The 68,371-nt window shown below is 34.6% G+C and overlaps 8 protein-coding genes across 10 annotated transcripts; 3 read left to right on the top strand and 5 right to left on the bottom strand.

Annotated features, from left to right (window-relative positions):
• Positions 1 to 10,457: 10,457 nt before the first annotated feature.
• Positions 10,458 to 11,980, bottom strand: LOC113768549 (UBP1-associated protein 2A-like). The gene has a single exon (XM_027312952.1). The coding sequence runs from the start codon at positions 11,937 to 11,939 to the stop codon at positions 10,575 to 10,577; it is 1,365 nt and encodes a 454-aa protein (XP_027168753.1). The 5' UTR covers positions 11,940 to 11,980; the 3' UTR covers positions 10,458 to 10,574.
• Positions 11,981 to 13,599: 1,619 nt separating this feature from the next.
• Positions 13,600 to 18,797, bottom strand: LOC113767546 (ubiquitin-conjugating enzyme E2 27). Its single transcript, XM_027311677.1, has 5 exons — positions 18,349 to 18,797; positions 17,364 to 17,412; positions 14,447 to 14,606; positions 14,166 to 14,249; positions 13,600 to 13,954 (listed from the first exon to the last, which is right to left on the bottom strand). Exons 1-5 carry the CDS (start codon positions 18,524 to 18,526, stop codon positions 13,847 to 13,849), a joined length of 579 nt encoding a protein of 192 aa, XP_027167478.1. The 5' UTR covers positions 18,527 to 18,797; the 3' UTR covers positions 13,600 to 13,846.
• A 1,955-nt stretch (positions 18,798 to 20,752) lies between these two features.
• On the bottom strand, positions 20,753 to 24,059 carry LOC113767545 (ribosomal RNA-processing protein 14-C-like). The gene is made up of 2 exons (XM_027311676.1): positions 22,859 to 24,059; positions 20,753 to 21,196 (listed from the first exon to the last, which is right to left on the bottom strand). The coding sequence occupies exon 1, from the start codon at positions 23,952 to 23,954 to the stop codon at positions 22,860 to 22,862; it is 1,095 nt and encodes a 364-aa protein (XP_027167477.1). The 5' UTR covers positions 23,955 to 24,059; the 3' UTR covers positions 20,753 to 21,196; position 22,859.
• A 507-nt stretch (positions 24,060 to 24,566) lies between these two features.
• LOC113769526 (alcohol dehydrogenase) lies at positions 24,567 to 31,236 on the bottom strand. 2 transcript variants are annotated; one of them, XM_027313991.1, is made up of 10 exons: positions 31,100 to 31,236; positions 30,914 to 30,996; positions 29,570 to 29,950; positions 28,990 to 29,125; positions 28,821 to 28,890; positions 28,601 to 28,694; positions 27,793 to 28,006; positions 26,574 to 26,715; positions 25,676 to 25,846; positions 24,567 to 25,017 (listed from the first exon to the last, which is right to left on the bottom strand). In XM_027313991.1, exons 3-10 carry the CDS (start codon positions 29,925 to 29,927, stop codon positions 24,826 to 24,828), a joined length of 1,377 nt encoding a protein of 458 aa, XP_027169792.1. In that variant the 5' UTR covers positions 29,928 to 29,950; positions 30,914 to 30,996; positions 31,100 to 31,236; the 3' UTR covers positions 24,567 to 24,825. The 2 variants fall into 2 exon arrangements, with proteins under 2 accessions (XP_027169792.1, XP_027169791.1); XM_027313990.1 differs by having other exon boundaries at positions 30,914 to 31,236.
• A 4,625-nt stretch (positions 31,237 to 35,861) lies between these two features.
• On the top strand, positions 35,862 to 42,860 carry LOC113768369. 2 transcript variants are annotated; one of them, XM_027312703.1, is made up of 6 exons: positions 35,862 to 36,144; positions 36,860 to 38,510; positions 38,653 to 38,904; positions 40,232 to 40,312; positions 40,969 to 41,448; positions 42,425 to 42,860. In XM_027312703.1, exons 2-6 carry the CDS (start codon positions 37,260 to 37,262, stop codon positions 42,479 to 42,481), a joined length of 2,121 nt encoding a protein of 706 aa, XP_027168504.1. In that variant the 5' UTR covers positions 35,862 to 36,144; positions 36,860 to 37,259; the 3' UTR covers positions 42,482 to 42,860. The 2 variants fall into 2 exon arrangements, with proteins under 2 accessions (XP_027168504.1, XP_027168505.1); XM_027312704.1 differs by having other exon boundaries at positions 42,412 to 42,860.
• Positions 42,861 to 45,544: 2,684 nt separating this feature from the next.
• On the top strand, positions 45,545 to 46,597 carry LOC113768855 (CASP-like protein 1F1). The gene is made up of 3 exons (XM_027313362.1): positions 45,545 to 45,821; positions 45,934 to 46,057; positions 46,210 to 46,597. Exons 1-3 carry the CDS (start codon positions 45,622 to 45,624, stop codon positions 46,429 to 46,431), a joined length of 546 nt encoding a protein of 181 aa, XP_027169163.1. The 5' UTR covers positions 45,545 to 45,621; the 3' UTR covers positions 46,432 to 46,597.
• An 897-nt stretch (positions 46,598 to 47,494) lies between these two features.
• Positions 47,495 to 49,120, top strand: LOC113769507 (CASP-like protein 1F1). Its single transcript, XM_027313968.1, has 3 exons — positions 47,495 to 47,783; positions 47,908 to 48,016; positions 48,713 to 49,120. The coding sequence occupies exons 1-3, from the start codon at positions 47,602 to 47,604 to the stop codon at positions 48,932 to 48,934; spliced, it is 513 nt and encodes a 170-aa protein (XP_027169769.1). The 5' UTR covers positions 47,495 to 47,601; the 3' UTR covers positions 48,935 to 49,120.
• A 6,180-nt stretch (positions 49,121 to 55,300) lies between these two features.
• LOC113767404 lies at positions 55,301 to 57,420 on the bottom strand. Its single transcript, XM_027311486.1, has one exon. The coding sequence runs from the start codon at positions 57,337 to 57,339 to the stop codon at positions 55,636 to 55,638; it is 1,704 nt and encodes a 567-aa protein (XP_027167287.1). The 5' UTR covers positions 57,340 to 57,420; the 3' UTR covers positions 55,301 to 55,635.
• Positions 57,421 to 68,371: the final 10,951 nt, after the last annotated feature.

The raw sequence follows: 68,371 nt of genomic DNA, 5'->3' as shown, positions 1-68,371 counted from the left end.
GTTTCCAAGTGAAATATCAATCAGCTCATACAAAGATTTTTGAATGGGTCTGTAAATTGTCAAATTTTCAAGAAATAAATAGGCCACAATCACGCATGACTGGAAGTATGAATACTTTGATTTCCCAACTTTTCTCTTACAAATTTTGGAAGGCAATTTCCTCCTCTTTGCCCACGGTAAATTTATCGATATTGCCAAAAAAAAAAAAAAAACCCTTTTGTCCATTTCTTTCCAGTAGCCCTATCTTTAGACTTTAGTAGTTTTCGTATCTATTTTTTGTCTTTCCTACTTCTTGTCATACACGGTTGTGCTAGTTGATCAAGAAAGATTAATGTTCATTGAAATAACTATCTAGTCTAGTACAACTGTAAACTTTGTTTGACTTAATAAGTTTATAATACGTGTGGAAAGTAAATGGGGTTGACTCAACTAGTAAAATGATTCTAGCTTCCTAATTTGCTGCTAACAAATTTCTCATTAGTAATTAGTCTATTAGAATAATCCTTTAAGTAGCTGAAAAATGCGCCAGTAGCTTGCCCTTAGAATTGAGATAATTGTCCTCTTAAACCTTTTTTCTCGAAAAGAAAAATAATATGCACAGAAATAGTCATCAAAAAGTACAGTGCTGTAAAATTAATAATCCTCTATTCTTACATTAATTTCTTATCCTCCCCTTTCTTTAATGGTATGATGCGGTGAAAGGTCGGTAAATTTTGTCTGTTCATTTTCACCAAAGGGTTAATTCTGGCAGATGAATTGCACTTTTAAGGAAGGTGCAATAAATTGGAACTTGGAAAAGAGCCAAAAATGAAACGTGAGGCCGCCAACCTCGCTGAACGTATTTAATGGAGCATCCTATGCATTTATTTCACAACAGTTTGAATTTGTCCCGTGGTAGAAGAAATTGGGATCCACTCCATTTAAAGATTAATTAAAGAACTAACATCTCATTCGGCTATATACATAATTAAAACTGCCGCCTGTCTAACAAGTGCTCATAAAATAAATGCACTTCAACTATTAGATTTTTTAAAATATAAAATTAATTAAAAAAATATATAAATGTAAAGACATTAATTAGAGAAAGTATATAAATATAAAAAAAATAGTAATTATTAATATATATATATGTATATATACATGATAGGTTGAATGGAATATAGGTATGTTAACAAGTGTCCATAAAGCATCCGTTAGAAAAACCCTTAAAACTATGATGTATGGTTAGAGATTTTAATTCAAGAATTAGATGGACAGAATCGCAATTGGCAAGTATGTCACTTTAGTGTTTCATTAATGTGAGACACAATTTGTCTGTGTAGTTTTAAGCTTATCCTAACAGGAACAAAGTAATGAAAATCCAAATTCAATGAAGACAACATGGGAATGGTTTAAATAAAGAAGGCTTTTTAGTCTGTCGTTAACACAACCTAAATTCCACCCAAACTATCATATACACACACGCACTAATAATTACTGTTCTCTCTTGCATTTATATATTTTTCTTAATTAATTTTATACTTTTCTAAAAATCCAACATCTGAAACACATATTGATGCGTGCCATATAGGCACCTGTTAGACAGATCTAATAAAAGAATTAACTCTCAGTCAAATATATAAATAACTAAAGGTTGAGACTTCGAGAATTAGAGAATCTGAGTTTAAATCAATTGTCCCCCCCTCCTCGCATCTCCCGCTCCAACCCTCCCATGTTGATAAAAAAAAAAAGAAAAAAGATTGAGATGCGTGATTAGAGTTTTTAATTCAAGAATTACATGGACAGAATCTCAATTGGCAAATATGTCATTTTTAGTGTTTCATCAATATCAGACGTAATTTGTCTGTAGTTTTATTTTAAGCTTATCCTAACAGGAACAAAGTAATGAATTTTCAAATTCAATCAAGGCAGCACGGGAATGGTTTAAATAAAAGAACCCTATATTAGTTCGTTGCAACCATAAAACAAAGGGATTTCAGTTTGGATAACACAAGCGCAAATATTCATGGAATTAGTGGTCCCAAATAAGAAGTATGGTCTGGAATCTTTGTACAAAAAACAAAGTCAATTATTCAATCTAAGCCACCCTTGCTTGAGGCACCAGTCAGACGGGTAAAGCACAAGGCCAGGCTTCAACGTGGCTGAGGGGAAAAAGATTGAGACAACATTATCACAAAAAAAAAAAAGAAGAAAGAAAATCATCTCAAATAAAAAAAAAATGAAATTTTTTTTCCGATCTTTGCGAACTGATTTTTTTTATATATATAAAAAATTTGATTCTACATAATCATATATTCAACCAATATTGAGATGAAAATTTCTTTCAGCCAAGATTGAGATGAAGATTTCTTTGTCATACACGTTAAAAACAGTACTGGTATTTTTGACATTTAAAAAATAAGCCCCAATATTATTTGGATTAATCTTTCTTGTATTGATAGTATTTACACTGTCAAAAGTCGTCATGAATCTAAACTCACATATATATATATATATATATACCGTTAGTACAGTAAAGGCTAATCATTTTTATAAATGTTCATTTTTCTTAAAATTTTTCAAATGCAAATAGTTTTAACTAGCCATTTTAAAAACCAAATTAAGAGTGCATTTATATTGGAAAGCCATTTTGTTCCAAAAAAAATTTTACGCTCTTCATAAATATATTTTTCAATCATTTTTTTACCTCACATTTATCAAATCGGTGCAGTACGTTTTTCTATAAAAATTTCAGAAAATAGCAATCCAAACTTAAAACTCACAGAACCCAGATTGTAAGAGCTTGCGATAAAAACCCTGGTTTTTCTTAAAAAGGCTACTTTCATCTTATCCCTTCCAAAGAATTTGTATCTGACTCGCTGCATCCAGTGTCAAAATTCTTCAACAATAATTAAGCTGTGAGGTCCCAAACAAATGATTCCTTACATACAAAACAAAAGGTGCATTGTGGAAGTATCATGAGTTTACAATGCAAAAGGTTCTTTAAGTCTGATTAATTTGAGAATGATAAGAATAATATGTTTAATTAGTTGAGTAATCAAGAAGATGTTCTAACTAATAAATTAACTTGTCGAGCTTTCGTTGTCATCATGCCATCCATAAGTGATAATTAACGAAAGCAACATCGAAGCATCTGATGCACGTATTAATCCTCTTGTTTACTTATAAAGCCTTCTCAATTGGGTTAAAAGCAATTTGTAATAATATGTCATGATGAGAATCAGTATGGAGAAATACTTCTTTTGATGAAGAGCTAATTGCAGATGCACTTGTAAAACTTTTACTATGATTTCTTTAGCACGTAGAGAAAAATAATTAGTACTTCTGAACTCCCAATCAAAAGATATGCTGAGGCTTTTTCGTTAATGACTCAACTCCTCTTTCTTCAAAATGAAAGCAAAAGCATCCCTTAAAAGCTCATGTTGCATGTCAAATTACTAGTCCTAGTTGAAGCATAGAATATCATGAATATCTTCTTTTTTTTTTTTTTTTTTTTTTGCTTTTTCGTGAAATTCGAATACAACGAATGTTATTTTCCCTTTAACTAAAGACTACTTGAAGTTTAGCTGCGAACTTTATTATTACTAAAATAGAAAAAAAAAAAGAAGAGGGAAAAAAATCTTTGTTTTTATTATTTTTTCATGGTTAAAGAATGCATACAGTAAAAATAAATATGTGTCCCTGATATTTGCCATAATTATTGAGACTTCTGTAAAATGAAGGATCTCTAATGATAACGAGTCTGGTTGGATAGGAGATTATTTGGAATAATTATTGTAGTACTTATTGGAAAGCGATGTGTGTAAAATAAAAAAGTGGTTAAAAGGTTGATTGAAAATTGTGTTTGTAATGCAACTAAAACATATGCCCAAAAAAAAAAAGAAGAAGAAGAAAGTTACAATTTGCAGAAAGCAAGGAAGTGTAGGATAGTCAATGTAGTAGGGTTCGAACATTCTTTCTTCTAACTTCTAAGACATCACAAAGTCGAAAATTTGATGAAGGAAAAAGAGGTAAAATAGAATTACAAAAAAAATAAATAAATAAAATTTTCTGCAATATTATTTTGAAATACTAAGACACAGATTCCATATTAACACGATTGTCTAAATCATGGTTGACAATTTTGGACAATTAAGAACCATTCTACATGCAAAGTCTAAGCATCCATCAACTCTTTGTACTTACTATAATTCTCTGTTCTTTTGCATTCTCGTTGAATTTCAAAGAAAGAACAAAATTTTCTTCAGATATCGTAATCTTAAAACCAGGGTCTACTGTCAAAATGCATGTTTTTGAATGGTTGAAAGTTTGAAATGTAGTTGTAATGCAGCTTGCAATTTTGACATTTGCTTCAACAACACACTACTGAAATTAGACTGCAATAACTTGTAGCTCTTGCTTTAAAAGTGGCCCAAAAAAAAAAAAAAAAAACTATTCCCTCAGTTCAACCAGATGGTCCTACTTGAGAAATTTATAATCTGAAAATTTCTCATTCGAAATTGACACGAAACTTTTCAAGGTCTTCTGTTGTTATTCTGTCTTAATCTGTTAATTTTGACTTCGAAATTGTCCCAGCACACTTAGAATACTTACACATACTAAGTACACTAGTTATCATTGGCACTTGTGAAGGATGCATACTTTTATGTATCATTTTCCAAGTAAAAAAAAAAGGGCCATTGTTACAAACTATTGGAGCAGTTAAATGCTTAGAGTCCATTTTGATTGGAGTTTTTGTTAAAAAATTACCATAGCAATGTTTTATATGTAAGATAAAAAAATTAAAAAAATGTTCTTGAAAAATTTTGGAACTTCAGTACGATTCTAGAATAAGTTGTAGAGTTATAGACGTATTCTTTTTTTTTTTTTTTGGCTGGGGGAAGAATAGACGTATTCAATAATCAATAACCTGTGCATTGTACTAGGGGAACAAATAATCTAAAGAGAGACCGCAGTGGCAGAGAAAATTCAAAAAGTCAATGTCGCAGAGTTCATGGCACACGCTTTTGTAAGTCCATGGCACACGCTTTCTGCAAGAGACTGAGAGAAAGATAAGGGGGTCAATCTAGTGGTCAGGGAGAGACTCGATTCAGGATTCAAATCCAAGCCTAACAGTTTGGAGTGGGAGGGTGAAAAAAAATGTTAGTAATTTGAATGAGGACCTTTTGAAAATCTAGGAAATTTTTGCGTGTTCGGATAGAAGAAAGTTTGGGAAAAAATTTTTAAAATAATAAATATTGTAGCATTTTTTTATAATAATGTGAGATAAAAAGATAATCAAAAAAATAAAAATGTGATTTAAAAACTTCTTTACGATGCAACAAATTTTTTCTTTTGTTTTCCAAGTAATAGGCTATCCAAACAAAACAAGTACCGATCTTTATTCTAGAAGTTAATACCCCATAATTTCCTATTAATTTGTTTTTTCATGATAAAATATAAGAGAATTAACAACTGGATAGAAACCAGTGTAGCATGAAGCACATTTTTTTTTTTTGTAATAAATCCAACTAAAATTGCTTAAAAAGAGCATGAGTCCAAGTACAAGAGTGTATGTTTTCAATACTCAATCTTCTTAATTTGAAATATAACAGGGGTTAATTCAAGGGTTAGCTCAGTCATTATTCCCCAATAATAAGTTACGATTCTCTTCTCCTTGTTGAAAGTATATACTACATTGAATTTATCTTTCTAAAAGAAAAATATGCAAAAAAAAAAATAAAAATGCAAGCATATCTTTTTGCAAAAGCTTGAAATGCATGGAATATGATAAGTTCGATAAATTGTATTTTACATAGAAATATGAATAGCTAGACTAGGTTAAATGTTTCTACATAATAGCACAAACCAATTTTGAATACCTATATAGAAACTACTCGAGCCGGTTCAATGGTGAAACGAAAGTTCTTAGAATCTTTTTCATTATCAAATTCAAAGTTCAAATCTTGTATTTAACAATTAGCGGTGCCTTTAACAGTTGGAGGTACGGGGAGAGGCAAGAGGGTAAAAAATAAAAAGAGAAAAAAATACCTATTAATATAAAAGTGTATATACAAGTACATATGGTGTCTTTTTTTCATTTTTTCTTTTTGATTACATAGCAATATCTACTTTATTCCTACTTTTACTTGTGTTCTAGCTTATTCTAAAGAGAGGGGAGGCCCAATTAAACCAACTGGAGGAATTGATGAGGACTGAATCACCATCGACAATATCGATGAGAGGTACATTTTGAATATTTGATCTCTCGTTCTATCAAAACTTAAAGTCCTTGGTAGTGGCCAACTACTCAAAAGCGGTTGGTTAAGTACAAATGGTGTCTTGTGCACATTGTTTTGGGGCTTTTGACTTTGAATGACTTTATGTATTCACAGTGTAGCATGTTTGAAACTGGATTACTCAAAACACAAACTCGATCTGAAAGTAATGATGAACGGAGCGACGGGTGGTTTTACCGTTCAATTGTGTTGGCTTTTAATGCAAAAGACCCGAAACCAATTGGGCCTACCATTCTCACTCCATTCTTGTTCCTCAACTGGATTCAGATGACTATTCGGACAAGGGACTGAAGATGTCTCCAACCCGTACTTTGTCAAACCCAGGGTCTTTTGTATGTACAGAAAATGGAAAACGAGCGTCGATTCCAACAAAGAAGAATATTTACCCCTTGGCTAGAGGAAACTCTTTAGTGCCCCGATTCAGTTTGTGATTCCCGTCGTGAAAATTTCAGTACAATTAGATGATGATAGACATACTTGTAGGATTGTCAATAGGTCCGGGTTAGTCCGAGCCCGATCAATTTGGCCCGATAAAAAGCCCAATAAACCTACAATATCAGTGAGCCGGGCTGAAGTTGGGCCTCAAAACTAGGCTGACATAATATGAGCTGAGCTTGGGCTTCGCTTAAGTCCTATATAGGTCCGGCCCTGTATATATAATATATTAATATAATATAATATAGGTAATATTTATAATGTTTATATTTTGGTAATATAATCATATATATAGGTATTATATATAATATTTATGTTTTGGTATTATATTATATACAATTAATCAATTCTATATCCAATCATACAATATTTTCGTTGAGCAAATTTTTTCTTATTCATTGAGTAAATTTTTGTATTGGCATAATATTGATTGCTTTCTTTTTGTGTTGGCATGTTTGGATTCAAGTCACAAGGTTATGAAGAAGTTCCAATATTTGAAAATATATTAGCTTATGATCACATATTTTATTCTTATTTTCTATGTACTTTGAACGAATTAGATATATATATATTGTTGAAAAAATTCTTAATTCTTGATTTATAGACTTTTTAAGAATTATTACTCTTTCAAATTTAGTTTTAATGTTGTAGTATTGTGAATATTAAATTAGTTTTATAACTTAATAGTTATAGCAATTATATTAAGCAAATTAAATAATAAGTGAATTTGGCCTAAATTCTTAATGAGACTCACGACCCAAATATTATGTGAGTTGAGTATGAATTTCATAGTTATTAATTTGAAACTCATAACTTAAAACTCTAAGATGTTACAAATTAAACGAGTTGAACTCGATCTTATGAAATCTCGGCTCATTAGCCCGATTGACCCGGGCCTACATATTGTCGAAACGATAGATGTCCTATGACCTAATCTAGCCTAGTCTAAGGGGAAGGGGAGGGGGTTCGATGTGAGTACAGACTCTATCGATGAAAGTCAATTAAGACCGCCACAAATTGTGGCAAATTTGTGGGAGGTAGGGATTGAACCCCTGACCTCCAGCATCACCTTTAATGGTGACGACCACTGGATCAAATGGCCAGTGGCTTTCCTTATTCCTTATAGCTGTCCAATAAGAATAGAAAGTTTTTGACGTGTGTTGCAACCTATCTATTCCTATTCCTTACAGCTGTCCAATAAGAATAGAAAAGTTTTTTGACATATGTATCGAGACACTTTTGCAAGAATTAGAAAGTTACAATAAATTCATATACATTTTTTCAGTCCAAAATTATATGTTTTGATTAGTTGAATAATCAGTTCGAACACTTCCGCTCCCACTATTAAAAAAATAAAAGCTATTAAAAATTAGTTGAATAATTAATTTAATTAAATAAAAAAGTTTAATAACCAAAATTGGTAATTTTAAACAGTTTTATTACCAACAGCAGTGCCATTTGCTATCTATTTATTTTATTATAACCTAAAACTCATGCACATGCTTATTTCCACTAGCTTTTGACGTATACGCAAACAACAGTTTCCATGTCTGGCTGCTTTCGTCGTCTCGTCCCAGAGCATACACGTAACCACCAAGGGCGGAACACTGAAGAAAAGAGCTGCACTCCTATGCCATGAGCTTCCTTCACTGAACCACACAAAGCCACAGAACGTACGAACATTAAGACAGAACTGAAAATGAAATATGCAAAGCAAATTGGTCAACGTGTCAATCATCAATTGGATGCCATACACTGAGGATAGAATTTGCTTTTCAATTTCTCTATATACCTTTCGTCCATCCCTCGCTACCTCTGGTCTTAATCTCATCATAAACAATCATAGAGCTGTTGAATTGGCTTTCCCTGGTACCTACCTTCAGTTAATGTTTGCAAGCCTCTTAAACACTCAAGATCTCTATCATTTTCCTTCTTTATTTTGCTGCTTTGGAGCTGAAAGTCTTCTGATTTCTTGTTGGCACCACAGCGACGTTTCGGCTGTTTTTTTCAGGAGATTTTCTGCAGCAGAAGAAATAGCATGGGAAGCGCATGCTGCGGCTCAGGTGGTGATGATCATAGTCTGCTGCTAAATTTGGTGCTGCTCCTGCTATTGGCACTGCTGCTTTTCATCGTTTGTCCACCTCAAACAAGAAGAGTCAGAGTTCACTATCGTTGCGACTGCTAACTTCCTATTTGTATACTAGACTCATGACTCATTCACCATCGCTCCCATATCGATCGGAGATCAGAGATTTCTTCCAAGTAACTACTTGTGTTAGAACCATATGTATCGTAAAACTTGGATTGATTTTTCTATTTTCTTGTCTTTTGGTTTAGAACGAAGTTTGTGCCAATACTAGAGAAGATATGTCTAAATGATATGCAAGCATCTTTGCTGTATCTAGCTCTTGAGACTTCAATGTCAGACAAATCATTCTTTGACCATTCTGCTGCTGAGACTTCTTTGTAAGCAAGTTTTGCAGATGGTCGGCTTTTCAGAACTGTAAGTGAAGTAAAACCTTCTGCACCTGTTTTTTTCCAGATTTTTGGCAAGTCTGCTATTATCTCCCTTCAAATGCTTCGTTTTCTTTCCCTTTCTATCCTTTATTTATTTATTTAATGTAAACCGTCTTTGCAGCCCCTCAGTGACTCTCCTAATTCTCTCCTTCACCGTCTCTTCACTTTCCTTTCATATAGAGGCTGGAGTCTGGACTACATTTTTGTTTTTCTGTTTTCCCTTCTAAATACAGGGGAGTAGTAGAGTCAAAAGAAGAGAGAAGTATGAGTTCCAGCGATTCTTCCTAAAAGCAAGAATTGTTTCAATTTCTTTGGACAGTTGAATAAGATTTAATGTCAAATATCAAACAAAATGTAAGTAATTTCCACCCCACATATTCTTGAGCACTAAATAGCCAATCGTGCACTTTTTCTAGTAGCGCAACAGCGCACAATTGGCACCTGATATGGCTACCGAGTGCCACTAAAGCTGGACTGCGGGCAAGGTCAGTATGTAAATCGTTAAGCTGGCTGATGAATTTGAACTCATTGATGAATTCAGACTCTGCAACATCGCCTAAACCAATTTTCATTTCACAATGTACGTATGTAAACCAATGTGTAAAGGACACTAATTAGGTTTGACATTCAACTTAAATGTCAATCAATTCATCTAAATTGTTGCTCAAGGGCACTTGTTCTATCCTAGAATGTGTTGGTAAGCACACAAGTACACTGGCCCTAATAAATTTCTAGCTTACCCAACCAGGGTTTTAAGAAGAGACAAATTACTGGTTGGTCCGGACTAAAAGAAAAAGAGTTCCAAGCTTTACCTGTATGACATGATTCAGAAGCCCGTAAAGAATATCTGAAAGACATAAGATCTAATAATACCTTTAAATCGAAAAAGAGAGGGAGTGAAGATGGAAATTGACAGGAAGAGTTGCAGAATCAGGCCAATTTTATGGATCCACAAAGCATTAGAAGAACAATTGTAATAGACAATTGTACTATCCAACTACATCCATCAAGATGAGGTTGGTAATTTTGTCATATGACCTAGTTTGGCAGTTTCCAACAGTTGTCATGAGCCAATAGTCTATAGCAAGTTGGCAAAATTTTCCAAACAATAAAAAGAACAACGGTAAATGTCAATCAATATCCACATCCCCACGCTGAATAAATGAATGACCTAATGACCTAAGTTAGACAGCAAACCATGCTTCAGTCAGCGCAGTGTTCATAAAGTACTAAAATTTCTTCCCTACGAACTGAGAAGGTTAAGAACAAAAAGCAGTGAATGCTATTTAAAGAATGTGACATCCATGAAAGAAGAAAAACTCAATCATCTAAATAAAGTACGAACTATGAAGGTAAAGTCATCCTTGATGATCCAATATCAGACTGAGGCTGAGCTGATCCAGTCCCTACCGCTACTCCAGCTGCATTTGCTCCTACAGAAGACTGCCCCGTTTCAGCACCTTGTAAACCCCCTAGGCCTAGCAAAGCCGCTAGCGGTCCATAGTTTCCTATCATACCAGGATTTAAATTATTCAACCCAAAATTCCCACCTATCCCAGCCATGGCAGCAACAGCCAAGCCTGGTTGATTCAAAGCAGCTGCGAGCATTGGATTCCCAACCAACCCATTGCCAGGATTCTGCTGCATGAACATCCCTCCAGCATTCAAACCAGAACCCAAATAGCCTGGATTTATGCCTAAACCATGATTACCACCACCCTGATTCTGCTGTTGATTACTGCCCTTGCTACCACCATTCTTACTATTATTATTATTGTTAAAACCTTCAACAAACTTCTTGCAATTCAATTGCGACCCCTCAAACAACTTAGCAGGCTGCTCCAAAGCTTTGTTCAACCCATCAACTGACTTGTACACGAAAATCGCATACCCTCTTGGCTTGTTCGTAGAAGGATCCAACCCCAACGGCCCATCCTCAATCTCCCCAAACTTCCCAAAAAAAGCCCGAAGCCTCTCCACACTAACATTCGGGCCAACGTTAGCCACAAAGAGCTTCCTCTTACTAACCTCGGCAGCCTGTCCTGCCGGGGCAGAACCGGCAGCAGGACCGAGAACCGCGAGCTGGCAACTGACAGTCCGGTTGCCAATTTTCTTCTGAGGATTATTCAGCGCACTTTTGGCGGCAGCCCGAGTTTTGAAGAGGAGAAAAGCGTAACCCTTTGCCCGGCCCGTAACCTTATCAGTTATTAGCTTGAGCTCCTCAACTTCTCCGAAAGGTTCGAAGACTTGGAGGAGCTGGTCCTCGGTGGCATCCCAGGCGAGGCCGTGGATGAAGATTTTGCAGTGGGTGGGGTCGGACTCGGCTTTCTCGACGATCCGAGAGAGAATAGACGGGTCCTTTAGGGCCTCTTCTTTTAAAAACCCTAAAATCTGATCCTTGGACAAGGGTTCCAAAAGTTCCCTTAATTTCTCCTTTTTTGATGATTCGTCGTCGTTATTTTGAACCTCTTCTTCTTCATCGGAGATTTTTACAACTTTCTGCTTTTTTGACGAATCATTGCCATTATTTTGAACCTCTTCTCCTTCTTCTTCTTCGGATGAAGACGACGATTCGGAGCCGGACGAGGAGGAATCTTCATCTCCATCTCCATCTCCATCTGGAGATGAAGATTCCTCTTCTGAGGAGGACGATGAAGAGGTATCTTCTGAGGAAGAGTTTTCGTCGTCCGCTTTTCGCTTTCCCGCCATTGAAGGAGAATAGGGTTTTACTGACTGTGACTGGTTGCTGTGCCCGCGATTCTTAAACCCCTTGCAAGCAGTCGTAATATGACTTGGAATTCCCATCGCCCAAACTGGAATACGACTTGGAATAGTTAAAATCCAATTTTATTTTATTTATTTATTTTTTTTTAGCTTAACGGCACATCTATCCTAGCCTAACCTACTATTACTCCTAAGGGGAGGGAAAACCTACTCTATGGGGTGGCCCAACTGAGCCGGGGGGAACCTGATGGGGACTGAACCACCATCAGACCAGACGGGTGCACTACACACTCATAGTGATTTAGAACAAACCTCATATTTAGGGACATTGATGGGAGGCAAAGTTTGAACCCTTGACCTCCCACCCCACAATTAATGTGGTGACCAACTCCACTAAAGGAAGTTGGTTAGTTCAAATCCAATTAGAAAAACAAAAAGATGTCTAAAAAAATCTCAAAATAAAAAAGATTTACAAATAATTTCTTTATTCGGATACTAGATTTTGTATTACAATTACGTCTTGTTGGAGTCAAAGGGGCTGGAGTGGAGTATTATTATTGACCCATTTTTCTCTGTGTTTTTTTTTTTTGTTTTAATCTTCCGGCAGTATAAACTTCAATAAAGCAAAAAGAACGATGTTTTCTTATAATTATGTATGTCTGTCTCGTTGTATCGTACTTTTTAATCAATTTTTAACAAATCGTATCTCATAAATTGTACTTCTTAATCACTTTTTGTAGGAAAATTTTGAATTGAAGAAAAGGAAAAAAGATAAAGGGTTTTTCTCTCGAGTTCATTAGGCAAAAGAATAAGAGAGAGAGAGAACATTGGTAGTTTTAAGAGGATGTGGTTAAGTTTCTCCAATGATAGGAAACGTTTTCCGGCTGGAGAATTTTCTTCTAATCAGCTCTGCTTCCTGCAATCCAAGATTCAAGAGAGAGCAAAATAAATCAGTAACTACCCGATACTTTTCCAGTCATCCAAACGGTATCTTTAGGATTGCATTGGCGGAAACAGAAATGAGCAAACCTTGATCAATTAAGAGCTTGCTGATCATATAAATTATATAGTACAGTTCACAAATGAAATGAACCAAGAAAAGAAGAAAATCTTATCTGGTAATATCAAATCGAGAATAAGTAATAGTAGTACCAAACAACAAAACAGTAAGTAAAATTACTTGCCAAAAGGAAAGTACTAACTGCCATCTTCCCCATGAAGTGAAAAACCTCAAACGGCAACTTACATCTCCAGCTTCATTATAAAAATACTCCACATGGCGGAGCAAAAAATCAAAATCCAGTTGCTTGCACCTGCAGCACATCCCTGTTGCCATGGATGCAGATGTAGATGCACCCAGTCACCAAAAAGAATTCGAGGAAAGAATCCTCTTAGACAACAGCATACTGGATCCACCAGCAAATACAAGGTAGAGATTAAGCCAAAACTGGTACAAAGACAACTCACAGATCAAAGCTATATTACTTAGCAAACACATAGGACTCGCACTTATTCTGTGGCTCAGTGCACTCCCAAGGTCAAAGCCACGATACGAATGATTCACCAAGTAGCAGCTCAGGTTATAGCTACTGGCTGGCACATTTCAAGCCTCCAGCATACCAAGCAGAAGTCGTAACTCAATAACTGAAAAAGACATTGAGGGGAAGCTCCCAATCATCACAGTAATTAACATGCAATTTCATTGTCTTCACTTAGAAAAAGTATCAGTAAGCATTCATGAGGGGTGAAATGCATGCAAAAACCCCTGTAAGTAATAACCTATATTCAATTCTCCTTAAGCCTTTCTATAATGTTGAGTCTCTTATCGCAAAAAGAAAGTTCAATGACAAGAAATTAAAGTTCAAATTCCAGCAGAAGTTGAGCAACAGGTGCTATGCAGAGCAAAGTTTCTCAAGGGCCAAATTTTCATCACCACCAACAGCTTCCAGAATACTCCTCACTAAATCTTCAGGAAAGCCCATCTCGATAAGCCTTTTCACCTGCAAATAATCAAAGCATTAGCCAAGAGTTAATTAGTTCCCATAACGTGAGAGATGTCAAGGTGCAATCAGCACTGCTGGTTCACTGGACAACTCTGGTACCCTTCTTGTCAAACCTCTAATTCATGGTATGGGGCTATGAAAATAGTAAATTGCGAAGTTGGAAAAACCAAAAAAAGCAAGCAAAATGGGGTAGAAACAAAATCCACACCTTCTCCTCAACACCTGTTGCTTTGGCAAAAGCTTCTGTCCAGTAGCGAGCTGTGCTGATAAAGGTATTTTGGTCTTTGATATACTGAAAATTTCAATAAAATGGCAAATGAGTTGGTCAAAAAAAGCAAAAAACAAGTGACCAAAGAAGAAGTGATTAAACAGCAAAGATGCAGGTCTCATTGAAAAAGCAAAGCTTATTAATTGGTAATCTATCAGTGTTCTGTCCAGAACCTTGCCAATTTAGTATAGATCATCTAGAAGATAGACTAGCAGTACCACCTGTTTTGCAACAACAGCATCTTGTGGATCATCTGGTGCAGGAGCAGAGAGTAATGCTTGTAGAGAGAGAAGTGCTGTCTTAATAGTGAGCGCAGGGCTCCATTGATCTTTCAGGATGTCCAAGCATATTGCTCCACTCTGACTGCTTATGTTAGGGTGCCTTCAGTAAGTATTCAATAGACAAGTCATTAGCACAAAAATTTTCGGAAGCATATTGCTTAACATAATGGCAGTGGAAAACTACAGATAATTGCACTTTCCTTAAAACATATATATCAGCCAAAAAACTCAATAGCACAACCAATTCAACTTAAAAACAAGAAAAATAAGTAGCGAACCTCTCTTATGGCGACTAATACTGCAGTTTATTTTTTTTTCTTGATATTTTCCGACATCTAAAGGAATACAAATGCATGCAGAGGCCAGCTCTTATGATCCAGAACTGACAACTAACTGGAGTACAGATCCAATTACATAAAGGTTGTCATTCACTTTCCTAAAAGAAAAGTCATGAAGATATCGACAAAGCATAACGTGAAAAGCGATGCACCATGTAGTAAACTAATTCTGGTTGGGGAACCATAAAGACTAAAAAATGCCAATATTCACATAATGGCAATAAACGTCAGTTGTTAACAAGCAAAGCTTAAACTTAAACTAAGCTCTGCATAATATATTTACTGCCAGAACTAAAGCAACAAATTTAAGTACTAAAAAAATGATTACAGACTTCAATCGAATAGTATGTTGACTTTTTCTTGGGGATGGCATAGTATCTCTATCAGTAAGAGAAAAATGACACTGCAAATAAAGAAAACTATTTTCGTACAAAGACGATTGAACCTTAATTACATCATTGTATTTATCATGATTACGCATACGAAGTACGGTCAGCCCCCTCTAAGACTGAAAAACACTTGATCCCATTATTGTAACAGGTTTTCACTATGGAGTTCTGGTTAGTTGTCCTTGTAGATATCCAAACTACTATTGTAAAAGATTAAGCTTGTAAAGATTAATTTATTGATTCCAGACAGCATATATCTACATCTATCTCTATATAAATACAGATATCCATATACATATCGACACATGCATATGTTTACATGTATGTCTAAACTATGACGTAAATGTATTTGTAGCATACAAACAGATATCAATTTCCATATCAAGACAAACATACATCTACATGTATGTCTACACTATAACCTATACATCCATTTCCCTATTGACACATACATAAATCCACATATATGTATACGAAATACAGTGTGTATGATACTACACGCGCATGTGAGCAAATGGTCAAGCTTTGTGAGGTTTTAGCCTACGTGTATTAGAGAGAGAGAGAGGGAGAGAGAGAGGATGCAAATGCGTGCATGCATGTCTAGAGGCAAAAAGAAACTAACATATCATATATCATTTTCTCGACACAAAAATGGTATAACATGATTCACATGCTATATCTGTGTTGAGTATTTTTTATCTCCAACAGGCAATTCCAACACGAAGTGAAATTAATGCAGTTATTGGTAGATACCTTAACATCATTAGCACTTTGGCCCCATCTGGTGTAAAACGTTTCACGATAAATGGTATTTTCTATGCATATCATGCGATGAACACATTCTTTCCTATAAATCTTATAGCATTTGGATGGAAACTGGAATTTTTTATTCATTATATATCTGCTTGTACACACATAAAAATATCCATTTACTGTATTGATCACATACAACCACATATACGTATGTTGACACCAAATGTGTGATAGTACATGCACATGTGAGGGTTGAGTGTGTCTGTTATGGAGTTAGAAATAGAGGACCTGAATGTGCGTGTAGAAGCAAAAAGAAACAAACATATCGTATATGATTTCCACATACAGATGGTTTAACATACAAATGACATGCTTCAGCTGTATTAGGTCACAGTTTAGCACCATTAAGTAATCATTTTTATCCCAGCAGGCATTTCTAATGCAAATTAAGCGTGTTTAATCCATCCATTGGTAGATTCGTTAACTAAGAAGCCCTTTGGCTCCGTTAGGTGAGAATGTTTAAAATTATAAGAAAATTATTTTCTAAGAAAATTATAGCCTGCCAACCTTGTGGCTTTTAAATGACAACTGGAATTTATATTTTTCATCTCTAGAATTAAAGGAATGAGGTCTCACTAAAAAATATCTCAACAATGGACCATAAAGGTGTAAGTTTATTGAAAGCATATAACACGTAAGCCTAAAACCAAAGTATATAGGTTAATAGTCATCAATTGTCGGAGGAGATAAACTCTGGAGATAGAGCAACCAGATATGAGTTTAAAAACTTAAAGCCATAGAAGCAGCATAATGGGCTAGATAAAAGTTTTGAACTATCGACAAAATAAGTTGTCGTTTAAAATGCACAAAATAATTTTGAAGGAAACAAGAATCAAGAAAAAGCTTTCCATCATGTGGACACTAAGTATCCTAAAACAGTTTTGTTTACCAAAAAGCCGATCAACTTCACAAGCTAATGGAGTTATCCATCAGCCCCCTCAATACATGCTTTTCCATGGCATGCAACTATGTAGGAACAGTATGTGGAACGTAACCGAAGCATAAACATGAGCTTGTCATGCCATGAATGTATTGAAAACCACCAAAAACAAAAGAACAAAGACAGATAAACTATTCAAACATGGAAAGTCAAATTACAACTGTGCATCAAGTCTTTCTTCTACAAGCTACAAAAATTGAGTGAATCACACATGCGGTTCTATCTTCAATTTGCTGGGATTGTACCTTTTCCAACAGTTGATGAAAAGAATGCAAAAGCGAGTCCTATATACATGGATTAAGTACAACATAGAAATGAAAAAACATTTCGAAAATGTTGAAGAGACTGCTAATAAACCGTAGAAGCTTTCCTCATACCAAACTTTGGTGGCAAATCTCATTTTGGGAGGCTCAAAAGGGTATCCATCTGCAATGAAACAAGAAGGCCACAGTGAACATAGAATCCATCAGCAATTTTAAAAAACACCTTTTTCCATTTCAACCTCAAAAAATGAGATATTACATCCTGTCCAGAAACAAATGTCTGAGCAATGAGATATAACAGATATAGTCAGAATTCCACTTTGTTTTCCTTCATAATCCCCTCAATTCCAAAGATAACCGATAGCATGAGTAGTTTTCTTCTCTGTTTTTCCCTTCTGTTGTTTATTTCTTAACCCTGTAATCAGTTCTTTTTTTTTTTTGACAAGTAACCCTGTAATCAGTTCTTAAATGTAGCTATTAGCACATATTTCATTTAAAAGGGAAAACAATTATAAACGGCCTCCAATTACTACTCAAACATCTAGATTACAATCATTTCTATTCACTCTGTAACCTTCTTAACTAGCCCAATAAATACATAAAACAGCTCTTTTCATCCAAGAAAATCAATATTCAAACAGTTATTTGCACAAATATTCAATCCCGAAAAAACAAAATTCACTCTAACAGGAGACATCACACAAGACATTGGCATGTCGCAAATTCCAAACCACAGCTTTCCGTCACTCTTCGGACAAGATTAAGGCGACCACTTTCAACTTTCAACTTTTAATATAGCTAATTTGTGTTTATCCCCAAAAGCAATTACAACATTCGTTTCCTGTCACCACTAAAGCATGCCTTTACCAAATTCAGAACAAAACTTAAAAACAAAGAATAATAAAAGGAAAAAAAAAAAAACCCATATGGCACCCTTTACCAAAAACTGAAAAAACCCACAATCAAAATCAAGCAAAAATTCAGAAAAAAAAAAAAATCACCTCCATCCTCTTTTTAAAAAATTAATAAATACCCAACGCACATTCATCTATAAACATCTGCACGAAATCAGAGAGGTTCTGCAAGGTATAAAAGGTACCAGGAAGGGTGATGTCGATGTTGAAAGTGCCACCTTCATAAGGAGTACCAAGAGGCCCAGGAATGGTACCAATCAAGTGAATGAGAGAGTCGGCTTTAGGAGCCACGCGTATTCCTGAAACCTCAACGTCTTTGTTGCATTCTTGAAGCTCTTTCTGCACTCTAGCCAAGTCCACCATCTTCAACGATCAAAACACCCCCTCCACCGCTTCCTTTTGATTCTCTGTCAGTCGGTTTAACTTTCCTTCAAAATTCCTTTTGATCAAACTTAATCAGTAACCAATAATCCTATAAAATTGAAGAAATGGGTAGGCAAAGAATTGCTGCGTTTCGTCACCTACACTCTCCCTTTCTCTCCAAGTGTGTGTGTGTGTGTGCGCGCTTTTGCTTTACCTTTTTGTTTCTTGAGAGAGAGGGAGGGAGAGAGAGTGTGTGCGTGAGTAGGGAAGCGGTTGGACTTTTGGTGTGTCAGAGACAATTAGTAGTATAACAAAACAAAGCAGACAAAAAATACCTTGAGCTGGCTTTGGGAAATATCCCAAAAATTAATTTTGAGTTTTTTTTTCTTTGGTAGGATAAAAATGTTTCCAGTACTTTTAGGCTAAAAATTGTTTAATGAAGAAACTATTACAAAACACCAAAAAAAAAAAAAAATCTTTTTGCCTTTTGTTTTGTTTCTGTCTTTCTTTCCCACCCTTTTTTTTTTATTTGAATGGTAGATTGCCGAATAGGGTGTCACTTTGAATCTTATGCTTGTTTGGCTAGCATTGGAAATCACTCGTACGGTTATGAATTGGGAGAAGCATTTCTTGATTTCTTTTTGATAAGATATGGGTAGGGATGGCAAGGGTGCCCCGCGGGGGCTAATGGGGAGGGCGTTTGGGGCGCGGGAGTGTTCCCTGTCCCGCCACTCGCTTTAAAAAAATAAATATATAATATATATGTATATAATTATATATATAATTTATAATTTAATTAATTACAAACTTATGATAATGGTATTATTAGTTATATGTATTATATAATGTCTATTAGTATATATAATATAATTGATATTATTAATTATACTAATAATTATATACGTATATTAATATAAATTATTAATTAATTATACTAAATTTACTAATACATTTATACTAAATCCCTAATTACACTTAATACAATAACATTTTTTTCATAAAAAAAGCACAAGTACAATAATGAATTAGTGATTGTATTTGCATTAAAAGTGAAAACTTGACTACTTTAGTTATATTTATTTCATCATGTTGGATTGTATTCAAATAATTTTTATTTGATTGTTTTTATAAGTTTCAATTGTAAAATTACAATGAATAATAATTTGATGATGTGTTGATATTTTAGTACTTGATTATTTGCTAAAATTTAACCATAATAAAATTATATAACAAATTTTTATTAACCCCCGCGGGAGAAGCGGGACGAGGCAGGAGGAGTTCGTAGGCAGCGAGGCGGGGGATGCGGAAGGGGTCCCCCGCCCCGTTGCCATCCCTAGATATGGGAAATGTTATTCACTAATTTGCATGTTTATTTTTGTTAATCACATTTTCACTATCATTTTAATTATATAATTTTTATTTATTAGATTATATGATAAAATAAATGATGAAAATATAAATAACAAAAAATAAAATGTAAATAATAAAAAATAGAGTGTAAATAACATTTCTCTAGAATATTAATAATCATGTTAAGATATTGGCATTTCTTCTTCTTTTTCCCGTAAATCTATCTTTTAGGCATATGTAAATTGGCAAGCAATGAGGACGGAGAGTAACAACTAACAATTATTACCATAGGCTGATTTTGCAAAGGCTCGGAACAATTTATTGTCACATCACTGTCAATTAAATCCGTACGATGATTCAAAATATTCTTGGTTCAACTTGCATCTGAAATGATGAACAATAATATTTTATACTTGGGCTAGCAATAACTCATAATATGTGTAAACCTATAAAGTAGAAAGAAAATTCTTTTATAGTTTACAAGAAGTAGAGTGGAGAAAAGATTCTTTACTTGACCAGAAATGATGCAGATAAACTGATCAAAGTCACAAAACGCGTACACGGTGTACTGTCTTTTGGAATAAAAAAGCAGCAGTAACTAGAGCTTTGTTCTAACTCCTAAAAGTTGTTTTTAATGCTTCCATTTACAGCTCCGAAAACCAGTTTGGATTGCATTTTATGTCATTTTCCCTGGATTGGATTGCATTTTCCGTCATTTTTCATGAAAAAATTACTATAGCGATTTGATGGATGTGAAGGAAAAAAATAATAAAAAAATATGATCACGAAAAACGACGCAATTTTTTGGCAGAAAATAGCAATCCAAACACAATCAAATTACAAGACCAGAGAAAGTGCAGAGAACAACAACTCATCTGATAGTAATTTATAGTCTAATTGATATAAAGCTCAGCTGGAAAGTCTCTAACTTATAAAAAGAAAAAAAAAAGAATCATAGCCAAGAGGAATGCTGAATTTTGTAGCAAGATTATCAATGGTTCCATCAGTAACAAATATTGTGGCAACACTATCAATGGTTACATCAGTAACAAATACAAAAGGCAAAAATCAATTACGCTGCATAGACCAGCTCTCAACATCCTGTATGGAGTAGTGATCTCATGACTATGACGGGCCAAAATGCAGAGACTGAGGATCATCTCAACTCTTTAACACATCTGAGGAGGAGGATATCAGAAATCTACCTAAATGATACGCACATAACACCAAAAGACCAGAACCGCCTTGTTGCAGACATCACTATTTGAGCATGGGATATTGCACAACCCAAATCAACAGGCACCAAAAAGAAATGAGAATCTGAAAATTAAGGAAAAATTTGTCAATAATTCCCAAGTAAATTGGTCTACAAGGACAGCAGACTAGAAGGAGCATAACATTCTATCTTAAACTGAAAGACGATATATTCCAACAAGATATTTAAGCAGTGAGTGATATTCAAAAAGAAAACAAACTAGCAGCAGTAGATAACCTCACTGCATTATCAAATTTTGGATTTTTCATTTAAAGAGAAAGTGTTAAATAGCCATGCTTCTCACATTATCCACCCCCGAAAAACCCACCTGGGAAGCCATTTGCTTATTTAGTTCACAGCTTAGGATAAAAAAGAAAGACCTCATACTGTCTTTAGAGGATTAGTCTACAATTTCAAGCTTGCATTGGGAGCTCTTATGTCTAACTTTCTTATCCGGCTAAGAGAAGGATCACAAGCCCTAGTCCCAAATTAAACAGCACATTCCGCACCACTATGCAGCATGCTTCTTCAACAAAAGAAATTCTCTCTCCTACAGATCTTACTCCAAGCAAATCAGGTGCCAACTTATAGTACGAAGGCAGCTAAGGCAATAATAGTTCAGTTTAGGTCAGGGCATTAAGTTATAAAATCCATTGGGGAGCATGATACCAAGGCCAGAGGTAAATAGTTCATTCCCCATGTATATGAAATGTAAATTCATACCCTTCAACTAGCAAAAAATTAGACAAATAATCACCAATAAAAGTTTATCATGGACAAATATATACACTAGAACTTTTGAAGAACGCGGCTACCTTCTCAACTATCAATCATATCCCAAAGTGCCATTATTTTTTCATCTACTAATTTTGCATTACCAGCTGGTGAATGATGCTGCAATGACTAGTATGTAACAGCAATCCTGCAATGCTGTTAGTTATCAACTTTCCACTGGTTTTTTAACTAACTAGTTTTTGGCTTGTGTATACTTATTTAATGTTTGTTGGTGCAATGCTGGAGGAAGTTAATTGTATTTAACGTCACGGGAGAAATAAGGGGAAGGGTATCTATGGAATCACACGCTGTGAGGAAATTACACCAAAAGAAATGCTAATGCCTCATATGTAGTATAGATGTTCAGGATTGACTCATTTGTCAAAGATCTTTCGAGCCAGAAGCAACTTGGACTCTACAAGGCCAAAAATGCAGCAGCATAATTTAGAATCATTTCCCGGCTATGTCAAGTCACAGAACGTCAGAACCCCAGCTAAAATTCATTTTTCATTTTGCATTTTTATCAAATGGTAGATCATAACAAATAAGGGTTTGGTGTTAAGATGTCAGCAATTACAAACTCAAATATGGCATTGTACAGAAAAACTAATTATCCTATCACTAAAGCTACCAGTACACTCATAGAACTTTCTTACAAACTAATAATTATTCTAACGTAAAACAAACTGATAATTGCTTCACATGAGAACCAGACGAACAGCAACTGAAATTTTACAATATAACAATTGTGTTATAAAGTTCCTTGTTCCAACCAAGACTCTTCACAAAATGAGAAGCCTTATTAAAGAGCAATCTACGACAACATTTGCATAAATATATCTAAATTACAAAGCGAAAATTCAATCCTTTCCTAAAACATATTATTTTCGCCAAAACAAATTACCCCAAAAACACAAATACCATTTCCAGAAAAAAGTTTTACTTCCCCTAACCTTAATCTTTCGTAATGTACTCGTCCTTGCGCCCCTCGAACCCAGGCCTCATGAGCTTCTTCTCCCTTTTAGCAATCTTCCTCATCTTTTTATCCCTAATCCTCCCTTCAATGTTCTCCTTCCTCTTCTGCTGCTTCCCCTCCTTAGCCTTCTCCTGGCCCTCAATCCTCTCCTTCCACTTCTCTGCATTTTTTTCCTTCCTCTTCTTCTCCTTCTTCATACTCTCCCTCAACAACCTTGGATCGTCATGCACCTTCACTCCCATTGCCCTATTCTCAGCTGCCCTCCACCATTCCCTCTCTGCTACCCTGGGATTCTCTTTCTTGACCTCCTCCAACCGCTTAGCTCTATCCCACTCCTTCACCTTCGACATTTTCCTCTTCTTCTTCCTCTTCTTCCCTTCCATCTCATCGTCCCCTATCTTCACTTTCCCATACTCTATTATCTCTTCACTGTCATTTTCCACCACTTCAACACCCTTCCCACTGCTCCCTTCACCATCCCTCTTTCTCTTCTTTTCTCCTCTATGATTATCTCTATCCTTATCATCCTCCCTCCCCTTCCTAGCACTCCTATTCCCCTCGCCTCGATTCCCGCGTAACAACTCAATCTTTTTCCTCAATTTCTCACGCAATTCTTCGTAAGTAACCTGCTTTTCTTGACCCTTTTCACCATCATTACCATCCCCACCATTCTTCTCCTCTAAATCAATAGCCCTCGGGACGTCTTGCGGGGGTATTTCAGCAACCTCACCGCCATGGGCACTGGTGTCCAGGGATTGTTTGAGAAGGTCGAGGGTGGAGGAATGGGAGATTTTGTCCGGGTCGAGGCGGTTGCGGCGGGCAAGTTTGAGGTTTTGCTTGGATTGGCGTTTGAGGGAAGCTTTGGCAGCTTTGGAGAGGCCGTGGAAGTAGGGCTTGGGGTTGTCAGAAACGTCGTCATCAGGTGGGAGGTAGAATCTTGCTGGGATGAGTTCGATTAGCCTGTCGAAGAAGTCGCTGTGAGATTGAATTAGGGCTTTGAGATCGGCCGTAGAACGTGTAGGAATAAGAGCTGCGGCCGACGAGTCGGTCGTCTTCTGCTTCTTCTTCTTCATTCTATTTGTCTGAGAGCGAGCGAGAGGGCCGGGAGGAAGTGTGTGAGTGTGTGTTAGGGTTTGTGTTTTTTGTTTAAAATGGAGAGGGAAGGAGGCCGAGGGGGAAAGGCGCTAACGCGGCCTAAGGTTAATTTTGCGCCCTTCCCATCACTCCTTTTCTAAATAAAAATAAATTTAAAAAGAAAAAACTTAATATAGATGGGACATGAAGTATAAATCCATTTTTGTAAACAAAATTCTACCTACTTTATTTGATCAATCTTCCAGATAACCTCTCTGTTAGTAATTCTTTTTATCTTGGAATTTCTCTTTTCATTCTCCACAAGCCTGTTGTTAAGCTAAGAAGACAAATTGCACCTAAGAGAATGTTCAGGTCTGTCGGTTGGATTATTATTTTTAGAAGTTTTTGTCGAAAAAAATGTTGTAATAATTTGATACATATAAGGTAAAAAGATAATTGAAAAATGTGTTCACGGAAAACGTAAAAATTTTTCTGCATGAAACCGCAATCCAAACCCTGATTTGTCCATTCAGTACAATATGCACAATGACTGCTCTGCATGAATAATAGCAGTTTGATAATGCTTTTCTTGAATGGAAGATTTCTAGATATAAAGGAGAACATCTAAATGCATTTTTGCAGAAGTTGCATTATCTGCAAGTTAAAAAGACCACTGCAAGTTATAAAGGGGTAAAATCAAGTGCTAAAATGTTACTTATTAAAAAGCAAAAGTATTTTCCATTGTCTTTCCAGATTCAGAAAGAGTTGTTTCTCTACAAACTGAACTCTAGTTTCACAGACAAGAAGAACTTATAGGCCGGCACTGTGGCATGGCAAGAGCCATTTCTTTCAAAGTTTCAGAGTGCGAAATTACATGATCTCCACAACAGCACGTCCAATAATGTTTCCCTTGTCAAGGTCCTTGTATGCTTTATCAGCCTCTTCAAACGTCAATGTCCTGGAAACAGCTGCCTTGAGATTGAATATGCCACTTTCTGCTAGTTTAACCAACTTGGGCAAATCTTGCCTCGCCCTACCCCCATATGATCCAATTACTTTTATCTGCACCATGCAAATGCCAAAAGAAGTATATTACGCACAACAAACATGAAATGGAAAAGGTAATCTGATAATCTAGAAGCCTAATGTGCATTATCGGAGAACTTGAGCAAGGAAAAAGCTATTGACAATGAATTGTCTGAATGACAGAATCATATTCCTACGGTCCTCTTACTAAAAGGGAAGCACAAGAACTTTTGACTGTGTAACTGGCAATAGGAGGGCCACTGACAATCTGAATTGCAAGGTGAATGAATACAAGATGCAACTCGTCGCAGGGAACCTCAATAACCATGTAGAGAGGCCGGTAATTTCCAGTTTTAGTTTTTACCGCCAAATAGAGATTGATACTGGTGTTTTTTATCGCCAAGCTAGACGAACTCAGATGTCACTTGTTACAAGCACGACCTCAATTCCAGTAACTAGTTGGTACCTTCTAGTTTTCACCATGTCTAATCTAGAAATTTACATTTAACACAATTAGCATGGGCCTGCCAACTAAATTACCCCTTCCCTGAACGATTCAAATTTCTAAACAAAATTGTTTATTTAAAAGGGTCCATGTTGTGCTTTCAAGTAAAGAAAAATACTACTACTACTTTAGAATAAAACTTCAATATGTAAAACAGAAATTTTAATTTCTATGAAATAATTCACACACCTGTCTACGAACCAAATGATTTATGTCAACCTCGCCTTTGGCACCAGAGAGTGTAAGGCCAATCATTACTGCTTTTCCTCCATCTCGAACACTCTGAACACACTGATTAAAGGTTTGTGGTTTTCCCAAGGCTTCCACAGCAACATCTACACCCATTCCCCCTGTTATTTCCTGTTAAAATAAACCTGTTATCCGCGGAACATTTAATCATCTCTTTACAAGGAATTTTTAATTAAGAACTTGTATGCAGCTTCTAGCTTCAAATGATTGCCAATCAAGTATAATGTTCTGTCAGAGACATAAATCTATGGGCAGTCACATATAGAAAGTCAAAAGGAGAGAGAAATGGAAAAGCAGATACCGAGAGAGAGAAACTGTTGAATCTGTTTGCACAAGACTAGAGGGGTGTGCAGCAGCAATTAATCTAGGAAAGCTACTTTTCAATCTAGATGGATAAGGTTGGTACTTGTGAAAGCTAATTAAAATTGTATGAAGTCAAAACTATCTAATAGAGCAGCATGAAGAATGCCATAGTTCAGGTTTTGCATCAGAAAGATTCAAGCTTAGGTATGTTTTCATCAGGATGCAAATCCATAGAACAATAACTCAGCATGAAAATTAAAATATCAGATATGAAACACATTGAAACACATGTATGTATAATCTAAATTAGCAAAAAAGTAAGAACATACACCCAAGAAAAGCAAAATGTGAACCACATGCCCACCTGCAAAGAAGGCTCAATTACTTCATTGGCAGGACTTTACATGCCTGAGCCAATCTTTTCAAGAAACCACTTTAACATGACAAAAAGTGTAAAACATTATTGTTTCAGAAGTCCTATAATAAGAAATTGTTCATATCTCGAAATTAAATACACAAGAAAAGGATCAACTACCTTAATTTTTTTAGCAGCATCTTCATTTCGTGCATTTATGGTATAAGTAGCTCCAAGAGTTTTTGCTTTCTGCAGTTTCTCATCTTGGACATCCACAGCAATAATCTCAGAAGCCCCAAATGCCCGTGCTATCTGCAGGCAACTGAGCAAGGAAAAAAAAAACACAAAATGAGATTTGTATTTACTTTTACATTCTGTACTTCACTAAATTAAAGCTTAAATTGCCAAAAGTTCTAATTTTTGTGCAGGAAGATATCAAGAATAAAGACTAAAAAGAGAGAAGCAAAGGGAAAAAAAAAGACAATTTTGACAATGGCTGCTACCATCATGGTCTACGTTTTCATGTAGTAAGGTAAAAGTTCATGTGTAGGTATCTATTGATTTCATCCAGCATCCAAAACATGAAGATCCATGAGCAACAACACTTTCTTGTAGTTATAACTGTTAACTACTATTTCCAGCGTTATATGTGATTTCCCTAAACACAGATCCTTGAGAGTTGCTTAGTAATCATGAGACGATTGCAAGTCATGCACAACAAGTTAAATGTAGTGAAGATTGATTGGTCCAGAAGATAATCGTGGCACATAAATTTCAAGCAAGCATCTGCAAAAGTTCCCATATCCTTTTCCAGTACTTGAGAATCAGAATGGGTAACTAGTGCATTTTGAAAAAGACCCTGAAAAATGAGTTATAAGCCATGATAACAACAACAACTATTGAGATGCCCAAACCCAAGAATATCTCAAAAAATCTTAATCGCCAGAAAATTGTACTATATTTAGAGCATTATCCATCAAGCTTAATCAAAGCATATGAAGGCATACTCATGCACTTCAATGATCAAGAGAGTATGAATGGATGGCTATCTCAATTAGTCTTTTTTGCCCTTTCAACACGCAAAAAGGCCTTCACAGTGTCAGTCATCAGGCCTTATCACTGATAAAAAGAGAAGAGTACAGATGAAAGGAAGAAAAATTCTAGAAGTACTTCCATTGATACCTTGAGTAACTTTTCACTCCCATAACATAAAAGCAATCTTCATAAACAAAATCCAAACACCATATCTGGATATACATTATGCTTCTATCATTATAATTAAACAACTTTCTCTGTTTCACAGAAACCTGCATTTCTCATTTGGTCATAAAACCCAAATGAAATATTTAAACGTGTAAACAGAATGGGTAGTACTACCCAAGGAATCTGAGTTTTATACCTTGAGCCCACACCACCTATGCCAATCACAGCAATGGCATCGCCAGGGCGAACCTGTGCAGCATGAGCCATAGCCCCGTAGGCAGTAAAAACAGCACAACCCAGTATAGCAGATTCAGTGTAAGGCAAGGAATTCGGTAGAACAGTCAATCCATGTGCTGGCACTACACAGTACTCTGCAAGACCTCCCATACTGTACATATACACTGGTTTTCCTGCGCATCCAAAATCAAACAAACTTCTTAAAGCCTGTTCTACAAAGAATCATTTTCACTTAAAGAAGCAAAAAATTGTTTGGCAAATCCCACAAAATGAAGATCCATCAGGAGCTTATGCAGGAAACATAAATTTGAACCTTTAACCATAAAAGCAAAGCTATATTTTGCACAAAGCTTTAATTCTTGTAGCTTGATGGAGGTAAAATATCCATACTAGATACTGGAAATTTTGGTAGACATTAGGGAAAACAACTATTTGTGCAATGGTTTAATGGAGCATAATATGGAAGAAAACATGGGAATCTTCAAATACAACTCAAATGAAAATTCAACTTCTTACGAATATTGTAATACAGTTAAAAATAAGGGAAAAAACCCTTTCTTTGGAATAAGGAGACACATCCATATTTGGATTTAACATCAAAGTTTAAAGATTCCTGATGCTACAAAAATTTCAAAAAGTTGTGATCTATAATATTCCACACCAAAGTGGCAACATAAGGTGATCAAATGCAAAAAATTATACACTCAACCTACAAGTAGAGCAAAGCAGTTTGAAAGCCAACAAAAAAGCTGTAAAGACTTGATTACCATTGCTACGGAGAAATAGCCGTGTTTCACCATCATAAAGTGTTCCTTTTGCTCGGTTATAAGCAAAGAATGACTCACACAAGTCATCTTGACCCTATTTCCAACCCAAATCCATCATCAGCTCATAATTTGATTTGTTTATTATGCTCTAAATGAAGTATAAACAAATGACATACAAATATGGTGAGAAGATGAAAAATAAAGTATCAATGCAAGCCACCTTAGAGCAAAAGAAACAACTACCACAAGGCATTATGAAAGCTCCAACAACTTGAGCTCCTACAGGAAATCTGAAGAAATAAAATTTAAAGCAAAGAATCAGTAAAAGGTGAGCATGTTTGCAACTACACTGCATATCAGGAAAGGGACACACAAACTAAATGTTAAACCTTTCAACGATTTTAGAGTCGGTGAGTGCGCCATGTTCAACGACCTCACCTGTTATCTCATGGCCCACGACGCAAGGGCTTGCAAATGGAAGCTCACCTTTTATTACATGCAGATCTGAGTGGCACACCCCACAGGCTGCACGCAGTTGATTGAAGCAAACATATCATTTAAGATATTAAGTGTTCATAAAGCGCACTAACACTTTAAGGTAATGATGGAAACGCTCATTGAGCAAGACAAGAAATATCATCTACTAGTCTCACATCCTATTTCTTCCCTTTTGGCTGCGTCATGCCTGCTTGCATCCAGCTAATTCACTATACAGTTTTTATGCAAGATAATTCCAGTTGTCTACACATATACACCTAGATTACTTAACTACGGTTACTATTGGGTTTTGACTATTCATGCATGATTGAAGTCATATATAGCAACCAGATAGTCAAATATTCTTGGAAAGAGTCACCTTCAGTTTGGTGATCTTCTAAACGAAACTAAATTCTTGGATATTCTATTTTCATGATGTTGACAGCTGATGTATAATAAAAGGAATAGAGGTATAGGAGGGAACAGATGCACCCTTGGTTTTGATGAGGATTTCATTAGCTTTTGGCCGGGGCATTTGGAAGTCTTCAATTGTGAGGGGTTTGTTTGGTTCCCAAAAAACAGCAGCGCGCATATAAGAAGGCCCTTCATGGAGGGGGTGTAATGTTGAGTACGATGATGTTGAAGTATCAGTGTTCGAAAATTTCACATGGGGAGAACCAGATGTAAATGGCCTCTTAACAAAATTAAAACGACACCATTTATTGTAATTATTCTCATTGAAGTAACTGCAATCACAAGAATTGTAGGCTGCTGAAATTGGGTTTAGTGAGAGTCTCCAACTATTGGCAACGGCTCTGCGGATTGAGTGAGAGCTGCGGTAAAGCGCCATATGGTGATGACACTACGATGGAGCTGAAACATAAACGTTTTAAACAGTCACTATAAGAAACTGGCATTTCAAGGAGTAATTCATATTATCACAACCTAAAAGTGAATAAAAATTAGAAACCATATACGATGTGAGTTACAAGAAAAAACATATTGCATAGGTAAACAATGAAGCCGGCAAAGAACCAAGAATGCTAATTCACTAATCAATTTTTATTTGGTATACAACACATTCAAATATCGTAGCCCAAAACAGCAGTGCAATAGTGAATAGACAAAATCATCAAACATGCTGCAAATAGCAAATAGTCTGATTTTGAATCTCATTAACAGCAAAAATGGAGTTAAATGCCAGAAACAATTATCTAAGATGCGAACAATTAAAATCAGAAGAAACTCTATAAATGATTGTCTTCCACTTTGCTTTGTGTCTGTTAGATTTCCATCAGAGAAAAAGTTTAAAATAAATCCCAATCCAGTGGTGGAAAAACAAAAAATTAAGTGCATCTGCTCCAGCCTTTTTTGCTTTAGGTCCAGTCAACCGGGCTACCCTATTTTTCTGTACAGCAAGCCAATCACTGGAAAGAAGTCAAAGCCACATTGCAGACACCCTATCTGAAACTTAAAAGACGAGTCTTGCAGCATAGTTTGACATGGTGCAGTAGCTGCATTTAATATTTTCTAAAGCATACGCAGGAAACTAGAAAACCTTATACACCACAATTACTTAGAGAGTAACGTTATTTAAATCAAGAACATATTCTTGAAAGAAGTCAAAAAGACAGATCATTGAGACTTTATAACTCAAATTACAGTCTCAGCAACCCTCTGACGGATTTGAACGAAAGAAGTCAAACATTAAAATTCAGAAAACTAATTCAAAGTTTCCATCCCAGATTACTGATAGATGAGATGATGTTGCTGAACGATTCAAGAAAACAATTTCAGGGAAAACTTACTAAAATTAGGAAGTTATGGAGAGCTTACAGAGTTCAATGCTGAGTCAGCAACGAGGTTCTGTGTCTATCTTTTTCTGTTTTGTTGGGTTTTATCGGTCTATTCCCTGCAATCTGTATCAAATTGGAGTTGTTTAAGAATTTAACGATCCCACCCTCCTTTATCGGGTTTATTATATTCAATTGCTGTCCAAAAAAGCTGATAAGCATCACTGACTTGTTTATTTGAACTCCTAAGCACCGTTTGCTTACGCTTGAACCAGGCTGGAGGGATAAGAGACCTCTCCTTGTGCCAAATTTGAACTCCGATTCTACTATTGTATAACCAACCCATTTCTAAGCGAGCTGGCCATTTTGGATGGCGCTGTTTGCCCATAGAGGTGGATCCTCTTTCTTAGCTCAGTTGAGTTCTCCTTTAATATCTTAATTTATGTTATGCTATTTTTTTTCTTTCAAGAATATAGAATAATCATAATTAATTGGCTACCTCCCATATACAGATGCTCCATTTGAATTAACTATTTTTAGGGGTATTTTTAAAAAATTTGATTATAACAGTGTATATGAAAAATTTTTATTATAAATTTTTTTTAAAATATTTGATATATTGTATGGATAAAATATTTTTTAAGTTATTTTTATTTGTATATTATTGTAAAATTATATTTGAAAAAGTGGCCAATCCAAACGAATTTTTCTTTAATGTATTATTAGTGTGTTTTTAACATAATTCATGTGTGTGCTTAACTAAAAAATTTGTGCTGAATGGCATGGGCAGAAAGAGAAAAGATGTGTAAAGTTACAAATTTGTCGATTTAAATTGGAGTTTCTGTACAAAAATTTATTGTAACTACGTGATTATATAAGGTAAATAGATAATTGAGAAATGTGCTAAAAAAATTCCTATATGCAAAACTCGCAATTCAAATATGCGAAAATGAAAAAATACAAAGGATGACACATTTTTACTGGAGGGGGAAAACTCGTTTGGATGGAGTTCTTTCTTTTTTAAGAATGAAAATACAGAAAGATGACACCCCAAACGTGGAAAACTGGTTTGGATTGGAGTTTTCTTTTGTTTTTTTTTTCATTTTCCTTTTTGTGCTAAAAATACAAAAAAAAAATGACGCATTTTTTTTACACCAAAATGGTTGTGAAAGCTTTATACATAGTAGAGATCTAGAGATAATCACATTGGTAAATCCCAAATTCTCCCGAAGTCTTATTCAATCCTTTAGTTATTTTTAGCTACAGGGAGAAAAGCCAAGAGACGAATATAGAAAGAATTCATTTTCAGTTCCTACTTTACTTCAAAAATTGTCACAATAAAATTTACTAGTAACCATATTGGGCTTTGTAAATAATAGTAACCAATTTGGACATCTTAATACACTAATGCAACAATGCATTCCAATTTGAAGTCCATTACTAAACTGGGTTTTAGCAAGCTTAAACTTGGCCCAGAATAAATGGCCCCGTGCATTGGCCCGCACCCGGCCCTTCTAATCTCCAATTAAGTTAATCCCAAAAGGATTTGGGCTTTCGGCAAATTTGTAGTCGTCCCCAACTTCTGAATACCCCTGTGATTGAAAGCTTATTTTAGTAAATCCGGTGAGTCGTACAATATTAAACGCTCGGTAAATGGTAAATCAAGTATGGTAAATTTTGCAAATGGCCTGATTTGTTTGGATAGTGTCTTATTTGCCAATTTTTTTTTTTTGTATTATCAATACATTTTCAACTATCTTTTTATCTCACATATATTATATCAAAAAAGCGCAACGCTATTTTTTTCACACAAAATTATCCCAAATAATCTGCTATCAAAACACACTCGATGTGAAGCGCCAATATTGCGGCTTTTTTAAGAGTATAATCAAGATGATTAATTTGCGTCGAGTTCAAATTGATTCATTTATTTTTGTAGGCAAGGATTGAATAAATTGGTTGAACGGAGAATTTAATTTTCTTGTATTGGCCAAGATGCATTCATTGCAGAACAAAACACGAGAGACCAAGAAAGGGGAAAAAAAAACATGGCGGATTGCAGAAATTTTTGTTGGGTGGTGAATCTTAAAGTTGTGAAACGTAGTAGAAATTGAAATTGAAATTGAAATTGAAATTGAGGACGAGGTCATACACAAATGCATAAACAGATCAAATTTTGTCTCTTCTTTTGGAGTGTTTGTTTCTTCTAGGATGAGTGGCAATTTATGTCAAAATCCAGTTCCCTCATGACACGGCCTAAAATACCAAACACTACAAAATTTTAATTTTTTTTATTTGCTCTTTACACTATGTATATACTTTTTATAAAATAAACTACGTACTCTCTTTAAAAAAAATATATTAATAATTTTGCAGAAGATAATATAAAATTCATTGGCCTCCAAATTTCTAATAGCTAAGTGACCATTAGGGCTTTTGTTAGACTATCAATTTTTTTTTGTTTTTATTCCTTTTATAAGGTTCGAAGTCACTGTCGAATTAGAAAAGCAAAAAAAAAAAGAAAAAAAAGGAGAGAAACCCTACTTTTCTAAGGTGTAGCTTTTTTCTTTCTGGTCGGAAAAGAAAAATATTTTTCAGTGAGTGAAGGGTGAAATTTAAGTAGGTAGGAGGTGAGAGCATTCGATTCTAAAACTTTTAATTTTTAGATTTTTAACTTTAATCACTAAATTAAATCGTCTTCAACATTTTAGAAAATATAGTGTGATTTTTTTAATTAAATTTTTTAAAAATATAAGTAGGAGAACTCGAATCAGAAACCTCTCCCTCTCTCTGAACCGCCTAACCCATAGGAAAAAAAAATAAGGAAAGAGTGTTCTACATTCCCAATCCTCTAGAAATGTAGGAGGAAAAAGGAGAGCCGCAAACTTATAGACAAGAAGAAGAAAACGTGGTTGGTTGGAAACCTCGGGCCTTGGCGGTTTCGCCACTCGTTCCTCACGGACTTGTACCACATGCGACTATAATGATGGACTCCTCTGCTTCCATGGTAGCCATGCATCGGTTTTTTTTTCCTCTGCCTAATTTTACTTTTCTATTTTCTTGCACAGGTGACTGGAACTTCTACCAAATTTTCTTCCCCAACCAAAAGTTTCAAAACAGGTCACATGTAGCAAAAATGCACAGCTTCTAAAGTATTGTGAAAGATGCTATGTGGCAATATGATATAGGGAAGTCAATATTTGTATGATTCAATCACAACCACAAAAGTTGGAAAGAGTTCAAAATCTAAACTTATACAAGTCCCACATGACATTGATGGAGAATTTATTGATACACTTGTCATGTAAATGGAAAGAGAGCTTAGGAAGCTTGAATTTAAACATTAACCTAACACGAATTTGATTAAGACTTCTCTTCCAAATATTATGAATGTTATTTAAGATTTTTCTAGTGCACATGAAAATGTTAGAATGTTAGAGATCCTACTTCTCTTACACGGCCTATTTCATTGTCCCACACAATAAACATTGGTAGAGTTTTACATCCAAATATAGACCAAAATCATGTGCTCGTGCTCACAAAATTAGAATTCTTTGTACTGCTATTTTTAGGAGTTTTTGTAATAAATTGTATTTTAGCGATTTGATATATATGATATAAAAAAGTGATTGATAAATGTGTTTACACAAATAAGGTTGCTTATAACATTATTGTTGCGATATGAAAAATTTTTTTTTTTACAACAATGGTAACTATTTAACACTATTGCACCCTCCGAATTTTTGAAGAACAATAAGCACTATACTTCTTGATTAAGTCGGGAGATGTCTTTGCGTAGGGAAGAGCTTTAAGGGGGTCTTTTTGGCCATTGGACCAAGACTCAATGGTTTATTGTTGCGATATCACGTATAGCTTAGGCTTTTGATGAGCAACAACTACATTAGAAGAAAGGCTTAGAAAGTTTAACTTTCCATGTTGGGTCGAAAATTTGTCATTTATTTTTCTTAGAAAGTAGGCACTAAATGAGTCTGGTTTTTGGAATAATCAAGGTTAACCTTGATAAATAATTTGGTTGGAATGCTTATTGAAACTTGTCAAATATGTCATTCAATTCGATTCAATGTTTGATTAAATCACATGATAGTAGTGACCAAAATATAACTTTCCGTCGTGTTAAGGTAGTTAAGAAAATTCTTTTGAAGCTTCCATTTGTTAAAATACAGTCCTCTAATGTTTAAAAAATCAAAAAAGAAAAAAAATTTAGGGATGATAGTGGGTTGAATATCCTCAAAAAACTTTCTTATCAAATCCTAACTCATATATCTAAATCTTTTACCAAATACTATCGGATTATCCTACCGATTTTAATTCTTATTACCAAACCCTCTCATTTTAGGTTCGGATCATTCATCGGTACCTTCTACCCGTTAATCTGAATAATTTCCAAAAAAAAAAAAAGAGAATTAGCTTTTATTTTATTAACCTAAAATCAATACATATCATGTTAAATCAGCACACTATGTTGAATTTTAAGCTTTAATAGAATTATAGAGAAATTCAATATTTTATGATGAATAAATTTAATAGTTTTTCAAAAAAAGATTCAAACAATTATCTCATAGTTCTCAACAAGGATTTGTATAGAAAGTGAATACAAACCAGAGAGAATATGCAAGTTTAACAAAGGTATTAATTCCTTTTCACACACATATTGTATGTTGGGTACCGGATATGGAATTATTAGGATTCTCCTATCAAATCTTATTGGATTATCTGTTAGTAGCTTCTCGTAAATATCAAATTCTGACGGATTATCCATCAACGTCCAGATTCTACCAGATCAACTATTCGCGGGTATTAAATTTTACCCTATCCGTTATCATCCCTAAAATAGAATTGTATACAAATCCAACAAAAAGATCCTTGCATATATCCATCCATAATCTTTTATATGAACGGGAAAAAACAAAAACATTGCGCTGAGAGTCGATTATTGTAATATATAGCTTAACACAAAAATATGCGTGCAAGATGGGTTGAGACTTGAGAGGCCAACAGGCTACAACTTAACAAGCCTCCATTTTTCAACAACTATTCTTCTTTCTTTTAACTGCAGGCAGAAAAGAGGGAGATAGAGAGAGATGAGAGGAGAGAAACAGATAGAAATGCGTGAAACCTCAGAATAAAATTAGAAAAAATATATTAATCCAACTTGATTATCAATTTTTATTTTTAGCCCAGATTATTTGTATGATTCTTGAGCTTTATCTGACTGAATTAGAGAAAATCTATACAAGTTCAGAAGCTTCACTGGTGCGTCCCTTTTTTGCTCTTTGTACAAATACATAGAAAGTTTATGCCTTTTGCCTTTTTTTTTGTTATTATGCTTTGGTTTTCAGCTCAGATTTCATCATCGTATTTTTTTTACCTGCTTTTTCTCTTCTTCTTTTTTTTTTGATAGGTGTGCATAATTTCATTTATTGCTGTACTAGAGAATCATTTTTCATTTTTCTTTTTAGAATTTTTTGTGGGGTGGGTTGAGATGGTGAATCCATGGCAATGCTTGCTATGATCATCAGTATTGTAATTTAAGTGAAGTTCTTTTGTTGGTTTTTACTACTTTCTTAGTATTGTTTGAATAAGGTGAGATGATATTACTTACGCTTGATAAAATAAATAGTTAAAAAAGAAATAAGCTGATTAACATCTTGCTTGGAAACGTTGCATTTGGTCATCTAAAGATTGCTTTGCCTTTTAGCATTGTGCCAAGATTAAGTGAACCAACCAGCTCAGTTTTAGCTCATCTAATCTAAAGATATCCAATCTTTCTTTTTTGGATACTATGTTAGTGTGGAGAGGGGGAAAAGGGGGTTGACTTCCCTAATGATGAGAATTATTTGGATGTCGATGTCTAATTTGGAGAAAAACTGTTTCTTTATGCTGTCTGTTGCAATCTATTTCCGAGTGTAAAATTTTGCCTAATGAGCTAACCTTGTTTTTCTTTTCCCTTCTTCTGAATGCATTGCAGAGCTGGCTTTGATATTGGGGAAGGATTCATGGATGCCTCCTTAATTTTGGTATGCGGGTTCGCTGGCAGTTTGAATTCTGCTGCATACTCTAATTAATTTCCACCTTTGTGATCAATTTAGCCGTGCAATTGCTTGAGGGGGCTGCCGTAAGAATGGGAATGTGTATTCTGGTGCAGTAGTGTTATTTGCTGAAATGTAAATGAACTCTGGTTTGTGTTCTATGAATTCTGAGGTGATTCTTTTAAGTGTGTTGTTGCTGGCATTGTGAAGTTGGAATTACTTGCGTCTATCGTGAATAAGATAGTAATTTGTTGGGGATCGATTAGGTTCAATTGGGTAGGTTGAGTGAACAGGAAAAGACCTTAGGGAACGTGGTGAAAAGGGTTTCTTGTTTCAGGAATGGGATTGCCTCAAGTGTCTTCCAGCAAAATTGCTGAGGAGGTGACTGTATCATTACGCACATTGGCACAAACTCCACCTCGATTAACGGGTGCGAGCTATGATATGAATGAATTGCACATTGGTCGTCCAAGCAATCATATGCTCGGGGATCTCTCTTGCACTTTGTCAAGGGAGGTTTCAAACAATGCTGATGTCGGCAGTGCACATAAAGATGGCATGGCCAACACGCATAGATTAAGAGTTGGTACAGTAGAAACTAGATTTTTGCCATTTAATGGTGGAAGGATTGCTCAGACTCCTGCTTCAAGGATTGTGGGATTCGATTCAACTGGATCAAATACTACTCATCCTAATGTTGGTGTTTTTGAAGGACATAAATCTGCTGTTCCTTTTTCAACCAGTGTCATTGGTACCACTGAGGCAACTGGTTCTCTGGTTCGGAAACAGTTGTTTTCTCCTTTGAATGGCTTGCTTTTACCAGATGAATTTAATGATAGGTGCATAGACCCTGGAAGGGACATTAACAGGATGGATTCTCTGTTGTATGGTGAAAATTATGGGATCAACTTGCAAGAACATAAAATAAGTAATGTAAGCAACTCCAATCATGGCCATACCTTGTTTTCATCCAAATCTAAGTTTCTTGAATTCATTCATACTCACAATCAACATAGTGGGACAAACTCTAGCATCATTACAGATGGCCCTCTGTTTGAAGATGCGAAAGGTCATCCTGAAATATTTTATTCATCTTCCCCTGGAGTAAGTTCTTATGGAAAATTGCCTAAATTAAGGTCTCAAAATGGGGCGATAGACATAGTGCAGGAAAAAGTTGTGTCACCATCATTGTCTCTGTCACCTCTTGGACCCAAGTCTTCTAGAAGAATGAGAACTTTGGAAGAGTATGAGGAAATGTTGGAACTTGATGAAAATTGTTTAACCTTGAAGGATATACGACAGTCACTTGAAGGAACTATCTGTGCCATACCATCTTCTCAAACAGAAAAGGATTCTAAAATGGCATGTGAAACATTTGAAGATATTGATGTTTTTCAAATGAACTTAGAGCAATTCACTCCTGAAAGTATAACTGCTACTAGAGGTAACTTGGGATGTGACTCAGCATTTACAAACCAATGTGCCAAATTAGGTAGGAATCTCAGTGGATTGTCTGTTAAAAGATCCTTGGTTGGTTCATTTGAGGAATCACTGTTATCTGGTCGTTTAGCATCTGGGATTCCGTCCCAGGTAAGTTTTCATGTTAAAACTCATACATCAGTTGTGTCTCATGTACTTTTCCATATACTCCCGATGTCAGTTGGCAAGTTCTTTGTTCAATTAGGCTTTTATGCTCTACCTCATTATACCCCACTCTGAACTTTTTATGCAGAAATTTGATGGTTTCCTTGCGGTTCTTAATATTACTGGAGGAAGCTTCTCACCCCACCCACAGAAACTTCCATTTTCTGCGACAAGTGTGGATGGTGATAACTACTTACTTTATTATTCATCAATAGATTTAGGAGGGCAGTCGTCTCCTAATAAGTACAAAGCCCCAACAATGAAGAGGAGCTTTAGCAGCAATGGCTCCCCAACAGAAAGAAGTCGCTTGCGTGTTCCTATGAAAGGGCGTATACAACTGGTGATTCTTGTCCCTTAATGTTTTTGTATCTTGTGGATGAATATGTTGTACGTCTGCACCAGGTGACGTCCCAATGGCAAAGCAATTATATACTGTTAAAACATGCAAATATGCTCCTACAGTAAGTTCAAGTGATAAATTATGAAGATCAAGTTACAGATAAAATTGGAAGGTTGTGAGACCACTCATGTCTATCATGATTTTGAGTTTGTGGTTATTGTTTCCTAGCTGTGAAGTTAGGACTTCTGACCTTAAAGTCTTAACATGATTTGTCCGATAGTTCTTTAAAGCCTAATTTCAATGAATAACTGCAATACTTATTGCTTGTAATTGAATTTGCAACTGCTGGTTTAGTTTTATAGATTATTCAACGGGAGTGAATAAACTAGTTAAATTGATTATGACTTATGTTCGTACTGGCTATCTGTTTACATCTATTAGTTAATTAGCAATCAACTTGGATTCTGAGCAATGTGAAATTATTCTAGAAACGAGAAAGTGGAGACCAAGTATTCAATGTCATTTTTTTTTTCAAATAGATGTACTCGTTTATTAACATGTTACCCCTAAATAAGGAAGATGGACTTCATGAGAGCATTTCCTAGTTCCTTATTCTTTGCAAAAATTCATTAGCACATTATTCTGAAGTTGACCATAAACATAATTGAATAAACTTATGCGAATTTCTCCAAGTTGATAAGTCAATCTGCTTAAAAAAATCCACTCTCCTAGGAAATCAAACTGGGAGTTTTCTTGTGCTCTGTGGTCTCACTCAGTTCAGACCTATTTGTACCTGGATATAAGTGACTAGAAGGAAGAACTTGAACAATAGTAAAAACCTTGCATATGTGCTGTGAAGGTTGCAATGTAAAAGTCTCTCAACTTCCTCCATATATTGTTGCATAGAACCATTTCTTAACTTTTTCTGTTTCTTTTTCCTTTTTAACTTTGCATCTGTTTCGTCATCTAGCTACTGTTGTGATTCCTGATTGGTTTAGCAATACAAATACATGAAGATTATCATTATTCACCATTGTAGAAAGTTTTTAGCTCTCATTTCTATTTACTGTTACTTCTCATTCCATGATTAAGATCTAGATCTAATTTCGTGCTTCAAGGTATTGATATCTTACCATGTGAGTTGAAATGAACTCTGTTCAGATGAAATCCTTGAGTATAAGAAAACACAATTTTGAATTGTCTTTGGAACTTAAAAGGTTTCTTGTGGACTGTGCTGCTAGCTGCTAAACATTTAGTTGTTTTCTTCTTGCGTAGATGCTCTTGGCTGTTTCTTTATTTAAGTTGATAATTGAATTTCCATTTGCAGGTTTTGAGCAATCCAGAGAGAACACCCATTCACACATTTGTTTGTAATTACGATTTAAGTGACATGCCTGCTGGCACCAAGGTACTTGTGGCTTTCATAAGCTAATCGAAAACTTAACATTAGCATGCTCTTCTCTGTTTTTTACATCAGTACCTTTGTTCTTGTTTGCTTTTGTTGTTGAGATGGATTTGTGTTTAGTCATTTACTTGGTCTTCTACTCAGGTTTTGCTTAATAAACTAAGTTGAGATCAATCTGCTTGTTTACCTTTTTCCCCTCCTCTGAAACGAAGCTTTTATTGCTGATGAGCATATCACTTTTAGTCATTGAGAAGTGTAGACATCATAATTCACTTACTGGTTCTCGAAATGCTCAGTTGATGGAAGCTGTATTTCTTAATAGAGAAGTAGGTTGCTTCCAGTCAAGAACAGACTGGCAGATAGCTCTTCTGATTATCTTCCATGCTGCTGTTAATTGTGAATTAGCTGACTGAGCATTTTGACAGTTTCTATTATCCTTGATTAGTACATGTACATGATTTATTGTCAGAAAAAGGAAAGAACAAAAAGACAAGGTTTCTTGACTAGTTATATCTTGAATTGATCTTACCTCCATGGTTTTTGTTAATTGCTGTATTTTGACTAAGCAGATTCTTTATCATGCATATTTGGAGGTGGTTGTCATGAGTAAAGAACATAGAATTACCAAATTTATCTATTTCATCAATAAACCTTTGCAGACATTTCTACGCCAAAAGGCTACTTTAGCTTTAGACAGAAGGAGATCTGACTTGAAAAAAGAGGGCAAGTCACCTACAACTGCAAAAAGTGGTGATTCTTTACAGCATGAAACAGTGCTTTCTGGTTCGGATGGAGTTCATCTGGTAGAAAGATCAGATATTAAAGAACATAGGGGCAGTATAGAGTTGGAGAATGTACCTACTGTACCATCTAGTGTTACTGAAAGCAATTACGCAAATGGCACTTCAAAGGTCAATGACAGTACTGCATGTCCTGGTGTTCTCCGTTATGCTCTACATGTCAGATTTCTGTGTCCACACCCAAAGAAATATTCCAGAACATTTCAGAGGTGCAAGTCTGATACTGCTGCTCTGCCTGTGAGAAACAGAATGGACATTGAAGGTGAGAGGCGCTTCTATCTGTATAATGATTTGAGGGTGGTGTTCCCTCAGCGTCATTCAGATTCTGACGAGGGGAAGGTATGTCTAAAAGTCTATCTCTAGTGTGTGATGTTCTGCTTTTGATTGGTGGTTTTGTCCATAATTAGGATGACACAACTGAAGTAAATTGCTATAAGAGAACATGACCTTCAACCTGAATCAAGAATTCAGTAGGGAAAAGCAAAAATAGTAATCTCACTGTTTCTTTTTCAAATTTTATATGTCTAAGCTGAAGATGTATACCTGCTTTGAAAGTATTTGGTTTGTTGCAGATAAATAACTATATTTAGGAATTGGGACTGTAACTGTAACTTGCCTGAGGACAAGATAATTGGTGAGGTTAAAACTGAATAATATGCTAGATAGCCTGAATTATACTAATTCTAATGTTACTGAAAGCATACACAAGTTGTTGTTGAACTCTTGTTCTCAATTATCTATTACTTTGTGTTCTAAATCCCCCTTAATTCATGTTTTTCTTTTTCTTGATTTTTCACATGCTAACTCGTTCAATTTTTCATTCAAATATCAAGTTTACCATCTTCTGGGCCATGACTAGCTATATTGTTGTAGTCTGTTTTGAGCATGATACCTTCTATCTATGACATAGTAGTAGTTACTGGGAGTGGCCTTTGTCAATTGGCTGTGAGCCTTATTTATGCAATCATCCAGATAATTTCTGTGGATTTGTTTATGATTCTGTCATGCACAATTGAATTTTATAATTTGCACTTAGCAGTTGAGCATGAGAGAATTACAAGCAAATTCATAGAAATGGGCATTATCTGGAAGGATGCATGCATTTTGACTCCGAAAAACTTATTTTCTCTGCTGCAACATGAATTGTAGTGCTCTAAAGAACACTAAGCATGTATGATAGTAGTTTTTACTGATTGAAATGCCAGACCTACAGGACCTCTACTAGTCAATGTACTCTTTGTTGCTAGTTAATGCGAGTCTTTCACATCTGAGAATATTTAAGACTGTCTAACTGGTTTTCAGTTTGGCATTGCAGTTGCATGTGGAATATCATTATCCATCTGATCCAAAGTACTTTGACCTTGACAACTAGAAAGTCCTGTTAAGTTACCAACTGATGTAGCTTTTCTTGTAAATATCAGTACATGTATCTTCTTGGCCATTTACAGACATGGCCATAGCCCATGTCACCTGTAAATCCATCAGAATAAATAGATCATTCAGTCTAGTGAAAGAATTGTAAACAGTGTAGATAAGCTTTCATGCTCCTTTGAAAAAGGACTAAATCAAAGCTAGAAAGTGACACTTCATCACCTTCTCATCATGGTGAAAGTCCTCCTGGCTGATATGTTTAGGTGTATTGCTCAATTTACTGTGTAGGAAAAATTTGTACCCATACCAACATTGTACACAGATTCTTTAATCCTTGCACATTGCATTCAAAGCCCTTTTATTTTGTACGTTTTACCAAATTTGCTGGCTAAGTTTGTGTATACTAAATTTAAGCACATTCATACTCATATTCCTTTCAATTGCCCATTCTATACTCCTATTTGACAATGGTCAAAAGAAAGAAACAATAGTTTGACAATAGTTTCTTTCTTTTGACCATTGTCTTCTACCAATTAAAAAAAAAAAGGAAACAAACTTTTGTCAGATTGTAGTGCCCTCACTGAACTGCAGGAACCATCAGCATGGTGAGAAAATTTTTTGTTGAAAGATCCAAACCAAACTAGATATTGAGCTAATGGTGCATTCCTCCCAAGTAGCTGGTGTAGAACTCTCTTTTATTCTTCTTAATTTTACTTAGAAAACTTGGCCTACGTTTATACGAGAATGTTAATTAAACAAAAAATAAATAAATAAATTTGCAGATTATTCAGAATAATACATGACGTTTTCTACTTTGTAAATGTAATACATGACGTTTTCTCTTTGTACTTGAAATGGAGAGGCAGAAAATAAGAACTCTGCAAGTTAGTCTTTTTCTTTTTCTGCAACTTTCACTTGAATATCAAGATGCAGGTCACCCATGCATGCAAAGAAAAGTACAAACATGGGAATGGAGTCGAAGTGTTCGAAAAGAATGGACAAACACAACTGATCATAGCAAGAAATGAAAACGTTCAAAAGTTCATTTTACCACCCTTGGGAAAAATAAAAAAAGAAGATGGTTCTGTTTTCATAAAAGATGGGTCCTTTTTTTTTTTTCATGCAAACTTGCTATGCTTGTATTGAATGGAAAAGAGAGCACATGCCGGAGGGCAATGGGCTTTTTGTAAGCTCCATTTTTGAAGCATGCAACCTGTTGGAGGAAAGATCTTTTGCAGGCACCAAAATTGCTATAAAAGCATTGATTTGCTGGTATCAGTCATCTATTCCCAATGCATTTTTAGTTAAAAGTAAAAGATCTCTTGAAGTTGAAGGGACAGTTGGCTTAATAAACAATAACATGAAAGGCTCCCCTCTTAGATTATGAGTAGAAACTAGAAATCAATTGATTTCTATCTTTTTCATATGCAAATGAAGTTTGGAAGCTATTGGATTTTGTGGCCTAATAGCTGAAAAGAAATGGGATTTTCCAGTTCCAAAGAAAATTAAATTAATTAAAGTTATTAAACACTAAAATCTTTGCAGTGCTATTGGATTTTGTTTAAGCCCTCAACACTTGAATTAGCTTGAAAATGGATCTTCATCATCTTTTACTTTTGTCCTGAGTAAACCCCTTCTCTAACGTCTAAATGATCCTGAAGGCTAAAAAGGAATCTCATGACACTATGAGATAAAGAAACAGAAGGGTTACATGAAACAAAATAACCATTCCACCTTATCACTATCTTCTTTAAGTTTCTTATATCATTCATGTGTCAAAAAAACAAAGATGTATTGGCTTACATGATGCAGCTTTTCTGTTAACTCCAAACCCCGTCTTCAGATTTTATGTATAGTATAGTATAGATATGTAAGTTTGGTATTATTCTTGCAATTGGCCCAAAAACTGACATTATGAATCCCAACAAAGATGCTAACTCATTGCCTCTATGTCTCAAAAATATCTTCAAAACTGTATATAATGCTTCAAAGTGGATAAGTTAGTCCCTCTTCTTTATTTTTGCAATCTTGGCTTCGAATCCTCTGTCCCCAAAGTAGCCTCTGTCCCTTATTTGTACAGCTGCCACGTGTCTTTAGTCTTTTGTTAACCCGAACTCAAATAAACCGATAATAATCGATTTACAAGTTTACTCAAAATCAATTAAAACAGATAATTCAAAACTTTTTTTATTTTCTTTTTAACAAAAAAGAGTCTTGTTGATCATAAACATAGAAATTAACTAAAACTCTTCTTTATTTTTTACCCTAAATCAATAAAACTCTTTTTTACCACAAATAAGGGACAGAGGCTACTTTGGGGACAGAGGATTTGAAGCCTGCAATCTTTGTTTGTCTGAACATTTGAAAATGACAAAGAAAAAAGTCTAGCATTGATTTGGTCATGCTCAGCGCTTTTAAATGAAGCCCATGAATATATTATCTTATATCTTACTGTATATAAAGGGAGAAGAAAGGGGTACGGTGTAAAATTTCTTTTGTCACTTTTTTTTTATTTATTTATCCTTCCACTGAAAAGCTAAAAAGTAGATTCTAATAACTGCCAATAACTTCTCTTTCTTTTTTTTTTGTTTAACAATAAAAAAAAAATCACATTACACAACCTGACAAAACCTTTTAACTGCTCATTATTTTTTTCTTTTAATTTGCGCTCTATGTACCCTCACACTAAAAAGCTAATTAGTAGATTCCAATAACTGCCAATAACTCCCTTTTTCTTTTTTTGTTTAACAATAAAAAAAATCACATTACACTACCTAATAAAACTTTTTTAATAACTGCTCATTATTTTGTTCTTTTAATTTACACCTAGTATATATAGGGACAGACAAACACCTCTAGAAATAGCTCCAACAAAACTTTTTTAGTTCTTCTTCAAATCATAATGACACGCCATTTTTCACGTAAGAACTAGTTGCACTAAATTCGTGCCCATGTTTTGGTAGACTGATCCAGTTCCCCACATCCCACACCTTTGTTCGCCTATAAATACCCCCCAAAATTCGGCATCCCAAATTCATATCCTAGATCTACAGTTACAGATTAATTGTATCCTGCAACTGATGGTAAAGAACATATTAGTAATTGTTGGTTCATCTTGCTTAAGTTCAAGAAAACTCTGAAATGGAAAACGTTGAAGCCAAGCACATCCATAACTCAACTCTTAAAACCCATAAACTTTCCTTTATGGCCCAAATTTGCTTGAGGCTTTTGGCCACCGTAGCCACCCTTGCTGCAGCATGGATTATCCTCACTAGCAAGCAAACTGTTGCGGTTTTTGGGATGGTTGTTGATGCACGTTATAGCTACTCTCCAGCATTCAAGTAAGAAACACTAGTACCATCTCTAACCATATTTTCTATATGCATTGCTGTATTTGGATTTCATAGATGAATTTGTATATATGCCTGAAATTATTATTTCGCGAATGTGCAGATTCTTCGCGTATGCCAATGTCATCGTGTGTGCAGTCTCGGCTTTATCCTTGCTTCTTCTCCTCGTCATTAGTTACAAATCTCTGGTTGGAATGAAGTTTTTCTACTTTTTCCTCCATGATTTGGTATGTCATGATAGAAAATTTTGGTGATCATTCATGTTACAGTACTATAGTGTTTTAATTCCAAGAAAAAAGAAAGAAAGAAAGAAAGAAAGAAATTGAACATGTTGAACTTCTGAGTCGGTTTTCGAATTTTGATGATTTTTTTTTGACAGATGGTGGTTACCCTACTGATGGCCGGATGTGCAGCAGCAACTGCAATTGGATACGTTGGACAACATGGGAACAGCCATACTGGTTGGATGCCAATCTGTGACAACTTTGGCAAATTCTGTAGAAAAGTTGCTATTTCTGTGGCACTCTCCTACTTTGGTGTCATGGTGTATCTCCTCCTCACAATCATATCAGCTGTGAATTCTAGGTGGATTCAAGTTTGAAGTTCTTAGTACTTGTAATAGTTGAAGAAGATAATATGTTTCGTGTGATTTATGTTGCTGATGTCCAGGATCAATGCTGTAGGAGTTGTGTAATTTCAGTTTGTTTGCCAGCAAAATGCTTCTGTATCTTTTGTCTCTCTTCTACTTATGGGAACAAAAATGTGAAGTCTTGTGGTGCAGAGAATTGCTGACAGCGTATTTATTGTCCTTTTACCTTCTGGAGAAAGTTTTAACAGAAAAGAAAAAAAAAGCAAAGAATATATATACAAGAGTGGAAGAATTTTATAATTAATTTGAAAAAATAAGTAGATAGTTTTGTTTTAACTGAAAAGAAAAGAAAGTAAACGTCATATATATATATATATATATATATGCTGTAGGAATTCAAGAATAAAATGTTCTGTTTCTTGTAATCAAATTTAAGGAACGCAAAATTTTAATTGGAAAGGCGAGGTACATTTTTTGTGTCATTTTTCCTATTTAAAAAACTAGTCTAATATAAAAATAAAAAAATTATCAGTATTAAACTAAATAATAAATGTAAAATAAAATCTTTAATCCAGCACTCAAAATTTAACTTATCGACCAAAATATGATTTCATGAGTTCAACAAATAAAGCATTCAAAGCCAAGGAGACCTTAAGGTTGAAACTTAAGAGTGCTTGGAGGCCTTTATTCCATGGTGTGGTTAGTTGTAATCTTATAAAAAGAACAAATAAGAATTCAACACTTAAATTTCAGTATTCACAAAAAGAATATTACCAAAGAATAAGAATTCAACATGTACTATTTTTTTTTTTTCAGTATTCAATGTGTACTTAAAATTAAAGCAAAAAAAAAAAAAAAGAACTTAAACACTTAGTGTGCACATCTCAGATTCCAATCCTCAATCTAATTAACCAAAGGCTAGTTAAATATTTACCCCTCCTCTGCTGAAAAAAAAAACCAAAAAAAAAAAACATTTCAACCATCCAACCTTAATCTACCAAATAACTAGTACCCCGAAATATAATCAGCCCAAACCTGATTTGTGGTAATCCACTTCCCCTCTTTCTCGCTTATGAGTTCCACTTGACTGTAACTTCCTTACTCACTTCTCCCGTATCTAGAGCTTCAAAATTCACAAGTTAGTTTCTTCAACTTCAGGAGGAAGTTCCCAAAAGTTCTTCAATGGCAAATTACAGCCCACCTCACATAACTAGTAATCGTTTCTTTGGGGCCCAAATTTTCTTGAGACTTTTAACCACCGGAGCCACCCTTGCTGCATCATGGCTGATCCTCACCAGTAAGGAAACCGTTGTGGTTCTTGGAATGCAATTTGTTGCTCGTTACACCTATTCTCAAGCTTTCAAGTAAGTAAGATTCACACACTACACACACACAAGCAAAAACAGTAGCTAAGACCCTTTAAAATTTGAAGCAAATAATCATCTGTAGTCCTTTATATTGAAATATTAAGTAGCAAAATATGTGCAGGTTTTTTGCATATGCAAACATTGCTGCGTGTGGATTCTCGGTTTTATCCTTGTTTTCTGTGCTACTCTTGAAGCCAAGGACATACTTCGTCATGTTTCTGCATGATTTGGTAAGTTATGTTTAGTTCTTCAGTGACCAATTTTTAGGCTTTTTAGCGACGAATCTTGATAATACTCGGTTGTATTTTCTGTACCTTTGACCTCTTGTTGGTAAAATGTGAAGGTACATCAATAATGCTATGAGGAACACTCATGGTTTAGGATTATATGCACAGATAAGTTTGGTGTGTTATGTTACTACGTGATATGCTTTTAGCCATGGAATTTGGCCACCCAAACTAGTGAAGTATATGCATTGCTATATTTATATGTAGCAAGGAAAAGCCATGGCTCAAATCAAATTCAAGTTTCCATCCTCTAATATTGTTTAGGTGTTGATTTTAGACTCTTCTATTCAAGAGTTGGATTTGGTGCGAAAGTTTGAGTTTGGTAGGCTAAAGTTAATTCAATTTAGGGTTGAATGAAAATGTTTGAGTTTTCAAGCGAGTACACCTTCTTTATCTATATATTGTGTGCTTATCCTGACCCTCCCTTACAACAAGATAGAAAAATCATGTATATTCTTTTGGTGCCATACTACAAAATCGAAACAAATGGCCTTTCTAATGTTAAAGATGTCTTGATGGTTGGATTCTTGGCAATTGAAACAATTGTTAGTATTTCTTTAATTCTTCTGATAGTTTTTGCAAGATTAATTACTTAAAACACTTCAAAAAAAAGTTAGCAAATGTGGTGGATTTGGACAGATTATGAGCACATTATTGATGGCCGGATGTGCAGCAGCAACTGCTATTGGATGGGTAGGGAAATATGGGAATAATCACATCGGTTGGACTGCAGTTTGTGACCATTTCAAAAATTACTGCAACAGAGCGGCTTATTCTGTGATTTGCTCCTACGCTGCTGTCATTCTCTATCTCCTCCTCACCATCATCTCTGCAAAAAAATCAAGAAATGTCCAAGACTGAACTACTTGTACGTAGCATGGAAGAAATTAATATGGCAGAAAATTAGGTATTTGGTGACTTTTATGGGACAAAAAGAAATTCCGTGCCTCTTTGTCCAATATGAATTGGGTAACACTACTGCTTTTGATATGTTAAAACTACTTTTTAGAGTTTGGGTTGTACAATTTGCCTCCTACATTGCCTATATTATCAAAGGCAATATGTAATCTCAAAACAGGATTTTGTTGCTTAGTAACTAACCCTCGAAATTGTTACTGAAATTGACAAACAATCTCTAAACAACTAGTTTTCATTTCCTCAGTTTGTTTCCCTCTTTTAAGCGTAGAAAAATTCAAAAGATTTACGCATCAACTTTGATTGCTGTTACTACAATCTATCCGAGGCCAAAAAAATGTTCAAAGTGAAGCTAGTTTGATGCCACAATTTCAAAAAAAAAAAAAAGAGCATTAATTCCAAGTTAGAGAAGCCATTCATTCTTGAAAATGCATTAACCAAGTATTCCCACACGTTAAAAAACCCCCAAAAAAATGGAGGATGAATTTATTGCGATGTCAATTGGTCGGGTTAGAACGCTTTGTCTCCATCAAATTCTTATTGCGATTTGAAGTATTTTATAGAGTGTGGAACGTTAATCACTTCAGTGAAAGGGAATAGAGGAGTAGAATGACCTACACGACATGCCATATACCTACTATGACATGTGATAAAGCCAACAGTTAATTATGTATAAGAATTCTCCTTTGGACCGAAAGGGGATAGAAGACGGAAATCCAACAGCAAAGGCAATGAAAGAACAACCAAAGGAGGCTTAAAAATACACCTAACATAGGTAGGTAATTACCTGCATTTGGCAAACGGTGGAGGCTATATATAACATAGATGCTTGACAAGGACTTGTATTCGTTCAGTCTTGGTGATCTTTTGACCAATTTGCACATACACGTATACCATTCCTAGCTGTTAATATTTCTTCCAAAATTTTTTAAAACATTTAATAATTTTTAAGAGATAATCCTTGGCTAATTTTTAGTGGACTAATATAGTTTTACGAAAGCATTAAATATCATTTGTTTGCCTATTTTTTCATGTAGACATGAAATGAAACGTGTACGGCAACCAAAATGTATGTAATTGTGTGTTGAAAACCGTTGCATGCATTGACAAAGAGCCACACATAGAAGCAAGAATTTTGATGTAATATATATATATCATGATTAAACTACTTTTTTTTTTTTATTCTAAGCACCTAATTGATAATTCCATTCTCTAGAGGTGGTGGCAGATGCATGAACCCTCTTGAAAAATAAAATTTTTTGTGTTTTGAACAAGCTAAAGATACTAGTTTTCTTATGTTCATTGACAAATAGAAACACATGTAAGCAAGGATTTTCATGTAATGTATCATTATTAAACTACCTTTTGATTTTGAGCACTTGAAGATGCAAGAATTCACTTGAAAAATAGAATTTCTCGAGCAGTTGATATTCGCTTGATTAATGAATGTTCTTATCAATTAAGTTGAAACTCGAAAAATGTTGACATTTTCTTATTAAACAAAATAGGGTTAGGCTTTAATGTTGGGCCTGTGGCCTCCCAAAACTATGGACGAAGATACTCAATTCAGTCAGCCTGGTAAAATTTGCCCAATTGGAAACACTAATTGAGTAAGGCCGATTCGAAGCAGTTGTAATGTAGGGTGCAATCAACCCCCCTCCCTTTCCCCCTCAAGCAATTAAAATTAATTTTAAAGGGCTTTATCTTATTTAAATAGTTCTCATAACAGAATTCTCTAATATCTGAATATATTAGAGTAATTTATTTTTGCATACAAAATTTTGGTTGTGATTTCGTGCAATTTTATACACGTATTGTATTTATTACAGTATTTAATGTATAATTACACGATATGGTTGTTTTCATAGGAAAATTAGTATGCATGGCTAAAAACTTCCGCATATATTATATTGTGGTCACACATAAAAAATATGTACAAACACAACAAACGAATACTAATCCTAATCATCTACGAATTGGGCTTGTATATAGTCGAAGTTGTATGTAATTTTTTTTTTTTTTTTTTGAACACCGAGTCTGAATATTTTGTATACTTGTTCTAATTTAATCAATTACAGTAGATACTTGACAAAATGGAATAGAATCGGAAATCGATTGAGCACTAGTTTTAATGATATGAGAGTAAAAGATCAGCTTTAATGGCCTCAATGGTAGGTAGTTCATAATTGTTTTGTTTGGCATTTTAGAAGCAAGAGGCAAGAATGATCTAAAAAGCCCACAACAATAATGATAAAAGTTGCAGAGTCAGAGACTGCTACGCTTCAAGAAAAAAGAGATGCAGAATGGCCCTATAAACATCAATTCAAACATAGCATAAATGGAACATAGGCTAAAAGATGCCATGCTCGGTTGAAGTTCAAGAAAGAAGAATCTCAACTGTTTAGTTTCTTCTTGTAATTAATGAATGAATGAATGGTGGTAGGACAATCAAAGTCATGGTCAACTCCTCAGAATCTCTGTTTTCAAACTCGGATCGGACCGGCCGGTCGAACCGGTCGAACCGGGAACCGGCCAGGTAGCCGGTCCGAGTCACATTTAAAAACCGGAAATTTAAGACCGGTCAAAAACCGGGTTTGACCGGGTTTGACCGGGAAAAAACCGGTTTTCCGGTTCAACAGTAATTTTTTTAAAAAAAAATTCAAACTTTTTAATATTATGTTTTGGCCCCCTAAATTGTTAAAACTTATTGATATACCTCAAATATTTGATACTTTATAAATATTGTCCTAAAATTTGATGTTATTTTTCAATTAAATTCATAATTTTAATTCTAAACTTGTTAATATTTATTAAATAATATAAATTGCTACTTGATTGTTCTAATTTCTTTGTATTTTCTTGTTAAATATATTTGAAACATCAAATATATATGGATATACCTTTATTAATATCAATATATTATTAGATATTATATATATAATATTTTAATTTTTAAATAATTTTTATTTATGACGTCATCCGGTTCGACCCCTATCGACCCCCGGTCGAACCCATTGACCCCTGACCACTGACCTCGGCCGAATCGCTATCCGGTCCGGTTCTGAAAACATAGCTCAGAATAAGAGATCCAGGGTCAACTCCTCAGAATAAGAGATCCCAAATTTGCTCATTCTGGATTACAGGTCAAAACTCATAAATGGGGAAGACCACGACCGTGCAACTGTTTAGAAAACTATGGGGGAACGACCTCTTAAATTTTTTGTTTTTCCCTATGCAAACAGTAATTTTTTTATCTTAAACACTGTTTGTTTTGAGGGAATGGGAGGGGAAGGAAAGAAAAGGAAATGGAGGGATAAATTTTTTAATGTTTGGATTGGTTTTCGAGGAGGGAAAGAAAAGGATTGGGAGGGAAAGAGAAGGATAAGGTTAGTTAACAGAGGGAAACAGAGGGAAAGGACACTAAAATTAATGGCGGAAATAGAGGGAAAGCACACTAAATGCACGGAAACCATTTTTAGTCTCTTTGTCACCATTTTTTAATCTCTTTGTCACCAATTTTTTCCGCCCAAAAATGGCCGGAAACAAAGGGAAAGGACACTAAAATTAATGAAAATCTTAAATTTTCATTAAAAAGTTATTATGTATTTATAAATTAAAATTTTAAATTATGGATAAAAACGTAACTAACACATGATAGTTTCCTTTCCTTTCCTTTCCTTCAGTAGTCCAAACAAAATGAATGAATCCAAATTTCCTCTACTCTCCTCTTTTTTCTTTTCTACTAGAATTCTCTCTTTTCCTTTCCTTCATCCAAACAGTGCCTTAGAAACTTCGGAGGGAACAAATGTGTGTGTTTGGATAGGAGATTATTTGAAATAATTATTATATAACTTTTTGAGATTTGATGTATGTGAGATAAAAAAAATAACTGAAAAGATAAAAATATAATGTGTTGAAAAATATATTTGTGATGCAAGCAAGTAATTTTTTGACAAATAATTCCTATCTAAACACACCCTTTCGTGTAGGAATGCCATTAACCTCACAGTGCTCATCAGAATTACAAGTCTAATCCAGAAATCAAAGTGTTTTGTTTAGGGACATAAGCGAGGCCCCAACACTTTATCTTCCGTGCCATAATGATGACCACAGTCGTGTGAAGCCTAAAATATTGAAATGAGGATACTTTTGCGATAAAGATTGGTTATGGATTCTCAAAAAGCTGCTACTGAGTTCATCAGTTACATCCATTATCCACTGAAACAAGAATTGTGGAATGGAATTTTTAAGTATTTTTATTAATACTTTTTCTTCCCTTCATGAGAGCTCAACGTAGAGTAGGAAGTAAAGATTTAAGCTTGTCTAAAATAAGATCAGTAGGACGATTTACAACACAATCTCGAAGTTGTATGATTGTTTAGGTAACAACCAGCAGGGGATGGTGCAGGTGTTGACAAACGAACAGAACAAATGCACATGGGAGAAGACCTACCAGCCCGTTACATCCGCCTCCCAAGAATTTCTTTCTATTATACAAATGTTGTTATGCCAATTCAGACCGGACAGACTAGATTGGTCGGAGTCGGAAGTTGAAGGCTTGGCTTCTGAATTCTGATAGAAGAGTCGAACTAGACTGATGGCCTTTTTTGTTTTAATTTTTATCATCCGTTCTCAACTCAAGTGGAACTTAACATTAAAGTAGTACTCCCTATGTCAGACATATTGATAGTTCTAGTTTTTTTGCATACAATTTAAAAAAAAAAAAGTAGTTAATTTTGTTGGAACAATAAATTTATATTACTATTTTTCTAAAATACCCTTACATTAAATAGAGTATAACTTTATACTCCATCCATCCCACTTTGATAGTCCTGTTTTCCTTTTTCGTCTGTCCCAAATTGTAGTTCACTTTCCAATTGAAGAATGTACGTAGTTGTCTTTTAATTTCTCTAAAATATCCTTATTTAATGTAAGTTGTTATTATTATAAACTACCTTATTTAATATAGATTGTTAGTATTGAATATAACTTACCCCATTTAACACGCATTTAGATTTTTCAAAACATATTGATATATGAAAAGCCAACTTTATTTAATGTAAGAGTATTTTAAGAAAATAGCAATCTAAATTTGTTTTTCAACAAAGTTAACTGCTTTTTCTTAAACGGTGTGAAAAAAAAAACTAGGACTATCAAAATGGGACAGAGGGAGTATTAATTATTCATGAAAACTTGAATTAATGGTTTATGAGAACTTGAATTGATGATCAAGAAAGAATCAATCCTCATTTTACATTATTTCACATTTTGACTTGAAATAATAACAAAGCTGGTTTTTCATATATCAATATGTTTTGAAAAATCTAAATGTATTAAATGGGGTAGGTTAACCATCTATATTACATAAGGTAGTTTATACTAATGACAACCTATATTGAATAAGGGTATTTTAGAGAAATTAAAAGATAACTACATTTTTCAATTGGAAAGTGAACTACAATTTGGGATAAACGAAAAAGAAAAACAGGACTATCAAAGTGGAGTGGAACAGAGGAGTACTATCAAAGACAGAACAATTGAATATGTCAATTTATTAGATGTGTTGATTCCCAAAAAGGGCCGACATTGTATCACATAAGCAATAAGACCTTGGAGTAGCATCGTGTTTCCGTGTTGATCATCAATTGTCAAACTTAAACGGAGAATTATTGTAAAGGGTCACATCTAGCATTCACACATACAAATTTCCACTCAAGAATAATTTTCTACCAAAAAAAAAAAAAGAAATGGTCGTCAATTGGGGTAGCCTGATTGCCACAGTATAGATAACATGTACTATTTTGATGCAGGGTGGCTATTGATAATGTAGCATATGAAGTGATTTATGTCATTATGGACCTTGCATAAAGAGCTGCAAACCGGCATGATGCACAAAAATGTTAATATGAAAATTTATGTCTCAAACAAGGATAAATCTTGGTATTTGTTTTAGTTTCATACCAATCTCCATTTCATTGATCAACCACCAAAAAAAAAAAAAAAAGAAAGGTTCTTGTTTCTTTGACCCTTTAAAGTTACTTGTAGTATTAAATAAAGCTCCTCAAAGTTAATTTTAATAAAGCAAATAGTACTTTTACATTTTTAAAAAAAAAGTAGCTTTAGAATGCATCTTTACTTAGTTTAGCAAACAACTCATCCATCCACAAGTAACATGAAACAAACTATAACTAACAATAGAAGTACTCTGATCTCTGACTTGAAAAACAACTACTTTTTAACTTCAAACACTGAAGCAGAAAGATTGGGGAACAGATGAACCCCAAATTGAAAGCATAGACATATTTCATTGAGTAGGCATAACCATCTTTATTCAATAGTACTACTGCTAGTATAAACTTATTGGGTTTTGGTAGAAAAACACAAATCTATGAACTCCTAATTCAAGTTAGGTCACCCAACCAAAGATTTTACTCTTTACTCATCCCTGTACCCAAATCTTCATCACTAGGACTAATCACATTTACTTCCTCTACTTCAAATCCTAAACACAAATTTTATAAACAAAAACTGAAAAACAAAAACAAAAAGATGAAATTACAAGAAACAAGAACAATGACAAAGTATAGCACTACATACAGATTAAGCAGCATCCACTAGAATCAGTTTTTTCACTTCTGAATCATCAATCAATGAATGCCAAAGACTCCCCATAGCTTCCCACGACCTAAGCTTTCCAACAGCTTCTTAGCGCCATCGACATTCTCCATCTCCACCAGTTTCTGCAAATGCGAACAAGCCCCAGAACCAACCATTTGTTTACGGCATTTCTTGGAATGAACCAGGGAGATGAGTATCAAAACAGGGTACTTCTTATCCAAATTCTGGACCAAGGGATCCAAAAGTTGAACTGCGCTAACAATCCCCTTTTCTTCCTTCTTGAAAATCCTCCTGTTCCCCGGGAATGCCATCAAACTCGACAATGCCTTTGCGGCTACTTCCTTTTCCTCAACTGCTTTTCCATCCATCATCCTCACCAACGCAGAAATGCATCCAATTTCGCCCAGTTCTTTCCGGGTTTTCGTGTTGTAACTCAATTCGTAAACAGCTTTAGCTGCAGCAATACGACACCCCAATACTCCGCAGCTCAAGACCCCAGCAACTCGATTCAGGAACCCATCAGCCACAAGATTTTCCACTATCAACGGACAAGAAGCTAAAATCTGAATCATAACAATTGCAACCTCGAGATTCTGAACTGAATTAATAGAATCCCAATAGTTTTTCATGCTCTCGATCACGCCTTCTCGAGCAATCAACAATTTAAGATTATCATCCTTAACAACCAAATTATTCAAACAACCTATAGCATTTTCCTGTGCCAATATAGTGCCTGAATTCGACAGCCCCAGTAAGATCATTACAGCGTTTTCCTCGATAAAATTCTCCTTAATTTCCGGATAAACGGATAAAATACGTAAAACTCCAGCAGCCATAGCTTGTGAATTTGGGGTACCATCGTTACAAATCTCTAATAATGACGAAACCCCTCCTCTTGACCCAATTGCCCTCGTATTTTCCTTGGAATTGCTCAGTACTTGGAGGACTATACAGGACTTTTCCTTGGCGAAAACGCTGCCAGATTCCAGAACCCGGAGGAGATTATTCAGCAAGCCGAGACCTTCCGCGATCAGAACATGCTTAATGGAATCAACGGTTGAGATTTTAGCGATCGCCGCCACGATTTTCTCCTTCATTTCCAGATGATGGGTGTTGGAATCCAGTGTTCTGACGAGCACCGGAACAATCCCCTGCGCCACCGCGATGAGAACGTTCTTGTCATCCTCTTGTAGAAGATTCAGCACCGAGTCAAGAACCGAATTCTTCGACTCGGTGGAGCCAATCTGAAGACGAGTTATGAGGTTGCGGAACTCGGCCCGGACGGATTCTCTAGTCGGTGTCGTTGCTGCTGGCGCTGCTGCAACGACGGCGTTCTGGGGGTGGAGGAGAACGCCGCTTTTGATGAGAACGTCGAGGTCTCTGGTGTGGTTGTCGAGCTTAGCCGTGATCGAGTCGACGTCGTTTTGAGTCTTGAGCTTCCCGTGAGGCGGGGTCGGCGCGTGGCAGAGCATGCACAACGAGAGCGCGTCGGTGAGTGTAGTGACAAGACTCTGAAGAAGGTCTACGGCTAGAGAACCGGTGGCGCTGGTTGTGGTAGCCGAGCATGAGTTACAAAGGTCGGAAACAAGGGATTCCAGAGTGGAGAGTTTCGAAGAAATGATAGACCATTTACTTTTGAAGCACTGGGCTTGTGGGACTGAGCTGGAGAGAGAACTGAGGAGCTGAGTTATGGAATTTGTTAGAGCTTTTACTTCATTTTCAGGTACTTTCATGGCTGATGTCTGGAGGTTTTTGGAGGGGATATTAGGGTTGAGAAGAGAATGGAGGCGGGAAGGGATGTGTATGTGTGAGGGGTGGCAGGAGGAAATGGTTAGAGGAAAACGACGAGCATATGAATATACGAAATAGGAGAAATAATGGAAGGCGGAGGTGTCTACTGTCAAGGGCAGACGCAGCTAGAGTGCGTGAAATCGATGGTGAAATTGGATTCGGGATAATTGAGAATTTTTTTTTAAACTACATTGTATTAGCCAAATAAGGATAGCAACAACAATTTTCAAATTCAAATCTTGTGCATCACATGGGTGAATTATGCAGGAAATATTTATTTAGAAAATCTAATGTTATTCAAACATAATTGTGTGGATAATATTTTCATCTAGGAAATCTTTATTTGGAAGATTTAATACTATTCAAACGTAATTGTGTGGATAATATTCTTATCTTGCAACACTTTTTTTTTTTTTGTATAGAATGTAATGACAACATTAAAAAATGATATAAGTCAAATAGTTTCAAAAATTTTAGTTCTACTAGATATGGAGATTTAAAAGAAAAGATGGGTTTTAAATTCATTTATTTTCATTTATCTTTCTATTGAAGATAAATCAAGAGATTCCATATGTTAAGGAAACTTTCCAGCTGCTTACAAGATGAAAAATTTGTTATTGGAGATACTTGGAAATTGTTGAAATAAGTGCAAGCTTTTTGTAACTAGATGGCATATTTTTCAACGTAAAAAGTTGAGCAAAAACAAAATGAGATAAGTATTATGGCAAGAAAATAACACTTCAACTCCATAAAAAGTGAGTTGTCTAATTTAGCCCCTGATTGATAACTCAATTCAGCACTTTAAATTTAATAGATTCAGATCTTAATATATTCAGACCGTTTGACAACAAAAATTAAATATCTGAATTAATTAAGTGACACTGAATTTTCTAGGCAAAATTTGCTCTCAAAATTAAGTGATAAATTATTCACTTATTACTAAATGTGATATGCACTCAAATGTATTAGTTTTAATATTTAACAATTCAATAACTTAATTAACTCATACTTCAGATTTCAATTTTCAGTTTTCAAACTTCAGTTTAATCAAATACATCCTTAGTATTTGAGCACACATTTAACGTATCATTTGACTTTTATAATATTGAAATTTCCAAATCATTATGTTGGACTTTTTTATTTTATCAGTTGAAATACTCTAATGTGAAAACTAAATATGAAAGGACCTCTCAACCAAAATCCTAAGTAGTAATAAGGTCAAATTTCAATAAAAAGAATAAATGACCATAAAATTCACACTAAAGCAATGAAACACACTTCAATATTAGAGAAAAGAATAGATTGTTTGGATTACATTTTTGAAGAATTTTTAGAGAAACTATGAATGCAATACTTTTTAAAATGTGATATAAGTTAAAAAAAAAAAAGTGACTACAAAATGTATTCATAAAGTAATAAAAAAAAAGCAATCCAAATAAGACGGTTAGGATGAGTGTTTACATATAATTAAACTCCATCGTGACAAGTAAAAAACAAAACTAGAGAAAATATGAAGGCATGGAGGCACGCGCTCAAACTAGGAAGTAAGAAGGAAATGGGTGCCAGAATTGGGAGACGAGCCCAAAGGAGGTCAGAGTCTTTGAGGGTGTAGTTAAGAAGTGGGGTTTGGGATCCTTACTCTGTTGCAATAAATTATACTATAATGATAGCGATGCTTTTCTCAAGGACACAAGACAGATAGACTATGTAAAGTTTCCAGGTTCCTTCTGCCTTCTCTTCATGGTTCATCCTCGTCAGCCCTTTAGCCTTACTGACGGTTACACATTTAACGTAACAGCCATTGCATGAGTTGTCAGTTGTGGGTAACCGAGTTGGTTGAATTTGACCTTTTCTTTTTTGATTTTTCCCAATGAAATTGACCTCTTCTTGTTTCCGGATTTTGTCAAATTTATCGTCCAAATTGCATGGACTATACAATTTAGAGAATTACTCCAATTTGTTGATTTCTACTCATTTTTTTCCGTTTGCACCAATAAAATGGCATATTAACAAGCTGAATTGATTTTGAATTGATGCTCTACCCAAATTGAACTTCAATAATAATTGGATTGCTTGTGTTTCAAAATCAGTCGAATTTATTGAGTTACTAACAAACTCGAGCTTGACGAGCATATATTCTATCATCACTGAAATTCAATTTAACTTGTGGTTGAGCTCTATCAAACTTAATTTAGGTTTAATTAAGCTCAAAAAATACAAAATAATGATATTGAGATTTTTTTTTCTTTAAGGAAATCATAGATTTTTCATATGAATTATGATAATCGACTTTTCGGTGAGTTAAACTAATCTTTAAAGTTTTTAAAATATGAGTCTCACCTCCAATGCCTCTCAAGCTCAACTCAATTTTCATCAAAGGCTGAATATTGTCGAGTTTTTGATAGAATTACAAGAGTATAACTTGAAAGTAACTTAATTTGCTTACAGCCTCAACCTTAGATAAACTTCAAATTACGTTACACGTACATACATGTAGCTTAAGCACTGATTGTCTTTTTTTTCCCTGGTAACAATCATGGGTTAATGTTAACAATGGGGGTGCAAAATAAAAACTTACAGAAGCATCAAGAAACATAAAAATATCATAGTGGTGGCTAACTCACTGATAAAGAATCAATAAATTGATAATAATTAATAAGGTCACTGGGTAGTTGGACTGAGATACTTGATCTAAGAATATTAATAAGTACAAGGCAAGCTAGCCTATAACCTAAACCTTAAGCAAATCCAAACTGAAAATAAAAGAGAAACTACTTCAACGATTAAATAAATATTACTACATATTGATAACAGGATTGGGTCGTGCATTAAAATATAATAACTACTAAAACTGGGCATTGGCATGCGGGTGATATAAATTCCCCTTACGCGAAGGAATCTGTTTGTTGTGGGATTCTTACACTTTACAGTTGTAATTATGAATTTCTTATAGACCTTATCAAAGTAGTACGTACTGGTATTATTCCAGTCAGTTAAATAGTTATTTTAGCGTACGTTTGTCGGCATTTTTCTTTTCTCGTAGTGCCCCTTAAAGGTTAAAAGTTTACTGGTTTCACGGGCTGATTCTTTTAAGCGGCGGCAGTGAAAAAAAGGGTTAATTAATATTCCCTCCGTCCCACTTTGATAGTTCTGATTTTTTTTTCACACAGTTTAAGAAAAAATAATTAAATTTATTGGAACAATCAATTTAGGTAGCTATTTTTCTAAAATACCCTCACATTAATTAGAGTACAACTTTATGAGAACTTGAATTGATGGTAAAAAAAAGAATCAACTCTTATTAAATGGAGTAGGTTTATAGTAACAACAACTTACATTGAATAAGGGTATTTTAGAAAAATTAAAATATAACTACATTCTTCAATTGGAAAGTAGACTATAATTTGAGACAGATCAAAAAGGAAAATAGGACTATCAAAGTGGGATGAAGGGAGTATTAAAATACAGAAGGAAGAGAAAGGAAAGGAGGGATTTGGCTGCCAGCCACTTTTGCTGAAAGTGAGAAAAAAGAGGGTTTGATGAGGCAGTTAAGATTACTGATACTGTTGGTAACTTTTTTAACTGGCACGTAGCTATCTCCACGCAGGTCAACTCGATCGTAGGTTGACTTGATGAAAGTCGGGCTCCAAAGGCTGGAGGCACCGGTGAACCTCAAATAGTAAAAGCCTAAAAGGTAGCTTTTTTTTGTCAAAAGTCAAATAGTAAAAGGTTGGTTTGACTGGTGAGGTTTTTTTCTTGGGTATTTAGATAAAATTTTATTGCAATTTACTATATAGAAATTATAGAAAAACATGTATTTTAAAGTTTGAAGAAAAAATTTCTCTGTCTCTCTTTTTTTTTTTTTTTTTTTTTTTTTTTTTCTTTCCTTCTCGTATTGCCATTGGTCTTCCTCCTCCTCCCTTTTTACCGCCAGCTAGCACCACCACCTTCTTTTCTTTTTTCTTCTCTCTCTCTCTCCTATCTTCTTCTCTATTTTCTTCTCACACTCTCTTTCTTCCACACCTTCCTTCTCTAGCCATACAACGGGAGGGGTGGGGAGAGGAGGAGGAGAGGAGTCAAAAAAGAGAAAGGAGAGAGGAGGTGTCGATGCTAGTGGTGGGTTGAGATGAAAGAGGAGGAAGAAAAAGAAGAAGAAAAGGAAATAAAGAAAAAATTTGTGCGTTTTTTGGGTATATTAGAGTGTGTATATTCAAAACTTTGAGATATTTTTAGATGATTATTGTAGGCAAAATTGTAAAAAGAAAAATTATCTATTAAAAAACATGGTCCGATTATGTAGTGTTGAGAGTAGGGTTGCAAATGAGTCGAGTCGAGTCAAGTTTTAAATTTATCGAGCTGATCTCAACTCAATAATAGGTAGGCTCGAGCTCGAGTCGACAAGTCTCGCGAGCTGTAGCTCGATTTCTGGCTCGCGAGCAACTCGAATTGTCAGCTCATAATGTAACTCGAATTTTTGACACGTAAACAGCTCGTTAGCTCGAGTTTTTGGAAATTAATTTAATAAAAATAATAAATAATTATTTTTTAATAAATAATAAAATATTAAAAAAATATATGTAATTATACTATTAAAATAATATATATATCTAGTTCGCGAGTTAACGAACTTAATATTTTGACCTCAAGTTTGACTTGAGCCGCTCCTAGTTTGCACTCCTAGTTGAGAGCCCTCTTCACAAGAAATAAAAAAAGAAATAAAAATGTCCAAGCTCAATCATGGGCATGTCTGACATACAACATTTTCTCCAAAAAGACAAAAGTAGTTTTCAATCTTGTAAAATTGTAAAACGTGCGAATCTTTTTTATAACATGTCATAAAATAATCCTAATTCAGATAGATCAAAATTTTCATACGTAAATAAAGTAATTGTTTCCTTTGGCACCTTTTGTCTTGGAGGATAAAAAGACTTCTATAGATTAGTTTAGAAACAAGGGAAGCTTTTTTAATTGTCAATTTTGTCAGGAAGGCAATGCTGTTGTTTTCAAGTTGTCAAATAATAAAAATAACAAATTCTGGAATAAACTTGACAAATTAATTTGAGCCTCGAGGTACCCAACCGATCAAGAATCAGTAACAAAAAAAACAAAGAAAAGCAGATTAGTTGGTCAAAGTCCATCCTAAAGCTTAAATACAAAATCAAGGCTTCTACAACTTTTTTAGCCACATGCGAGGATTTACAGTCCATTCGAGGGAGATATTGTGAAGTTTCATTAGACAATGAAAATGGAAATCTTCGTTTTCTTAAATAAATTACACACGCTTCTAGGTAAACTTGTTATAATTAGGTAGCTACTTTGTTTTTAGCACTAAACGTTTCTACTAATTTCCAACTGGTGAGATTAACAATTCAATAAGAAATTACTTCACATGTTCCTGTGTACACCTGACTGCAGGCTCATGATTCATTGAACACAGTCAGATACCCTCACTTCCTGTTTTACTATCTGTTTCATTTTTTATTACATAACTACCTTTCCTTCATAAACTATATTTTAATTTTTTGTACTTCTTACTATTAAGTAACTACTAATATAATAAAAAATAAATACAACAGTTTCAAAAAAAAGCAATATATAATAAAAATTACAAAATATGACAAAAAAATTGATAAAAAAAAATCTCATTTTCTATGTACTCTGATTTTTATTTTTTTTTGAGCGTGTTAAAATTTGTGTATTATTCAGTTAATAGATATTGGAACATAAGGAAACAAAAAAGAATTAAAATATGATGTTTATGAATAAGAAATAACAATATAATTAAAAATGAGACTGAAAGTGAAACAAAGAGCGAAACAGAAGATCTGTTTACAATTTAAGATCTCTAGGAAAAAAAAAAAAAAGCAAATCCAGAACATATAACTGATAATTTGCCTGATTGACGCGTTGAGGATCAGGCCCATTTTGTTGACTATTTCTTAAGTTAATTAAATCAGAGATCCATGATGATAACAATAATGATGCAATAGATTATTTGGACTTTGGGTGGTGTGAAGCAAAGCATATATCAATTAATTGATTAAGATGGTTAATTAATATATACAAATTGAATTCTCAATGATGACCTAATCATAGTTCATTTGATTTATATGTATACTAGTCCCATTGACTTCAATATTTTAAAACTTAATATAGATTGGTAGAAGTTATTATCAAACGTCAACACGAATTGATTACAATTAGATTATTAGATTTAACTAATATAGAGCAAGTATACCAAAGCGTCTTAGTTTATTAGATTGCTTAAGTGTGCTATTATTTGTTTATTAAACCAATTTTTTAGCTCAACTTCTATTAATAGAACGGTCAATTACGTTAAGTGTTTTTAAATTTGGAGAAAATTGGTGCTTATTCATCATGTTGAGGCTGGTGAGGTTGGTAAGAGCAGTTAAATCTTACGTAACAAAATCAAGAAATGCAAAAGCTAGTTATTACCAATTGATGTAATGTATACAACAGTTGCCTCTGACGATTTCTTTTTTTTTTTTTTCCCTCTAATGTAAGTTTTTTTTTTTTTTTTTCCAAAAATTTATGTTAAGTGTTTTTTTTTTTAATGTATGCAACACTTGCTAAATTTTAGTGAATTGCTACTCGAGTGGGGAAAGTGGACTAACGGATTCAGAGGTCCTTATCACTTTTTTATGGCAACCTGGTTATGGAGAATTTCCAGCTGCCCTATTTTTATGAAAACGATCATGGCCACTCTTGTAAAATTTGTGCTGGCTGGCCATGTAAACACGATGAAGAAAATATTCCACATTCATTTTTTTTCTGCACCATGCCCCACAACCTGCGGGATAAATTGGGTCAGGTCATGCCCGTTGATCCACACGTAGATAAATCCAAACTAATGAATGATTTGGTGAGCTGTTCGTAACCATGAACTGGGATCTCAGGTTCATAAAACTTTTTAGGTTTAAACATTTGGATATGTAACTATGTATGCAAATCTTTAAAACTAGAGGTACTTGAGCTGTGCAAAGCACAGCTTGGGTCCCCTCGAAATTTAGTCAAACACATAACATCAAATTATTTTGGCACATGATAAATCAATAGAAATATAGGAGAAAATTGGGCCTCAAAACAATTAAAATTAACAAATGTTATTTGAACTCTCATTTTTGTTAATCACATTTTCACTATTATTTTTATCATATAGTTTTTATTTATTGTAGGAATACAATTAATAAAATATGGAGTATAAATAAAATTTCCCTCAAAATTTGTTGTGAAGAGAAATTCCATCTATGAAGTTAATACCCCTATTTATTGTGATTTGAATAAAGATTTTTGAACTATTATTATGATAATACCCAAAAAAGAGAGAAAATCAATACACTACAAAGTGCATTGCTGTATTAATTAGCAGCATAGTCTTAGTTGTAACTAAATCAAAAGCAGTCATAATGCTTCCAGTATTTTAATAATGAGAAAAAGTTTAGAAAGCCACTAAGACATGTCACAATCTTCAACATCAATATAACTTACTCTAAAGTTTCACATTTTTCTTTCTTTATTTATTTAAATCCCGTTTAAAGGTGACAACATTATCCTGCAGCTCCAGAATATAAATAGCAAGGTTAGATAAAAAATATGAATTGCTACGTTTCCAGATCTACATATACAAATTAGAATTGAACCATTTTTTTTATTGCAAAAACATCTTCCTAATCAAAATTGAATTTTCTAACAATTTTTAATTGTGACTTCTACCACCAACTACAATTTTTATATGCCAACCCAATTGATACTACAGAACCTGAATAATTAAAAAACAAACAAAAATTAACGTTAGTTTAAATATATACAAAATCTTATAGAACACAGAGGTAGAAGAATGCCTAACTAGATTTATCTTGGTGGAAGCATCACATGATATATCTTTTCTCTTTAAAAAATACACAAAATTGTAGATAATTACAAAATGTAACCAAAAAACAAAGAAAAAGAAAAAAAATGTGAAGTAAGAAATCAAATCGTGGGAGGAGAAAAGAAAAGAAAGAATTATTGTTCTATTCTTCATAGAAAATGATCATTGGTATAAAATGAATTCTAAGATCTTTTTACATATTTTAATATTTCACCTTTTATCCATGAAAAATACCAAATAATAGCATCATCCTATAAATTTAACAAACAAATGCCAGTTGACTATAACATTATGATCGAAGAATAGAGCAAATATGAGAGATTAGACATGAAGAAAAAAAAGGAAGAAAAGAAAATGTAAAATGGGATAAAAAAAATAATAAAAACTTCTCTTTGTTAAGTAGCTAATCATCTCGACGAAAAAAAAGAACATGGCAACAATTTTAGTTAGATTAGTTTTAAAAAATAAAAAATAATAGCACTTGCCGCAAGAAGAAGAAGAAGAGACACAGTTGATTTTCTGAAGGAGAAAAAATATTTTAATTATTTTGGCCCAATTGAATCAAAAAAGGGAATGAAAAGTTTAGCTAAAATGACCAAGAATCCACTTGTCAAAAATATATGCAATACATGTGTCAAAAAGATGGGGTGCTATAGTAACTTGGCTTTTTTCTTATATATAATAGGTAGATATGTGCATTTGGAATTAAGATGCAATCGCAATAAATTTTATTACTAAAATTGCTGGAAATCGTGGAGCAAATTTATGGGAGAATTCCAGAGGGATTTAGCATAGTTACATGATTTGGTATGAAGAACCAATTCATGAGTTGCTTTGTTTGCATCCCTAGGAACCCAATTTACATTGATAGAGATGTGATCTGATAAAGCTATTCTAATGTCATCAATCAAAGATCCGATTGCAGACAAGGCATCCTCAGTAGAGCGCAGATTATGAATGATTTTCAGCGCATCACCTTCAAGAATACATTGTGGAAGATGAACAAATCTTTTGCCACAAAGATAGCTTCCCTAGCAGCAGCTGCCTCAGCCACTTCTAAAGTAACAAACTAACAATACCACGAATTGAGCATGTTTTACAATGGGCCAAGATTGAGCATGTTTTGGGTTCATATGATTTGAGGGGCTGAGGTAAGTTTGTTACACCATATGATAATGGACCAAGGCAGAGCCAGATACGATTACATTAGTAGGGCAAATTCATTTTCCATGAAGCAATTGTAGGCCAGCTATGTGGCTTGTTCGGAAAACACAGTACGCTGTTCTAGATAGAAAGCCTTCAGGAAAACTTGATCCATCTCGGTCCAATTTCATTACTGGTTTTTGTAAGTCTACCCAAATTTAGCTTTACTCATTTATTGTTTATTCTTTTTCTCCAACTTTTTGTTAAAAAAAAAAAAAAGTTGCCGGCTAAGTCTAGTCTTATGGATGTGGTTCACGTACTAATTTTCTTTTTGCAATGAATTTGACATCTCTTAAGTTTAGCCCTTTACAACGAAACGCAATCTAGTTGGTAAGACGCTTTACTTGAAATTTACGAAATATACGAGATCGAGTCATAAAGGGAGTAAGTGGCGAACCACTATTAATCCTTTTCGTTATAAGAAAAGAAAAAGTTAGCCCTTTACAAAGCTGATTGCTTTTCATATTTAATACAATTGCATTTTTAATTGAAGATAAACAATTGGAACTATCTGCATTTTTTTTTTTAAACAATACTCCAACAAAAACTTAGAATCACATATTATTGTCCCGGATATTATGCATACTCTTTGAATCAATTCCTCTTCGACGCTGCAAAAAAAACCCTTTCCCACAAAAACTTTATGAAGGGTTGCAAACCTATTATCAACAAGTGGCATCAATAATGCAGGTGGACTGAAAAACTCTATGAAGGGTAAGTAAACTCTAGGCACGTCACAACTCCAGGAAGAGTTCTTGGGTCCTTGATGAACCAATGATGGAACCAATGTTTACAGCTGCACTAAGAAATGGGATCAAACCTCATTTTCTTGTACTATCACTTTTTTGATGAAGAAGCTTGGAATCACGTCCGTTCAATCCCAACTGTTTAATGCTTGAAAGTCAAACAGAACAAAGCTAAAGCTTTGGGTCATTATTAACAGCATTGACATGGTTGAGTGGACACATGGCATAGTCTGTAGATAATGTGGGAATAATAATGAATTCACAAAATCACGAGGAAAAATTCTAGTGTCAATTTGTCTCTTTAGAATGATGAAGTTGCCTAATCTTCTGCTTTTTAAGCCCTTAATTTATTCTTCTTTTCGCCTTTTGTCTTCAAAGTAAGGTCAAAATTTTCAAGGCATGTCAAAAAGGAATTGGATTAACCATGTTGGACGTGACAGCTTCAATCCATATTCCATAAGATTTTAAGTCTCGTAACCACAAAGTCCTTTAGTGGAGGGACAAAGACTGGCTATAAATGGAATTGTAGAGGGCTAAAGTTGCTGCATCAATTTGAGTCCAGTAGCCGATTGAGATTCAGTACCAAGCAATAGACAACACTTGTATACAATTATACAATATACAATGTGACATTTTTTCTTTTGTTTTTGATGAATTTTGATCAAAATCGTATAGTATATGATCATAAAATACCATGTAGCACGATGGCCATATGTTTCCAAAAAGCTTGTATCAGTTCAATCTCCGTTTATACCATCTAGCACGAGAGTTTTGTTCAGTACGCATGTAAGTTGTCAAAGAGTAATCTAGCTAGATAGTTACGTCTTGGACTTTATACTGCTTCTTTCTTAAACTCTTTGTATTCATGCTACTGGTTAATAAAACTAGGGATTAGCATCCCCACCCTGTGTACAGGATTTGCCGCTAAAGAAAAAAATGGCTCAATCTCTGCTTAATTGTCACTTGCACGATCTGAAACTAAAATAGATACCTAATGGTAAATCATTACTAAAATAGATATCTAAAAGTAAATCATCTAAGAACTATAAGTTTGTATACCACTTTTTATCTGAGTCAGAAAAAAAAGAAAAGGAAATGTAGAGATACAATTGAGAGATAGTGACGAAAAGTCCT

The sequence above is a fragment of the Coffea eugenioides genome, chromosome 4, assembly GCF_003713205.1.
Source record: "Coffea eugenioides isolate CCC68of chromosome 4, Ceug_1.0, whole genome shotgun sequence".
NCBI lineage: Eukaryota > Viridiplantae > Streptophyta > Magnoliopsida > Gentianales > Rubiaceae > Coffea > Coffea eugenioides.
Note: the sequence above shows the minus strand (reverse complement) of the source record. Positions and strands in the feature narration are given on the sequence as shown.

Excerpts from the sequence above, each read along its gene's own strand:
- LOC113767404 (XM_027311486.1), bottom strand. The coding sequence starts at position 57,339 with ATGAAAGTACCTGAAAATGAAGTAAAAGCTCTAACAAATTCCATAACT.
- LOC113767545 (XM_027311676.1), bottom strand. The coding sequence starts at position 23,954 with ATGAAGAAGAAGAAGCAGAAGACGACCGACTCGTCGGCCGCAGCTCTT.
- LOC113769526 (XM_027313990.1), bottom strand. The coding sequence starts at position 29,927 with ATGGCGCTTTACCGCAGCTCTCACTCAATCCGCAGAGCCGTTGCCAAT. Across the intron at positions 28,007-28,600 it reads GCTATTTCTCCGTAGCAATG|GAAAACCAGTGTATATGTAC; the intron begins GTAATCAAGTCT and ends TTGGATGCGCAG. Across the intron at positions 26,716-27,792 it reads ATAGGTGGTGTGGGCTCAAG|TTGCCTGCAGATAGCACGGG; the intron begins GTATAAAACTCA and ends TTCCTTGCTCAG.
- LOC113769507 (XM_027313968.1), top strand. The coding sequence starts at position 47,602 with ATGGCAAATTACAGCCCACCTCACATAACTAGTAATCGTTTCTTTGGG. Across the intron at positions 47,784-47,907 it reads ACCTATTCTCAAGCTTTCAA|GTTTTTTGCATATGCAAACA; the intron begins GTAAGTAAGATT and ends AAATATGTGCAG. Across the intron at positions 48,017-48,712 it reads TCATGTTTCTGCATGATTTG|ATTATGAGCACATTATTGAT; the intron begins GTAAGTTATGTT and ends GGATTTGGACAG.
- LOC113767546 (XM_027311677.1), bottom strand. The coding sequence starts at position 18,526 with ATGGTGGACTTGGCTAGAGTGCAGAAAGAGCTTCAAGAATGCAACAAA. Across the intron at positions 14,607-17,363 it reads AGATTTGCCACCAAAGTTTG|GCACCCTAACATAAGCAGTC; the intron begins GTATGAGGAAAG and ends TACTTACTGAAG. Across the intron at positions 13,955-14,165 it reads CAACAGGTGTTGAGGAGAAG|GTGAAAAGGCTTATCGAGAT; the intron begins GTGTGGATTTTG and ends GATTATTTGCAG.
- LOC113768549 (XM_027312952.1), bottom strand. The coding sequence starts at position 11,939 with ATGGCGGGAAAGCGAAAAGCGGACGACGAAAACTCTTCCTCAGAAGAT.
- LOC113768855 (XM_027313362.1), top strand. The coding sequence starts at position 45,622 with ATGGAAAACGTTGAAGCCAAGCACATCCATAACTCAACTCTTAAAACC. Across the intron at positions 45,822-45,933 it reads AGCTACTCTCCAGCATTCAA|ATTCTTCGCGTATGCCAATG; the intron begins GTAAGAAACACT and ends GCGAATGTGCAG. Across the intron at positions 46,058-46,209 it reads ACTTTTTCCTCCATGATTTG|ATGGTGGTTACCCTACTGAT; the intron begins GTATGTCATGAT and ends TTTTTTTGACAG.
- LOC113768369 (XM_027312703.1), top strand. The coding sequence starts at position 37,260 with ATGGGATTGCCTCAAGTGTCTTCCAGCAAAATTGCTGAGGAGGTGACT. Across the intron at positions 38,511-38,652 it reads CATCTGGGATTCCGTCCCAG|AAATTTGATGGTTTCCTTGC; the intron begins GTAAGTTTTCAT and ends CTTTTTATGCAG. Across the intron at positions 38,905-40,231 it reads TGAAAGGGCGTATACAACTG|GTTTTGAGCAATCCAGAGAG; the intron begins GTGATTCTTGTC and ends TTCCATTTGCAG.